Below are 70,405 nucleotides of genomic sequence, written 5' to 3' on the forward strand. Positions count from 1 at the left end.
TTGCCATTTCCGTTGCCAGAGGTTAATCAGCGTTTGACGGTCGATGACATCTCGTAGCGGAAGGACACGATCGGTTAACGATCAATTAAGCCATCTTTGAATCGAAAGATCAATATGCAGAAGGACGGTGTGGAAGGTGTCTTAATGGTGTCACAGTGTACACAATGCCAACGAATATTATTCGGTAGCAAAAAAAAGATAGACTTCAAAAAGGATAACAAGCTAATTGTTTGATGCAAGCCTGTTAAACATTATTCTCAATTAGCTATTTAAATTTATTGCTTAACAACAACAAAAAAAGCACACTTCTAAAAGCTTTCCAAAGCAAACATAATGTCAGCGCGTACGTACAGCGTCACAAGTGAGCGTTAATGCGTGCAGCATCATTCGGTACCGCGCCGCTCGTAGTGAATTGATTTCCTTTTGCCGAAAATAATTATCTCCCCGCAAACAAGAGTCCCAAATGATGGACGCATCAAACGGGTGACCTTTAGGAAGAAGGCGGAAGAGCAAACAGGCCCGCCTGTACGGGCTTGTTGGAGCATCATTTACTGGCTTCTGGTATATTTTAATTTGACGATTCTGCGACGTTGTTCCCGGCACGGTTGCGTGGTTTTTAGGGGAACTGTAACCCATCAAAGCCATCCATTAATTTATTCACTTCCGTTGAGAGCACATTGCGGACATTGTTATCCTGAGCTTTTAGGCATCGCGGCTCCGTAGCTCGTCGGGCGGGCGCGTTCGTATCGTTGCGCTGCTACGCGGAAGCGAATATTTTCGCATATTCCATTGTTGGAATGTGTTTTAGCGAGATACAAAAGATATGCAAATGCAGTGTGCAGTTTTATTGTCGATGGTAAGTAGCGGCAGTAGACCGAAGAGGAAGAGTAAAGGAGCTAAAGTAATAGTAGACACTAGACAGAGGGACACGGCACCGTTTAGTACTCATAATCCGTTGCGATCGAGTGCGATCAGTTTGATGGCATTAATCACGCGACCGTTCCAAATAACCGCATCCCAACATCAATCAAACTGTAAACAGCATCGGTGTAGAAGATCGCGCCACTACCGATTAGCCGATCAGACTATTAGGCCCTGCGTGCCGCCAGTTGTCGGTGTCTAAATTAAGTCACTATCAACCTACTGCGGCATGTCGCACGATCACGGTTGCTCACATTTATCTTGAAACCTCCCGACCCGCCCGACGCCCGGGTTGAGCGAGTGAGCACAAAAACTAAAGGGTTCGTCGCTTGCTGATGAATGGAATCGTTTGTAACGGCCGGTCCGGTTGATGTTCGTTTCGATCGCGCACACGCACACGAACCTTTGTGATGCGCTGAATGAAAGTGAATCGAAGCAACCGGGATTGGATAGAGTTTCCGAAGCGAGGGGATTGATGTAGGGACTGATTGCTATTAAACCGATTAGTGTTTGGTTTTGTCACCCGCTGATCCACCGACCCGGAGTTAAATCCATTCGGCTGTGAACTTACGAAAAATGTGTGTGCCGTTGTTCGTGGTTATTGTCGCGGAAGGATGGGGGTGGGAGGGTTTGCATATTTTTATGCTTACTCCACCAACTCGCTTGATTCGTTCGAGTACACGTGCACGAAGCCACCGCTGTTCGGTATGGACGGGGGAGGGATAACGCGACCACACCACCGTGCGAACTGTGGTGCAGATCGTGTACAAGCGGCTGGCGAAGCCGAAGACGAAACCGCACAGAATCTTCACCAAACTGCCCATTCCCCGCCCGTTCCAGCGCCCAAGCGCACCCGTTTGTTGCTGGAGTTCGGTCTTGTGACGTCGTGGCCGGGTGTGGGTTTAGCGGGTGGGATTGTATATAAACGACGCGTCGGTTACGCTGGAGCATCATTCGCAAAGGAACCGAGATCGAACGTGGCGCACTGTAGGAAAGAGGATTTTGTGCTGTGAGTGCTATTTCACCAGATACGTACAGTGACGATGAAGCAGTTCGTGGTGTTCGCTAGTGTGTGCTGTGTCCTGCTGGCAGGACGCGTTGTGTTGTCGGCACCGGCCCCCCAGCAGGCCAGCGCAGGCGCCGGTGGGTCAAACAATGTGGAAACGTTGAAATATTACAGCGAAAACAATGGACCAGATGGGTACAGGTTCAAGTAAGTGGTGTGTGACTATGACGGTGTCGCGGCACGGCACTCATCATCATTGCGTCGGTTGAGCAAGTGTTGCGTGGGTCGGCTGTGTGCGCGCCAAACCAGGAACGGTGATAATAAGGATGCATCTTTTCTCTCCCTTCCTCTGCCGTTCTGTACAGTTACGAGCTGAGCGATGGACAGATCCGATCGGAAGTTGGCACCTACCGGGACGTGAAGGATGCGGAGGGCAAGGACGTGAAGGCGTTGTTCGTGCAGGGTTCGTACTCGTTCGTTGGCCCCGATGGCCAGACGTACTGGGTGAACTATACCGCCGATGAGAACGGTTACCATCCGAAGGTCGGCACCGGCCCAACGGGTGGAATCCAACCGGGCCAGGAAACGCCCGTAACGAGCGCTTAGAAAGGTGTCACATGGAGGACATTTTGAGGGACACGTTCAGCGAGGACGGGGCTGAACTGCCATCAGAAATGCACCCTCAGCAAGCAGGATGTCTGCAGGGACACAGACACAGGCACATACTCACACAAACACTTACCTGCGCACACAAGAAACACATTCCGCATGCCAGTGCGCATGCAAAGTCAGTGGCATTCTATTTCTAGGCTTAAGCGATAGTCGATGTAAATACGATGCGTTGTGTGTTCCTTAGGAAAAATGTTAAGGAAGCTCAAATAAACGAAGTGTAGGAAAATGTAGCTGCTGTGTTTATTATTTAACAACGTGCAAGGAAACGAAGAGAAAATTTCATGATGATCATCATTATCATTATCATTTATCATCATCATTTCATGATGAAATCATTCATTCTCACTTATGATCTTAGTTTTATTCATTTCGCTTTAAGAAAATAAAATTTATTTTTAATTATTGTTTTACATATCTTATATAATTTCTTGAACATGAATGAATATTTGAATTGAATGAGAGGCCCTGAACATACATGAATGGATTATTTGGATTAATGGAGGTTTCAATTATTTGAAAGGATTCATTCATCATTGAGAGTTATGCCTTTGAGGATCTATGAACCTCTGAGCATTCACGAATTTCTGGTGAAAGGTTTCATTACCTGAAACTCTTTATTCACGATTATACTTTCTATATGAATGAGTATTCCTAAAAAAAAAATATCACAAAAAAATTACAAAAATAACACGTCGTAGGTTAATGTTGGCCGTTTTAGTTTCTTAAATATTTCCGAGGGGCGGCCCAGGACCTGTATTTGGTAGTGGCGCCGGTTTTTACACGACAGGGTCGGTACAAAATCTCTCCGTAGTAATTTCCCGTAGCTACGTGATAAAATAATTCTAGTAAGTCAGATATGGCAGGGGCTCATGTAGATCGTTACGGCAAAAAGAAGTAGAGTTTCGAGGTCAAAATGGAGCGACCGTTGATAACCAAGGCCAGGGAAAAGCTTATTCAAAGGTTATCATATTTTGTTTTGGGCGGTGTTAGCTAAAGTTCTATCCGGTTAGCGTATAGCGTATAGTGTAAGGCTTTGAAGCTTTTTTTCTGAATGCTTAATATAATAAATTACAACATTTAAATTACTTAATATTACGACTATCAAGCTTTTTAAGCGTTTGTTGTTAAAGGTCACTTTGTAAACAATTTCAAAGGGCTGGATTTTTTTACATTCTTTCTACAGATATGCAAAGGTCATTGATCAATAACGTAAGAATTGTTTCACTTAAAAAAAAATAATATAATTAATATAAAGTGTTCCAGTCCAAATGACGGGACCGGTAGTTCTAGTGTTTAAAACTAGGGACACAACACTAGAACTAACACAGGGGATTTGTTAACTTTGTTGCCTTCTTTAATGCAGCATTTGCATTTTTCTAATGCATATGTTAATAACTTTTCCGTATTGTCAGCCTATAGTACTATCGTTCGGTCATTACGATAATAATGTCATAAAATATTTAAATGCCTACTTTTGAGGATAGTTTCTACCCAACACCAGGAAGTGCCATCCGGCATTTTTGCATATGTAAACCGTCGTCATACTGGACACCGTTCCCACCGACACACAACGATAAGCATGAGCGATGATCAATGCCGATGCGCAAAATTAATGATTTAAAAATTTCACAAAGAAACATTTTATTCTTCCTTTTCGTTTGGCTACTTTTTGTTTTTTGTTTTTTTTGTTTTTTTGCTGATGGCGCAAATTTCCATCCATTAATCAATGCGTCGGATCGGCGGTGAAGCTGCGCTAAGCGATGGGGCGATTCTTGCGATCGCTGCTGGAGAAGTCTAGCTTACGATCGGTATCATAGTCGCCGGTGCCCATCCGGGCGCGATATCCATTCTCGTCGGCGACATACTCCACCCAGTAGGTACGACCATCGTCACCGACGTACGAGTAGCGTCCTTGGACGGCAACAAACTGCACGTCTTTGCCTTCATCGTCCTTGCTGTACCGAATCGTACCTTCCTCCTTACGACGCTGCTCGTCACTCAATTCGAATCTACGCACGGGGAAAGCAGAAAGGATGAATCACGTTTTCACCACTGCCGTAGATGCTTTTGCTGCTGGCCGACGGTTCAACTTACTCAAAGTTGTATCCTTCGTTCTGCGCATTGTTGTTCTCGTACTGCACGATGTACGGCGTGGCTACGGGATCAACAGGAGCACCCGCGGTGGTGACAATCAACACTGTTACTGCAATAGAAACCGCCACGTGCAGCTGCATTTTGGTGGGCGTTTGCTCTTGCGAATCTTTCGCCAAATACTGACAACTTGGACGTTAGCACGGGGAACTTTTATAGTAGAAATTTCTGGCCTCATCCGATACACACCCTGTGCTTTGAAGATGGCAGTTTTGGTTGCTCCCCCTTCAATGGAGATTAGAGATCGACGGATCGAATGTGTGCTGTACGAGCATCCATTCGGTGGTAATGAACAGCTATTAATCAGAACTGTTGACAAATGCGTCCGTATGCTACACTCACGGCGCTGCAGACGGATTGCATTTGCATTTGCAAAACTTGTCATCTGTCTAAAAAGGGATTATGAGATTGCATCTAAAGCATGCCCAAAATAAGCCAAACCAAGCGAAGGACACATGTTTATTTTTATTTTTCGGGAAAAAGTTTGCAAAACGTCAACAGTTCAACACAAATAATGTTTGGTTTTGTATAGAAAATGTGTGTTTTCATTTATTATTCAAATCATAGGACAACATGGCCGGCAATGTCTTGTCACGGGAATGGTGGGATGATTTGTTTATAAATTATTTTTTGCCAAAGTAAAAAGTCTTTTCAAAGTGGAAAGCTTGTGGTTTCACTCGCTCAACACGTTTAATGTCGGTGATAAGCTGCTTCGAATGTAAATTTTCCAGAATCTCCTTGAAGCCCGTCGTTTCTGAAAGCAAAATTGAGAAGTAATAATAAAGAAAAATTGATTATTTGTTGCGTGTTTTTGTTTGTTTTTTGATAGTAAACAATTTCAACCCGCTGCAACATGTTTAAAATAAAATACAAAGTTCTTGATTTAAATTCTACATGAAAACGATAAAAACGCTCCTTGGGGTATGCAATCCGCTGAACATTTCGAAATTGTGAAACATTTCATATACTTTTCACTGAGGTTGAAATTTTTCATAGGCTTAAATTGAAATCGTTCATATGCTTGAGGGAGGCGTTAGAAAGTTTGAAATATTTCAATCCATCGAATATTTGTGTAGCAAATAAATTTCTAGATTATGTTGAACATTCAGAAATGGGAGTTATTGATGTTATAAAACCGAAAAATAATGGAAGAGCGAGTGAAACTATTAACATTTTCACAAATAAACACAACAGCAACTATATAATCCATCAAAAAATTAGTAAATCATTCCAGCAAATTAAATGATCTTCAATGTAACGATCTTTCATCTAACATTATCACAGCTTCAATGGTGGTCCAATGGTGTACTTACTGTCAATTTTTTCGGTATATTCCACAAAGTACAGATAATCGTCGTTCGGTGAGTTGAGCACCCACTTTCCATTCACTTTCAGCGTATCACGATCCCAGTCGTACACGTACTGCGAAAACTCCACAATCTTCAGTGGCAATCTGAGGGAAAAAGCAAAAGAAACCATCCTGTCAGCACATTGGTCCGGCAGCCGGCTTCGCTCACGATCACTCACTCATCACTTAGCACGTTGTTCACAAACTCCGTCTGGTTGGAGATACGCTCCGTCACGACCTGTTTCACGGTATAGAACGCGCTGCACGGTTCTAGCTGGGCCAGTAAAACACCAACCAGCACGAGACCAATCACCGCACCGGTATCGACACACTTGCCACCGTGGAGCTTCATGTTAACCGTTCTAATGTCACCGAACCAATGAGTACGGTAGGTAGCGGTGGTACGAATTTTATATTCTTCATCGCCGAAAATGGGCAGAACCCCCCAAAAACCGAGCATGCGAATGGTAATCGGGTTTGGGAATCGATTCGCCACGTGACGGGACATCGCCGTGGTACGACAACCTGTTCGAGTTTGAGCTTCTTCTACTTCGCGTTCCTTATGATGAGTTTTTTTTACGTCAAAAGAGATTTTTTGTTGTTTGTCCCCGCTGTAGCGCTAAGCGTTCTTTCCACAATCCGCCTAGGGGTGCATTTTTTTGTGGGCCAAGTGCCGCGGAACTATTACATCTTCTTCTCAGATAGGCGGAAGGCGATCTCTGCTGAATGGAGTCAATGCGATGTGTTGCATTAAATTAAAAGACGCGCATATTTGCGGTTAGAATTGATCACACAATTTTTTTTTATTAAATTGTATCTTTGATCGTCATCTACTTTTTGTTCTGCTTGAAGATCAAGGTGAGCGTAGCCACCCAATGGGTGGGTTTCGGCGTGGATGCAGTTCAATTGGTAATGGATGTTTACAAGGATCGGTAGAATTATTATAGTGCTGAAGGTTAGGCAGCTTGCCTTTTTTGATGGAGTGGGCTGGTAAATTTGTGCTAATTTGTTTTGTGAGTAAAACATTTAGCTAAATGAGGAAGTAATAATGTCCCACTGTACGGTTCAGCGAGGTTCGAAGTTTGCATCGTGTTTCGACCATATGTGCCACGCACTGAAGACGCAAACCTTGAAGTACCATCCAGCTGAAGGGGGAGCGCTACTTGAGCAGTGCGAGAATAGTTCCCGAAAACTCGGGATTAAAGAAAGCAGATTTACGTCAATGCGTTTAATTGTTATTGATGCCAAAACCAGTTTGAAGATAGCTCTACCGATATGAAGAAAATTCCCCACATGGAGCAGCATTTATAGCGATTCGCAAGGGACTCCAAAACGTTGCGATCGTGCTCCGTTACGAAACCGAATCAGTCCATCGGTGTGGTTTTTCTAAAAATTTTGCTCGTTTTTTCTGAAGCCGCTCAATTAACACCTACCGCTACAGTAGAATTTAAAGTGTTGTCAAATATTACGTCAATATACACACCTCCGATCTACCTTGCAGCTGGAACAAACGTTTCAAGCACTGCTGATGTTTATCTTGGAGTGGTTTTTGTTAGTCATTTTTGTTCGAGCATTTCAGATTTACTTTCGTTTTCGTACATCTGGCGTTTGTGACAAGAACCGCTGCAGGTGCTCGTTTCCCGGTAGCTATAGTTCTAAGTAACAGCTACGAAAGCTACAGCAACCAGAACGGCAAAAGTATGTCAGCGGTCTGCTAAAGCTTAACGCTTTACGCGCGCTTTAGGAGTTTGCTCTATGCTCCAAGAGCCGATCATTTCGGACCCCCTCGATGCGATCGCTCCCACAGACGAGATGTTTCATCAGTCATTCTAAGTGGGTACGCGCCGCGAATTCCAAACCGTACGCTCGATACGCCTGCCGAAATGAAGCGTCCAATTGTTCGGCAGGGAATATAAATATTCAACAGCGTATACAGGGACGCCGCTGTTCGTTAGTCGTTCCAGAGATGGCGGGAAGTTTGGAAAGTTCACCGACCATAGAACGTTCGTCTAACGGCGTTCGCGTATGTGAGAAAGCAGAAGTGTCATAGCAAGATGATATGTGGGAGCAGCTCTTCCTAATCAGCTTACTGATATTCGGCTCGTTTTCAAAGGTGATTTCATCATGTTACATCATAAAGGGTCCTACAAATGGTTGCTCCATAGCAAACTAGAATACCAATATGAAGGACGTCCTAAAGATGGCTAGGAACTTTTACGAACCATGAAGGCATTTTCGGATTAGCTAACTCATGAGCGAACCGGTTTCGTTCTTTGTGAGGAACTGAACGAACGGTACAGATCTTTCGTTCTTTTGTTGCTCCCAAAATGTCGTTCTCATACTTCATCTCGTTCATATAGTTCCAGGACTCTCACAAAATGTTCTTATATTCGACGGATAGTTCGCTCCAGCCGTCACGTCACCTACGTTACATTTCGTTCAAAATGCGTTACGCAGCAGTTCAACCTGGGTTACAAGCCGTTCAATGTGAGTCATTCAGTCTGCTTCACAGCTCGTTACATTCTACTTTATCGGCTTAAAAACCTCAATAGGTATACCCCTGCCATTTCAGGCTTTCTGTAACTTTATTTACCCTTGGCTGGATAGTCTAAACAGATAGTTCAACCTGAAGACTATTTGTGAACTGCACGAAAAAAGTTCGTTCACGTAAAACAACTGATCGAACTGAACAGGTTCTTGTGGTTCTTGTGATCCAATTCTACTGCAGACCTCTTTCGGTGGCTTGCCCCAATAAGCTATCTCTGATTTTTAAACCTTTTTCTGCGAATTTTAGCAACACAGCATGAATGAACCGATACGCATCAGCATAGAAATGCGTTTGGAACGTCACGTTATTTCCTACATTAAAAAACCCCGAAATACACCTTAGTTCTACATTCATCAACGGGACGTATTTGGTAGGGGATCAAAAGTGATCCTACCAGTTTTTTACAGTTGGGCTTTCGGAAACCGAACGTTTGCTGTCGCTGTCTCCCTTTTTTGTTTATTCTGAATAAATAATCGCACCGCATAAGCATAGAACCGTATGCATCGGTGGATTTGGCGGACCCGCAAAACCAGTTGCCCCGTACCATCCCTGTCCGATAACCGGTAGAACCGGTGCGGGACAGTCGAAAGCGGGACGCTTCCGTTCGGTGGTGTGGAGTGGTGGAGTCCGACGCTTGGCACTGGTCAACCCGACAAATGCAACCAGTCCCGTCAGTCTGTCTACCGGGGTTTATGGGTGTGTTGGCCCGTGAGGTTGACTCGGTGACTGTGTTACAGATTTGATCTTGACACTGTGCGCGTGCCGTCGACAGCATCCCGTTTTGTTTTGGGTGAAATTGAACTACAGCATCATCATTACATCTACATCGAGCCAATTAAGACCCTGCAAACTGCTAATCGTTTGCCGTGAGACTTTTCAATGGTCCCGGTGGTCAGCAACGTTTGACCTAGGGCATTGGGCGCTAGTGATGGGCCCGTTGTAGTCCAGATTTGATCTTAGCGTAAATGGATGATGTTGTTATGTTGTGTGGCTGTTCCATTGAAGAGCTGCGCTTTCCGGAGGGGGAGAGAGACTAGATGCAGACCAGAAACCGGAATCCTTCATCAGCTTTTTTTGTTGGTGAAGGTCACGTTGGTTCAAGTGATGCTGTACCGGACGCAGGGTAGTAAGATGTGAATTGAAGCTTAGCATGGGGCAGTTAATGGGTAGCGTAAGGGCATGTCGATGATGAGCGCGTGATGATTGTTAAATGAGTGAGAAAAAATAGCATACAAACACACACACTTAACAACAGCTCACGAGTCCTCTTCAGAAGGGGGAACCCTGAGCAGGTTGTTGTTAGATGCTGGGCGATCATGCTCTCGATCGATCTTCATTTCTGATGCTTTTGAGAGATGAGGCTTTTGATTTTCTTCACGCTATTGCTTGTGGCGAGCTTTGACGCGATCAAATAGACGGGGAATTTCAGTTCAGACGTGCGTTTTTAGCAGTACGAGACAGTTTTTGGAGATTGTTGTCCTGTTTTTTTTCTTCTCTTGCCGTGTTGTTGTGTTTGGGTCTAGCACGGTGGTGATCGTGTTGGTGATCAAAATGTTTTGCAACCGGACGGATTGGATCGGTTCATTGGCGCTTCTGCCGTAGCTTCCGCTGTAGTCATGAACGTGAAGTTGAGGAAGCCACTCGCAGCCACCAGTTGCTGGTTGGTCGTTTTGTACGGATCGCTGGTTGCAGGTGCCGATCATGCGGCTACCGTGGACGGTATACTCCGAACGGTGGTTGCTGTGCGGTAGGTGATGGGAAGGAATACGCCTATAAGGGCTGGTTTTGAGCGTGCCCCCGTGTTTGTCTATTGCAGATCACAACTGGAACCAGTGGTAAAGTTGCACCTGGCACAGCGAACGACGGCGCTACCTCCGGCGACCAGAATGGGTGGTCTGTCTTGTGGTGCAACGATACGGGCTTCAGGTTTGCAGCGGTTGTTTAATTGTGTTGCAATGGAAAATCGTCCAGCGGAGGCAGTACCGACGGTTTCCGAGCTGAATGTACAGCAGCGCACCGATGACGCACCCCAATACACCCCGGTGAAGATAATCAGCGCGGATAGGAAGGGCGGCTGGTCAGCGTACAGTGAGGGGGCGTCTTCATTCGGGCAGGACGTGACGAAACGTCCAAATCAGGAAGGACCTGTGCGTGCGAATCCACTCGGGCTTATATTCCCTACACTGCAGCAGATAAATCAATTCAACCAGTGGCAACGACCTTACCAGAGTCCCAGCCAGCTTCCGGCAGTAACCATTCCCACCACAACCAGTACCACAACTACCACGACGGTTCGTCCACATGTGAATGATTTTTATTTACCACCCAGTGGTGATGATCGCTTTACAATGCTTAGCACTGTACGGCCAGCTCCGTATTACACCACAACGATCCCAACGAGCGTCCACACTGGGGAAACTGGGGGAGGTTCGGAAGACATTACAGAACATCCACCGGAGGAAGGTACAACGGAACCGCCAGAGGAGGAAAGTGGTCTTGGGAATCGAATCGATAGTAAACTGTTGCTATCCCTCGTGGGCTAGGCAGCCAACGTCTGTCGCTACCAACGAACATGGGATGAAGAAATGTGGGCTGTTTTTGTTAATAAACTATGGTAAAGCTATGTTTCTGATAGTTTTGATGTTCTTTTGCTACTGCGCCGTGTTCATTGATAACAATCAATTTATTTCGACTCGCACGAATCGCCTGCTGAAGAGGAACGTTTAGAGGAACCGGTTCCGAAACCGGAAAACATCTTATACGCTCTCACACACGACGGTGAGGTGTTGTCGATGCGCGAAACAAAGCGTAACAAAAAGAAAAAACCGCAAACGTTAAGCTTACAGGTGAGGATGTAAATGTAGGTGCGTTGAAGGTAGGAATAGATGTTTAATTAAGATGATGATGATGTACGTAATCGCTTTGGGAGTACTATTTTATAAAATGTATTCAAAATTTGTAATTTAGAATTATTTTTTTTTATTTACAAAATATGAGAATTAGTCAAAAAAAGGCACAAAAACCTGTATATTAATCATACCAAATGTTACCAAAGCTCTTAGCGACATTAAGCGGGAGGAACAACCCATGAATCGGTTGGGATTTTTATTGAGCTTTTTTTTGCAAACATTGGAGCTTAAAAAGATCTCCAGCCGGCGACCGGGCTCAGTTGCATTACGATCGCGAACGGTTCACCATGGCGACCGTACGGTTGATGGCACTTGCTGTGTGTTTTATGGTAGCAACGAATCTCGACTCAGCCTCGGCAAGGTGTTTAGTGTTTGAGCATAGAAAAATTCGCCTATTGTTTTCTAACTTTCCACTTTGCGTATCGGTAGACCGCAGTTCTTCTTCGCAGGTGGTGTTGGAGCACAAACTCCAATAGGAGGATTTGCTTTAGGTGTGCCAACGGGGTTCCCGTTTAACTTTGGCCAACCGCAGCAGCAACAACCACAGCAGCAACAACCACAACAGCAGCAACAACAACCATATCTTCAACAACAACAACAACCACAACTGCAACAACAATATCAACAACCACAGCAGCCGCAGCATCCGCCGCAACAACAGTATCCGCAGCAACAACAGCATCCGCCGCAACAACAGCATCCGCAGCATAATTCATTTATGGGAGCAACGTCACAACAGCATCCAAATGTCGAGCATCCCAAAGCTCCCGCCAGCAGCAGTGAAGGGTTAGGTACGCGTATTAGTGGCGATCCAGAACCTTCCGAAGTCGATGAAAATCCGTGCCAATATGTAGACACATCGACTGGCGAAACCAATAGTACCGACGATGGTGGTAATGCAACGGAACAACCCTGTCTCGGAATTGGCGGAGGCAATCGAATTAATCCGAAACAGGCTGCATTGCTTTCACTAGTGGGATAGCCAAAAAAAAAACTGAGGACATAACTTTCGCTTTGTCTTTAATGAGACGCTCACTCCCTTAGCCAGAGTTTTACCATGGATGTCAAAATAAAACACATGCGGAGTGATTGTGAACAGACCCCTGCTGTAGCGCTTTATTTCCCCTTTTTCCTTATATCACTTAAGCTCAACGGAAAGCTGCTCAACGTCATGTTGACGACGCTTTGCTCTTATCGTACAACGACCTCCAACCTCACAACCTCCCCTCCCCCAAAAACCTTCAGCGGTGGCAAAAGGTTCTTCGGTCGAGATTTCCTGCTCACCGGATGATAAATTTAAAGTACGGTCAAGTTAGTTTAGTCACGAATAAATTTATTATTATTAATTTCATTCAATTAAGTTTGCTTCGAAGACTCAGACGCTTCCGGAGTATCCGGCCCACGCTGAGGAACGGCTTGCTTCCAGAGTTTCCTTCCAGGGCAAGAAGTTCCCAACAACGGACCAACCTGTGTGGTTGATATTGAATGAGGAATGGGTTGGTGATTCTTCACACTCGGGTCGAATGTGATTAGAGATGGATGGTAGTGGGAGGCGTTGGAGACGCTCGGCCGTGAATGATAAAGGTTAAAAAGCCTGGGCAAGCAATACTTTCGGTTCAATGTTGAGACTTTTTGGTACGCTTCGGACCTGCGTGTGCAGGTGAGGTTGGTTCAGCGAGAGGCTAATATTTATTCGCAGTTAACCGACGCTGAATGGGTGGTGAACGCTGGGGTTAGATTGAGTAGAGCCCATCCCCAGTCCCGATGTGACGATTTAAGCCTTCTTCTTGCCCCACGCACCATCTCGGGCAAGTGTACCGGCTATATGTTATCGCTTCTTGTAATAAATTATAATTGGATTTGTTTGTCTTTCGGTGGGGGTGTTTGGTCGGACGGGATTAGATGAAGATTAGACCTGGGTTCCGGATACACCGATAGCTTCGGGTGCGGAGCAGGTGCCGGTGGTGCGATTGGGACGCGGACGCTCTGATGCCAACCATCTTTGATGCGCACGTGAAGAGGGCTAGGATTTTTTTACCCGCTCCAAACTCTTAATACGGCCACCGCTACCACCGCCGACGAGCGAAAGTAGAAGCTTCTCCTTCGCACTAAGTCCACCAAACTTTGGTTCGAGAATAATCGGTTCTGTGCGGGCAGAGCAAAGCAAAACGAGTAAGAAAATAAGGACGATAACTTTCAGCCCGCAGCGTTACCTTCGAAGTCACCGGTTCGTTCAAGGGTCAACAGATATTCACCGTCCGCCGTGAGAAGGGTTATGTACTCCACGATGCGATGTCTTTTTACGGCGATAACACTATGAGGGAGTTAATAGTCAGTGGTTAGGTTGCTCCAGTGGACGAGTTCGTCACGCACTCACACACACACTACCTGTCGTGAATTTGCTTCACAATAAGATCCTTTGCTTTGGAATCCTCCCCGGTATCGTCATCATGGTCCAGGAACTCACTGTTAGAGGCCTTGGTTACATTTCTGCTTCCTGATATCACTTCGTATGCTTTACTCGGGCGTCCAATTTGTAGCACAATGATCGAAGTATTGGACTCCTCCAGCTGGTTCTCTAATCGATCACAGTAACCACCGACGTCCACCGTTTCCAAGGGTACAGAAAACACCTGAAACACACTGCCCAGCGTCATACTAATGACACTGCCGATAGACAACAGCAGTAGCGCTAATATCTGCCAACGATACATCACGACCGAACCGTGGTACTGATTGATCAGCCACGGCGTGAAGTGATATTTAAAGCAGCTGAATTGTCGGCGCACTGTTGCTTAGTTACGGTGGAATGTAAAGGGGTTGAACTTGAACCTAATCCTACGACGACTATTACATCGCGTGTTGCGATCGTATGTGATCGTGTTCGTTCGTATTGGGAATTTATCAATCCCGTCAGTTCCGGCATCGCATCAGCGTTATCATATCGCATCTAGCTGGGCTGGTCATGATAATGATTATTGCTTAATATAAAATTCTCCTACTCAAATGCTTAACCCCTACAAGATGTTGTTATGTTTCTTCTGTGGCTGGAGACAAGGCTATGCAAAAAAGCGATCTGAAACTGGTTTTTTTTCTTACGTCCATAGAACAACGCAACATGGATGGTGGAAAAGGCCTCATGTGTGTGTGGTTTGGTGAATTTATTATAATACTTTATCATGGTTTCCTTCCAACAGGCTTAAAGATATGGGAGATAGAGAGATAGAGCTTCAAACGTAACGCGCGTTGCGTCATCGGGCTTTTTTAACCGTTAAACTCTTAATGCGTCCTCCGCCCAGCAGTGACAGAAGAATTTTCTGCGCATCATCTTCGCTGGGATCGAAGTAGGAGACCACCTTTGGTTTGTAGTTTTTGTCTGTGAAACGGAGGAATATTTAAAGGAATGAGCTAACATGCCGCACAAAAAGGCTGCACCACCCAAACTTACCAAACACTTTCTCGGAGCTAAGCGTGAACAGATGCCCATCGTCGGTGGCGAAAAGAAAGTTCTCCACCAGCACGTTCTCCGTGTCGCCTTTCATGAAACGGATTTGATGCTCGTCCAAATAGATGCTTATGCTGGAAGTGACCGCGGAAGTTAGTATTCACCAAGGATTTTTGGTGATTCGTTTGCACAAACTTACCCGCTCGCGAGAAGATCCGTCACAATCGTACGTATGTCATCGGGATCGTCTTTCACGATCGTACCAGCCTGCTGGGGTGCACCCACGGTCAGGGCGAACGTGAGGCAGAAAAGAAAACCAACGCCTGCTGCTGTTCGATGTTGCTGCTTCATGGTTTTTTTTTGCTGCAGAAGTCGGCGCTGATTTAACTACGAACACAGCCTGATTCCGAGTGATGGGATGGCTTGATCGGTTGAAGTGTTTTATAAACACTGCTTCAAGTGGATGGCAACATCTTGAGAGAGGGGGATCTTCAAGAGATGTTGACCACAGGCTAGGTTTGATAGGAATTTCAAGAAACAGACGTTCGAATGCCAAACTCGTCCATGAGCTGTGGGTGCTGGACGAAATCGATGACGCGTAGTGGGGAATTTCTGGATATAGAGTACTTACCGGTTGGAATTGAATGAGGAACGTTTTGGATTTTCCACTGAAAAAAAGGGACTCTATCTGCAAACAGTTGGGTAACATTGATAATAATTAAACATCATCACGTCGCGTTGCAAATGTAGGTCAGGTACGGTGAACGAACAGTGGTAATGGGAGATAACTTTCAGTCCGAGCATTATGTCCCTAGCGTGATGCGATGCATTGTTGGTCCTATTGCGCAGCTGTCATACACGCAGACAGGCGCAACAAAAAACCACCGCTAACGGATGCAGCGGCTGTGCATCACCCCATTTGCTGACGGGGTTTCTAATCCTTTTGCCCGACCCGCTCAAGGATGCGGAACCGCATGGTGCTTTGCGCGCGCGAGGTTAATTCGATTTATGCATGCATCCGCGTACCGGGAATCCTTTTGCATATGACGTATACACAACGCTTTTTTTTCTGTGCCGCAGGCCCACAGGGTTAAAGGGGTAGCGCAACCCTTCAGCACTGTTGCACAATGTCCCTGCCGGTTCAATCAATAACCAATCAATTGGACGCATACACCGGGCAGCTGTTCGTGCTGTCTCCCCGACGTGTTACTTCCTGCTGAGGGAATTCGTTTTCTTTTTTTTTCTAACCTCCAATCCTTTAGCAACGGCGTAAGCCGCACCGAAACGGTTCACTCATTCACACGGGACATTGCAGGGTGTTTAGCATTAAAATTATGCTCGCAGCTAGCAGAGCAGAGCTGCTGAACAGCGAGACAGCGGGACAAGCATCGCAAACGGGTTGCAAAGTTTGCCAATGGTACAAATTGAAAGCACAAACACGATTGGGTTTCGACATTTTAAAAGAGGAAAAACGCAAACGCCGCGAACCCCCGGGTGGGGAGGGTGTTTCGGTTGTGGAATCGGTTTGGTTTTCATTTTAATTTAGACAGGAAATAAACAAAGCCCCAAAGTTCCCACAACCCACAGGCAGAACCGGGACTGGAGGGTGAACACACACACACGCACGCACCACGGACCGTCCGTTCTTGCTCACCATTGGTCATTGGGAAACGGGTGGTACGGGTTTTTTGGAATGGAGAAGGAAAAGCCCCGCAACACATCTTACCATTTCGTCCGCAAAAACATACAAACACCCATGCCCGGAGGCATTCCGGAAGGCCATTTCTGCAATGTTGAGTTTACTCGCCACCCGTAAGACGTTTTTGGGTTGGGATAAGAAAATGGCTGGAAAAACAAACAGAGGACCACTCGAGAACCAAACCGATGTCCACCGTTTGCCAGGGCGGTCATGGACAGTGTCCTCGTCGGGAGCTGGGCAGGAGATCAGACCACATTTAGCTGAAAAGTTTCACAAAACCGCCCGCAGCTAGAGGACATCGGGTGGGGGGGGGGATGAAATTTCAGCACCGTTTGTCCCTGTGGCATGCAGGCAGAGTGAGTGTGTTTGTGTAGAGCAGTTACCGGGGGCTAGGGGCGCACCCAGGAAATGGTCCAACATGGTCGCTGTCCGAAACGGAAAAACCCCAACACGCGGGAGGGGGCTTTTTCTGGGGGAAGGTTAAGCATGTTTCGGGATAACACAAACAGCTTGAGCTTCTACTCCCGAGCAAACATAGATGCCGTCGGTCGGCCAACAGAGACAGCGGCAGAGTTCCAGTAAAAAGGCGTCTAGGTAGTTGGTCTTGTTTTGAGAAGCGCAATGGCAAGGTTTTGCAGATTGGTGACTCAGTTTTTTTTTTGCGCCAGGGTCAAAGAAGACACTTTTAGTATGTTGGAGATGATAAGAGGCATAGAGCGGCGTGAGTAAATAGTTCTTGTCTATTGAGGAATATTGATCGGTATATAAGGAGGAGTTGAGAACATCAAGGAGATATAACAGACACACACACACACATCCAGAAATAAGTTCTATTCTTCTGCTGTTCTCGTGTGGATAAAACAAAGAAAGGAAGACTTATGTAATGTCCACAGTGTACGCAGTGTCAGGAGATACGGAAGCTCGTTGACCTAACCTCAAAAATTAATTCCCATGTCCCAAGACGTTCGTTAGGGGATTTTAAGCACTGGTCATCAGTTGAGCATGCCCCTTTGGCAGTGAAGTCGCCCTTTTGCAACCGGCTTCTTGCCCACGGCAAGACTCATAAGCTGGCAGGAATTTTAATCACTTTGATTTATCCATCGTTTTCATGCCCTTTCCCCGTGACCGTTCTCCGTCCGCACCGAGTACACACATGGGCATGGCAAAAGCAAAAAAAAAAAAAATGGAAAGGGTTTCTGTAGGGTAATGTTCCGATCCTTCCGTTCTCGATGTTCCGGGTTTATGCGCAGCGGTCTCGTAGCGTACGTACGTGCAAAAGTGACAGTGTCACCCGAAAAACGAATGACCAAAAGTCGTATCTACATTAGCATGCCCATTCCTGGGGTGCCATTTTCACATCCTTTCACCCCCGGCAGGACCTTTTCCCGTGTGGCTTGCCGAACCGAACGCAACGAACCGTTTTCAATTCGACCGGCTCCTTTGCCGACGTTACCCCCGCTTCTCAGCCATTTGCGCTATTCGGAGAACGGGGCTCTCAATCGTCCGAAACGGCTCGTGCGAAACCGGGCAAGTCCGGTTAGGTACACGGTGCCCCGGGAAGAAATATGAAAAGTTCTTAAGTCTTTGATTTAAATTTCGGTCACCGTTTCGCCTCCATGTCACCCCCTGTTCGGGGACAATATTTCGCCTGGCTGATTCCGTTTGCCCATGTGTGCGAACCGACGGGCGACGAATAGTCGTTCGTATGGGTTTTTGGCAGCTCGGACCAGAGGGAACCTGGGGATATTAGATGCTTATGGTCATGGGCTAAGTAGGTGACATTATTTAAATTCTGACTGGCGCTGGCCCGGTGTCCCGGGAGCCCCTATCGGTTTTGCGGGCTTTTGTTCAACATGCAGCACCGGTTGGGCAGAAGGATGTGGATGTGTTGTGGATCAGAATGAAGAGTTTTCGATTTTTCAACGTATTTATTAGCTCGACCCGAAAGCCGCTGGCGGGAGAGTATTAAACACTGTACCGTCCTTGGACGGATGCTGTGATATCGACGTGTGTGTGGGTGTGAGAGAGTAGGAGGACTTTCGGAGGCAACCATGCATAATGTGGGGACTTTCTCGGGGAAAATAGCCAATTTCGTGTTTGAAAGCATGATGAATGAGAGCGGTTTCTTTCGAGCAATCTTTTTCCAACCTTGCGTCACTTCACATGGGACCAGAATGTCCTGTTGAAGTTCCTTGGAGCTGTTGGACAGTTGGAAGTGTGTGTGTGTGTGTCACAAACAGTGAATTGTAAAAAGGGTTCGCCATGGGGAAGAATTTGGTAAAACAGAAAATTAATACACACGGTCGCTTGGATTAGGGCACTATTAATAAGTCACCGACGATGTGGGCCAATGAGGATGGATAAGAACGTTCGCTTGCAATGGATGGATGAATACGGGAATGTGGGAAGATAGTTTTGGGGGCCTGTTTATGCTTCGATTAGCTGTCCTTAAACCGGGCGCCGGTCGTGAAGTCACTGCCGAAACGGTCCAATTGATGCCGAGAGTGATGACGGTATGATACGCGTAAGACAGTTTTGATCATTTGGATGGCTGCGTACGTGAATGGCGATTAGGTTGCGTCCGGGAAATAGGCAAAAGCCTTTAATTTAATACTGGTGTAAATTATAGTGTTTTTTTTAAAAATAATTATACTTTAGGACCATTTGATATTTAAGATAACTTAAACATATTTGGTTGGACGGATATTTTATTGAATGTATTTCTTTCATAGTGTAAAATAGTCGAAATTCATCCACGTCTCCTACATTTAGACAACTAGACGACTCCCAAAAGTACAAAACGCACGGGAACAGTATAAATAATATCCACCCTGGGAATTGGACGATGCTCGTCCGATCGTCCGATGAAGGCTTTTGAGTAATGACGACCCGGTTTTGGGGCAAAAAAAGAAGTGTACAAACCTACAACTCCGAATCCCAACGCACTCGGACCCCGTCATGTCCGAGGGATGAAAAATCAGACACTCACAGCTGTATGCATGCCGACCATAAAACGATTTTCGGGTGTGTCCTACAGGCATTTCCCAAAAATCCGGCAGTTGGAGAATTATTTATCGCTTTGGAAAATATAAATAATCCCACTTTCCGCCGAAGTTATTGCGTAGTGGTGCGTTTTCGGTTCTTTTATTCGACCGCTCATCCTTCATCGGGCGGGCGGGTTCGGTCTACGGGAAGGAAAATGGTGTTGCTTACTGCCAAAAATTACACCAACGCTCCCGGCTCGGCTACGTGATCCGTGGCCGTACGGTGCGATTTTGCCGAATGATGCCTACTGGGGTGGTAGTGTACGTGGCCGGGTACGTGTATGATTGGGAGGTTTTGAAGTTTGGTGATGAAAAATAGCACATGATAACGATTTTGGACAGTTCCCAGTTACCTCGACCCCGACCATTAGGATACCCATTGGCCCCTTCCGGGATGGGGGTGTTGTTACCAAAGAGCACCACAACGATTCCAGCTGCTCCCTTTTGCTACACAAACAGCATCCGACTTTCGCCTTTCTATTGCGAATGTTGCGAGGGTGGCTTCCTATTCGGTTCGGATAGTTACCGTAAATGGACGCTTGTTATCTTGACCCAAGGTGATTAGAATTCCTAATGAATTCTTCCACACTGCGGGGCTTTCTGATGGTGAAGTGTGCGCTGTGCTTCGAACGTTCCGTCCGTTTCGATCGATTGCCCGATTGAAGATAGAAGATACTCCTATGCAATGACCCAATGTGAAGTGAAGAGCATCGTGCAGAAACTGGCTGAGTAAAAGGACTCTTACATAACCGCAAAAACCACCGGCCTTTTTGGGATGTAGAAAATTGACTCCCGAGTAAATGGCACCGACACACGATCCACCCCCGAAAAACCGATGATCGTCGCAATGATATGCGTTGGTAAACCGATTTAATTTTATAATAAAATAAATTCAATTTATTCTAAAACTTCCCAGCAAACCCAGCTGGAGCTGTTTGCTAGGGCAGGAAACACAAGGTCTCTTAGACAACAATCTTGTGTGCTTCCGTACGGGGGAATTTTAAACGCCGGTGGTATCTGTCCATGCGAGATGTTATTATGTGCCTGTGAGGGACACGAGAACCGAGGTCGATCGGTTGTAGACCGTTTTGTGTTGGTACATTGTTCCTTCCGACGGGAATGGAGCTGGGGTTTACAGGCAGGGGGCGCATCTTTAGTTTTTGGACATGCATCACAAAAGGTTCGCCATCGACTAAGGATGAAATTGAGAAGATTCAGTTCGATGCACCTGAAGCGCGGTTAGTGTACGGGTTACGGATAGTGGGAAGCGATACGGCCATAGGGGCAGCAACTTCTTCGTTGGGAATTTTCGAGTAGTTTTGATTGATTGCTTTTTATGTAATAGATAAATGTTAAGAGAGAAAGCCGTCTTACGCTTAGAATTTTTCTATATTCGTTAAACTCACTAAACAATTACATTCTTTTATGATTTTCTAAGCCAATCCACATGGATACAACTGTTTGGTTCGTTCCCGTTGTGCAGATTCTACCGGACCGTCGACTAATGGCGTCCGGAAACGGAAGCCTGCATAGGTAAGAAACAGGAGTCGAATTGTGCTTGGCTGCTGGCTTATAGTTATAAGCACCAGGTCGGTTCCCTTGTGCTGCAGCTCATTGTTAATGCTGGCCGGGCTTCCGTTCGGTTGTTCATGTTGTTTTTGTATAGTACTACGCTCCAGCACAAGCCGGGGTGCATTTTAATGGTGAGTGCACAGGTTCGAAACACGCACAGCGCAGCGAGAGCCCGCCTGAAAGTGGATTATATTTTATGAACTGATTGAATCTATTCACCTTAGTTTTTCGCTTAAACGGAAGAGAGCAAAGTTGAGAACGAAAAACTAATGTTTAGTGATAGAATGCTTTTAATGGGAAAGAAAGTGGTATTCTTTCTTTTATGGAAAATAATATACCCAAAGCAACAACACAACGTTACAAAACACGGAAATACGCATCTTTAACTCCCACTGCTTCTTCATTAGCACATTAAATTTACATACTTAAGCATCTGCAAAATGTCACAACGATCCTCGCTGAAACGTAGTTGTAAATTTATGGGAGAAGAAAATGGACATTCCCCCTCGCACACACACACATGCAAAAATCCCGATCCGTTTGCGTCCATCAAAGGAGTTCGAGCTATCGGACGATTTCCTTCGCTCTAGCATGCCAACCATTTCCCTGGCAACGAAATAAAACGCATAAAAAAGAATGTCCGTACGATAAAGTAAAAGCATGCTGAACCCTTGTCTATTTATTTCTATTAAATAAAATATGTGTTGTCCTTCCAAATGTTTTTACCACCCCCTCCCCCCCCTATCTTCACCCCTTTGCCAACCCATTCGATCCTGAGGGAAAGAACTAGCAAACGGAGGGGGGGGTGGGGTTTAAGTTTAGTGGACCTAGTGTGGGCGAGAAGAAAATTGTTGTTTTTCCGTGTTGCTTTCCCCCAAAGCAGGCGGGAAAAGTAGAAAAAAAAACCCGTTCAAGAAAAATGTTCACTTTGAAAATCGAAGCTACCGGGTTTAGTCGGATGGTCGCCCATAACAACCGCATCCGTCCAGTGTGTTTGTGCGTGGGTTCATCCCTTTCTTTCATGTTTGGTTCACCGATCCAATGGACTGCGCATCGTACACTGTGGCAGGCTGTGGTCAAGTGAAAAAAAAGACAGTAGCCCTGGGAACTGAAGGAAGCGTTGGTAGAACAGGCACGAAGGGGAGCGGGGGTTTCAGAAGACAATCTCAATATTCATCCATTTCGTCCAGGGGCCAGAAATTCCCAGTATCTTGTTAGCACATGCCAACCATTTTTGCACCGCACAGGCAAACACGCACACACGCGGGTGGTTGTTCTTTCTCGAGTTTTCCCTTTTTCCACCCTCTCTCTCTCTCTCACGCTCACACACACACACCCACACCTCCTACCATCTGTGCCGACTGGACGCCCATTTTATAACCTCATACCGGCAAATATTGACACATTCGCACAAATGTGCACACACGCACGGTTTGCCCAGAATCCCTTTTTTGCCCAGATCCCCGGAATGTCCTCTCTAAACAAACCCTTCTTCATGCCGGGAAATGCGAACAACCCTCGGTTCGGTCCGGAAAAAGGGCCAAACCACCCCCCCCCACCCCCTGCCACCCCTCCCCAACACCGGCCACCATCAGGGTTATTCTTCGGTAGCTTCCGCAACCCTTCAGGGGTGGGTTGTCCGGGTTTTTGTATCGTCCAGTTCGCAAAACTACCTACGGACTCACCGTAACCGTATGTACGGTTTGATGCTTCCGCTGTAGTTCTGCTCTAGGCGAACTCCCACACGTAACCGCCCTGTGCGCCATGTGCTGTGCTGTGGCCCGGGACGAAACACGAAGGTTGTGGTAGATCGTCAGCGGCGGTGTTACGTTGGAAACTGGGCACTTTTTCTTACCGGTCGTTCCGGCTTACCCATCGGAAAGGGTTTTCCTTACCACGCATTTCAACCCTGCCCCCTTCCCTCCCCCCCCCCCCCCCCCTCTCCACAAACCCCTTCTTACCGGGGGGGCTTTTCCGGACTCGCCGTAACAAGAAAACGAGTCAATTTTATTAGAAAATAAATGCATAACGAAGGTCCGCACGAGAACGGAAGGGTTTTTCGGACTATTGGTTTGATAGTAAAAAAGGATAGTCCCTTAACCCGGTGCGGAGCAGGGATGGGCAGATAGCAGGGATGGTAGGAGGACAGTAAGAAAAACAACCCTCACTCGTATCGGCATCGTAAAGCGATCATTTTTACCCTCGTCCAGCACAGTTGTATGCGGTGTCCGCATGCCATACTGCCACAACCCCGTTCTGGGAGGGTTTTTCCCGTGCACCGTTTCGGTCCGGAATGTCAGATGGAAATCGTTCACACATTTTGCAAGGAATGTTTGGTCACTAGAAAGGGACGGTGGAGGGCGAACATGGACCGAACACATCGAAACACACACACACACACATAAACTTATAACTAGCCAACCCACTTAAAGCGTGGCTTCGAGTGCCTCGTTTACCGTTGAGTAGGAGAAGATGATGGCCAACATCGCCACCCCTCCCCCGGGGACCGTGAGGGTTCGTTGTTTCAACGTAACGGACGTCCCTTTTGTGTGTTCCCTTCCGTCTGCGTCTGCCCTTTTCGTGTCACCCTTTCGCGCTCGTTGTGTCTGTGTGGGTTGAGCATTTCCCTTGTGTGTCCGGTCCGGGAAAAACTATTCCGTTTTTTACACTGTCCCTGTCTCGCTCGTGCCGGACATATAGTGTCCCTCCTTCATGCGCAATAGTATTCGGACGCAAGTAATAAAATGGTGGTCCGTTCGGTTTGTGTGCAGTGGCAGGCACATGATGGCGATGGCGCTGGGTCGGGACGGTACGACGTATCGGCGTAGCTTAATGGAATGGTGATTAGAATATGTGTGATATTTAGCGTTTTGTGCGAGATTTGCGCTCGCAAGGATTTCGACATTCCGTTTGGTGAAGCGATTGTGTGAAATATTTTTGCAATGCTAAGAGGAACTATGCTGATTTTAGTTTGAGCAAAACGAACGGACAACTCGTGTACACGGATTGACCTTATACGAATATTCCGTTGGTTGGTTTTATTTTGTTAAAGAAAAAAAGAATGTATTGGCGCATATTGAATACATTTTCTGTTTTATAAAACAACGTAACGAATTATTTGAAAGTTCTGATTCTGAAAGGCCACTTAACGCGCTATTATGTATCATGCTACAATATGATTGGTACCTATCAGATCTGCTGTAATTTTACTTTAGTGTTTGCTGAAGAATTTTTTGCTGTAGTTGCATTTTGATCAACCAAGAATATTTGTTGTACTTTCTTGCTTGTTAATACCTAGATTTTCCCGGCTGTATGTTGGCTTTTTTGCTTTAGATTTGATATGTCGCATTGCGGAAAACTAAAATCACTTTACACTTGCTGCTATTTTGAATTAAACAGATGTTCAACCATTAATTCATTAAGGCCTCATTTCTTTGTAATTAATGAAAACTTATAACTTTAGAATTGTTATTGTACCTCTGTTTTCACTTCACTCTTTCTATTTCATCTTTGATTATTGTTTGTTTGTGTTAAGTTGTTATTTAATTGTTATTTGGATTATTTTTATTTGTTATGAGATTTAAAAGATATGTATGTAAAAAGTATTCAAAATGAGTTAACAAACTAGCAAAAAATGCAGTACACGTTCGGATTTCATGACTAGGTTTAAATCTACACTCTATCTTACCCATAAATTATTATCATTCAAGGTTGACCACTATACTATTCGAAATTCACTGTTCACTGCTAGTTAGGCTTTGGACAAACGAGGTGCACAAACGTAATAGGTTTGAATAGTTGTAAAAGATCGTTATAAAAAGAAGCTCAGCCCAAAAAGAAAATGAATGGTAACACATTCGATAAAGCACTGTACGATAACATCCTCAAAGTCCTTAAGACATAATTAGACAAAAGATGTAAAAGATGACTCAAAATAAAATAAGTTTATTTTTCTTCCTTTTCGAGGAGTACAGAAAAGAATTGTGTTAAGCGTATACTTAGATCAGGTATTAAAGTTTCTTAAACATTAATTAATAATTTGCGATGTACATTGTAGTTACATTGCAGCAGAATAGGCCCTGGCAGGGGAGTTTGCTAAAGGAGTATGAAAATATTCCCAATAAAACTGAACAAAAGTTTGCGTATTTTGATTAAATAAATTTTATGAAAGATACACGTAAAGCTACCAACATTAGTTATTATCTTTAGTTTTTTTTTTTAATTCCATTAAGCCATCTTTGAGTGGTGCGTTATATTTGGTTTCTAATTTGTTGTCGATACTGAGTGTTTAATTTTGAATTACTTTAGCTCATTCAATCATTTTGTTTTTTTTTAACTTTTCATTACTTAGGTGTTATTTTTCCTATCTTTTATTCGCTTTAGCGTTTAGTTTTAGGTGTTTTTATTTATATTCTTCATTGTGCGACACTTTCTGTTGTTGTTTTACTCACAGTATTTTGTATTATAAGTCACTTCATTCAGTTATTTGTTTTGTGTACAAAGTATAAAGTGTTAACACTTAAATAAAATAAATGTTCATTCCAAATTGAATCACATAAACGCATTTCAATCACTAATCACCAAGCACAGACACCGAATTGAGATTCCCAGCACAAATTTCTTAACCCCGACACTGCTCGTTGTAGCCTCGTGATCCTGCAACCGATCGTGGCTGTTGTATGACTAAACCCAGAACGACCTGAACGACACCACTCCGGCAGTGCGCAACACATCTCGCGAGCAGAAGGTAAACCATGCTCAGGTATTCCCGGACGGATGCATGACGAGTACGCTTTTTTGACGCAATTACCTTTAGCCGTTCGTACTCCTTTTTCTTACACCTCGTCAAGCAGCAGAGGGCTAACCGGTGCTAAAGGGTCGAAGTTGAGGATCTTTTGTTGCGCAAGGTCTTGTCGTTTCGGAAAAGAAAAGCAAACGAGGGGCTGCTTTTTGGTAAGCTCTTGATTCTTTTGATTATTTCTTAAGGAAGCCAACGGAATGGTAAAGAAAAGGATTAAATTTATGCGGTGTGGGAATGTACAATGGGAAGAATAAAACATACTCCAGGCAAAAGGTAACGAATGTAGAATAATAGAACGCGCATGTTTGCTTTGTTTTTCTTTTACGATCATTAGTACGATCTCTATGCCTGACTTGTATTATTACAAAACTAATTTGTTGCGAAGTTAAGTGCTTTAAAGGGCTTTAATTAAACAGAAAATTTATAAAACGAAGCAACAAGCGTTCATTTGATCATCATTCGACTCTATTTGTACAACTTTCACTCTTATTTTATTGGACCATCTGCATTGGGGGCCTTGTTGCACTTCTTCGCTTCACCTGCGTAATGTCAACCGAGGCAACCGGAAGCAGCAAAGCTTTTGTTTCACTATATGTCCTGAAACGTCAACCCATTTAACTTCCGCTGCCAACAGAATTCGGTGACAAAAAAGGTAGGCAATCAAACAAGTCGTATCGGATTGTTAATGTCGTGGCAGATGCAACAAGCTCTTCCAAAGCATAGCTTAAAAGCAGCGAATCGCAATGATTTGCTTTTGAAATTTCAATTCCGTTTAAAGGTTGATTTTGTTTTTGTGTTTGTCCGTGCATGCGTTCCATATTTTTGTTTTCACATCCAATGTGTCACTTAGAAGAGGGAAAAAAACTTTGATTGAGTGCAGGCTGATGAGGCAGAAACGGGCAAGCCCAGCAGCGTGGCAGGGAGTCGGTCTTTGTTTGGTTGACAAATATGTTCCATTTGCTGATGCCGCACAGGATCCGATCTTGACAAGTTGCAGCGCGAGCGCAAGTAACACCGCCGCCGAACGCGCGAAAGGTACGGGTTCACTTCACAATTATTGGGCAGCTTTTAACGGCTGTGAAGGGTAGTTAGGGAGAAAGGCACTCGTAAGAAACAGAACTGCGCAGGATAGGGATGTAACAGCACGTGACTGTGGTCAACAAAACTGGCCCCTTAACGATGCAATGTCTGGGCAGGTCAAAAGGAGTATTTCTTTACGATTTTCTTGTACAATTGCGTCTGGTCACCGGTCGGTTACGATGTCTAAGGTTGTGTGTAAAATACTGCCGCTTGTGCTACGTGCACGAACGAAACTGAACGGGTCGGAATCTTCAGGCACACATGTCAGTACACTGCCAGATTTTCATCGAACGAGCAGAAGGATGCATTTTCCCCCACTTTTGCTTTTTATGCTGGCAAAAAGGTTAGTGACATTGAGTCCGCGTTCGGGTCGTATTATAATCGAGTGAACATTTACATCCTTTAGGGACCTGAAAAGGCGTGCCCTTGGAGGGGTAAAACAGGAATGCACACAAAGGGGTACCGGAGGGTCCCAATGCGGAATTAGGATATTTATTCATCGCCGAGAGAGAGAGGAAAAAACTTTATATCTATAAATTACCAAGTGCCGGCATTGGACGGGAACACTTTTGCCCCGGCCAAAGTGTGCCAACCGTCCTTTGCCAGTGACACACACGCACACATGGTCCGGACCGAATGAAGCGCCCCGGGAATGGGATTCTAAAAGGTGTTAAGCGACCAAGCGCAACAGGGACGGACCGCGCAGGTAGGCATCCCGAAAATCGACGGTTTTAAATTTCATCGTGCCAAACATTTGCCTAAAACCGTCCTCGGTAAGGGACCGCGAGATTCGATGCGCAACAGCCGTACAAGGGGGAGGGGGGTTTGTAGTGAGTGCAGATATTTCGGTTCGGTTGGCTGAAATTACCATAACACGCTGTAGATGTACGTGGATGCAAACGCAATGTGACTGTTTCGTGATTGAGCGTGTGGCAGATGTGCAGATGCGTGTCCTACCGTCGTTTGGTGGCCGTTTTTGAGAGGTTGCGTTGATCGGGGTCTTGGTTTTTGTTTTTTTTTTGGTGTGACGCGGAAGCGAAAGGTGCCTGACATGATGAAAGCATCATGCCACCATGGACGGGGCAATTTTTCAATCGCATTTAGTTTGCGAATAATTTTATGGAAGCTTGAAAACAAAGTCGTAATTTATAAACTAAAATGTATTTCACACTGCTTCAACAGAGGATTTATTGTGGATTTAAAATGTTTTGGGTTATTCAGGATCTTCGATCAGCCAGTATAAACATAGATTAAACGCACATGTTAGTATGACAGTCGACTACAACTGTCAAACATGGAGTACTAAGAGGAACGATTGTGCTTTTTTAGTACTGATATGTACTAAACATTCCGATTCTAGCAGACGTGCCTGCCATGCTACCATTTTATATCATCACATTTTCATTAGATTTAGATAACAGGTAGAGAATAATGCTGACTATAAATACTTAAGAGCACCTACTCTTTATTCCCGTTCCATACGTTCAAAACACGCATCAAAGTACTTAGTGGCATCGCTGCGATTTGACCGTACATCCTTAGCTAATCGACCATACAACGGTCTGTTTCACCACAATCGCGGTAAGGTGTGTATTGCCAGCAATGAATAAAACATATGTGAACATTATCACACAGCCAGCAGCAAACACACGCGCGCCTCGTGTACCATCGGACGGGGGCTTAAGCACTGGCAGCCGGTAACGAGATCGAACGGAGATGAAAATCCTTCAACCGAAGCGTGTACCGGTTGCAGGCTCACGGGCGTATCGATTGTAATTCAAATTTAAAACTAATCCTCTTTTTGTGGCGATCGTTCGTTCACGATATGTAACCGTGCCCGGAAGAGTACGGCTTTGCGTCGGAAAACTGCACGAAGCGAAAGGATGCTTTCACTTGCCCGCTTCCGGCACGCCCCGGAAACCCCCGGAAACCGACGCATCGACGCACCAGGATTATCCGGGATGGGATGGTTTATGAAGTGCAAAATAAATTGCAATACGTCGTGGGCATTGAGGCGCAAATGGAAGCGAAATCCTTGTTTGGCACGGGAAGACTTCGGCGTGTTTGGGGCTGAACGGGTTACGAATAAATGATACCGGTCGTGGGAAAACTGTGAGAAAGGAAAAGCGCAGAAAGGATGGCGCAAGAAGCACCAGCTGCATTACGACAGCGGGCATCGGTTCCGTTACGTCCTAACGGAGGGATGCGCCAAGGGATCTCGCTCTCTCCCGGCAACCGTTGATTTCCTCGACATCCTCGGGCGCAGGTATAAGAAACGAACTGTGCATCCCAGTGCCAAAAGAAAACTTTGTAATTACGTGGCTCGTTTCTTTTCCTTCCGCTTATGCTATTTCGAACCTTTTCCAGCGTGCAATGTTTTGTGAGGTAACGTCCCGCTGTTTGGATGGTGTAACGGAAGGAAAGAGGGGCACGGGTGCGGTACCCTTCCCAGAATGTCCCACGGAGGAACGGATTGTTACACGGCTACCGACGATGGCGTCATCATAATTCCGTTCCTTTTGTGCCTCAATTTACGGGATGCACGGAGCACCTACCTGGAAACCAAAAACGGAAGATCCGATCTGTGTGGATCCATTTTTCATGGGAAAATTGTTAACCCTTCGACAGCGAGGATCGGGCGACCCCTTCACGGATTTTAGGACTCGCGTCACTTTACCTGCAGGATGAAACTACAAACTCATCGTTATCCGTACTCGATGCAGTATTGTTCTTTCACACTCGATTCTGATGTGTGGCACCGATAGGCACCCGTCCCGATCGCATCGTTCCGATCAGTTCGAAGTGGAGATCCCGCCGGGCTGGACTGTTCAAGAGATTGACCTCAACGAAACGCGCTCATGAAACACTTGATTTGATGCCTCAATCCGGGAAGATGGGCACGTTGGATTAAACCTGCCGGAAGTCAACAGGCACTCCGTGTTGTGTGGATTCACACCGATATCCGATCCGCTGCGGTCTCAGCACCCCGGGTGGTGCGGAACGGTGCTGGGTGAAGGACCATAAAATTAATCTTTCACGTGTCGATGATGAGGAACCCCTCGATGATGGGAAAAATCAAACGCACAACAAAACAAAAATAGTTCCAAAAAGGCCATTTTTCCCCCAAAAATTCCCGTACGTACCAGGGAAGCGGAACTCAATAGCTAATAAAAATAGCAAACAGCAGTGCCTACAATTGGATCGATTCGGGTGCGAACAAAAGGCACCGTCGAAAGTACCAACCTAATCGGATGTGTTGTCTGCATTTAGTGTAAATATTGTTGCGTTTTGTAATTGCCATTCCAGTTCGTTCCCTTTTTTTTTTGTTTGGTGAATTGCCATCAGAAGATCTTCTCACATTTTTCTCACTCGCCAGGAGTGACTTTTTTATGCTATTGCTTTTGCTCTTGTGTCTGCATGTGGAAGGTATCACGGTACGTTTTTTTGTTGGGCCGAAATTTGAACCCAACACAGTGTCGTTTTCGTGGCTTAATGTCATTGCAAAAGGGAAGGAAAATTTAAGGGTGAAAAGTAGATTTTTTGTCACCAAAAACGATACGATTGTGATGCGTCGGTAACGGTTAATGAATGAGCTGTTCAAAGGGTGTCACTGTTTGACCTTTTATTGGGTAGCATTCGTAACGGGTGTAATGAGCTGTTTCGCATGGAACTTGTCACATGGAGACGGAACTGTTTGCTGTGAAAGTGTGGAAAGCGTGAGATGTTCGTCGGATGTTGGCGGTTGAAGTTCAAGTCGAGCTTTGTTGTGCCGAGTTTCGAGTCCAATAATCTACCTGAATAACACGGAAAGCTACGTAATAACTCTTACATTTTTCTATAATACTCAGTACATGCCACGCGTGGATAACAAGGAGTCTCCGTTTTGACCTCCCTTCAACCCGAAGCAACAAACATCAAAGCGAAGCTTTGCCTCCGTAACCATTGGAGTCCCTTTGCTTTTCCATCTGTAATCTGTACTACCCATATCACACATCACGATACCGCGCTAAGGCAACTGATACCTCGTCCAATCCCCGGATATATTAGCCAGTTCCCGCCGACGGACTTACGGCAAACCTTCGCCCACCCAAACAGCGGCCCGACCTGGGCGAAGGAAACCGCCCATGAACCCATAGGATATTGGAAATTACGATTCTGCGCCACCGATGTGGATGCGGTGGCGAGCCTCATCGATATTGGAGGATCAATGGGCGTTCGGCGTTTGGGAATCACATTAACATCGCCGGTACCGCACGATACGCTGCCGCCTCGGGTTTTCCGGTCCGGTTTCAAGGTATTATTCCGAGATGCTGGAGGAAAATAACAAACTACGGTGAAAATTCTGGTCGCGCAAAATCTTGTCTCAAAAATGAAGGAAAAAAAAGACTCCTCCCGGTGTGTGGTTGTTGCGTACCGCCGAGCCGAACTTCACACAAAAAGGTTGCGGAAACGCGGAAGTACCCTTGGCAGTATTAGCCGCCGCCGCCGCTGCCACACCGGGAAAGCCTGTAAGGAAGCGGAGGAAAATGAGAAAGAAAAAGGAGATGATTCGCCGAGGATAATAAAAATAAATCCCACGTACTTATCTTTTGATATATATTTATACATTCACTGTCCATTCGGGGGCCCATTCGGAGGGGGAGAGGGGGCAAGCCGGTGGAGGTCGTGGAGGAGGTCTGGGAGGTGCTTCGGCTTTTTTAGTTCTTTTTTCCGTTCGGAAGCAAAGCAGTCGAGCTACGATTACGAGGGCTGTCTGTTTTGGCCGAAGGGATGGCCTTCCGTACGCGAACCGGACCGGGACTGTGCTGGACTCGCAAGAATCCACGAGGATGCCAAGGGTGGGTAAATCCCAATGTTATAAGCAACATAAAAAGAGACCCGAATGCCAATTCCAATCAAACGAATATATCCTTTCGGTACCCCGTTCAGGCGCGTACGTGTGTGTGTGTGTGTGCATCCAGCTGGCCACAAGACGATGAAGCTGGCAGGATATTGGCTTCCCTCTACACTCACCCTGCACGGGTGCGCCCTGCTTTTTAGTGGGACTGTTTGTGTCTGCGGTGACGACAGACTGTCCTAGCAACGCAAGGGAACTACAATTCCGTTACCCCGCGTCGGGGAGCTGCTGGAGATGCGCATGGTAAGGGACGCAAAGCAAAAGGGATGATACGAAATGAGACAGAAAAGGAGCCAACAGAAAAAAAGGAAGGAGCAGCAGCATGGTTGAAGTCGTCGGCGGACATCCCCTGTGTCATTGGAAAATAGCGAACGCGAAAAACGAGTACAAAGCTTATAACGTTCTTAGAAGTTGCCATCGTTTCCTAAATCCCTTTGCAAATCCTTGCATCTCCACGTTGGACATTCTTGGTGCGGAACCGGGAATGGGGTGCTAGGGAGGGACCAGAACTCTCCCGTTGTCCTGGTTGCCGTTTGTACAGCACTACAACCCTCCTCCCGTCCCCTTAGCTCCCCGGGAACGATATGTATCGGCAGCGGAATTCCCAAAGTCGTCGCCGACTTCGATTAGCGATCGATGAAAACGTGTGCTCGACAATGTGGTCTTTCAACCTCCGGCTGGAGCATTGTTTATCTTGGGTGGTTAGATACTTGCTTTGGGGTATCGTATCGCGTGCATGGATGAGTATCGCATATTATGACCATTTTGGCCGCGAGTTCAACCTGCGGGGATGGTAGCGGTGGGGTTATTAGTTGAGCATAGCGAAGCAAACAAGCTAAACGGCTATCCTGTCGGAGGGATTTTGTAGTCTGGTGTCGTTTTATTTTATTTAGTTTCGTTTCGTTTTTTTCGCTGTTTACTTCGCTGTCGAATTGGAAATTTTGCATCCGTTCGGAGAAATCATATTTCACGATGGGGAGATTTTCTTTGGGGTTATGGTGCTTTTTCTTTGTTATGTTTTGGACTATGAATCGATTGTTTAAGGGCTTGGTCGTTGTTTGGTTGATAACTAATGTCTTCTGATTTATAGTACAACTATGTTCGTATTTATTGTTTTAATGTTCCATGTTGTAATATTTTTCCATAACTATATTTTAAATTGTACTTAAAAATAGTATTTGCATGATATCAGTGAAATAAAATTTTATACTCTAATCTGCCGTTCAGATTTACTTCTTGAAATTCATTTTAAATGGCCATTCCTTTAGTCGTGTACCAAATCAGCGATGGGCGTGGAATTAAAAAAAAAATATCGAAACATGAAAACAGAGACAACGGAAACATGGTAACAAGAAATACCATCATAAATAAAACTCGTGAAAAGTTCTGAAATCATATTGCATCTTCCCCTGGCCAAACGGACACCGAACCGTACCGCATGTCACCACATGTACATTTGTATTTCCCCCGGGGACTCGTAAGCTATGCATAGGAAACCGTGTCCCGCGGTACCCGAGTGGGGATGGTTGGCCGGGGCAGATAGACAGGGGGAGGGAGGTGGAGGGGAGGGGAGCCCGTAACCGTGCACGTGGGCCGGAATTGGAATTCGATTTGCTAGCCAATGGTGGTATCCCGTCCCACGTGCACATCAGATCCCACGTGTGAATATTTGCTTTTATGGACCCCATCGAGAGGTCGATTCCTCAGCCAGCGATACACGCCGCAATTCGATTCGTTCGATCACTTCTTTGTGCCGTTCGTTACGGTTTTATGACAAATCGAGCAGGGATTTGGGCATCCGGCCAAACGCAAATGGCGTCCCGCTCTTCGCTGCCGCTAAAAATCGTTGGCCGCTGCAGGGAGAGGAAGGATTCGCTTTTGTGTGCCCATTTCGGTCAGTTGTCAGCCGTAGGTGGAAAGCTTCGGATCGGTTCGGGCACACTGTTAATCCTTTGCACGCGCGTATCACCAGCACGAGTGTCCGTAAAATGAGTTTCGTCTCTTTTTTTTTTTGGTGTGCGCTCTCTTTTCTTCACCATCAGAGCAAACATCAGCCACTCGGTGGGTCGGACGTGTGCGAGAAGCGTGGACAAGGGTAATCCTTGAGGAAATTAAATTTGCTACCCCCGAAATTCGAGTGGGAGTCGATTTTATTAGGTGAACCGCAATGCAAATTTGGTCATCACCAAGGGCTTCCGAGATCGAACCGTATTACCCCGTACTGTAGTATCCGTTGGGAAGGTTTTGATGTTGAGGATGCGGATAAAGGAAAGCCGAAATAAATCCATGTTGGATAATGTGCCATTCTCTCTTCGTTGTTGTCACAAGAAACAACACCCGAAATGCAATCAATTCGGTGGTACTCTGGGCAACCGAACATAACAAGCGGACTTCGCTGGGTGCCGACTTTGCTGGCCGATTTTGTTGATAAATAACACCAATATGACACGAAATTATGATGATGATCAAACCCTCTCGCTTGCCGCTTGACAATTTCCAAGATGTTTTTCCTCTGCCGAGATTGAACCGAAAAAAGGGTACAGCTGTAGCGTTTGGGGGGGCGAGTTGTGGCAAGGGGAGATAAAAGATTCACAATATTGACCATATGTGGCACCAATAGCGTTGTGTGTCTTTTTACGTGAAGTTTTTGTTGTTGTGGCTGTATCGTTTTTTTCCAGTTTGTGGGTTGAATGTTGCTTGCTATAAAAACCTCGCTTGATATGTTCCGAGAACCGCCATTACGTTGAACAAAGCTCTGTTTGCTTCGGTTTGTACCAAACTCCTGCCTGCCGTGGTGGCTGACCGTTGTATGAAAGGGGTGTCGTGCTGGACCAACCAAATGCGTCGAATGAACCGTCCATTGGAAGGTGAAAAATAAATAGGAACGGGAAAAACTACCCCTTACCGGAGGGTGGAAAAGAAAAATCCTCCTGCGTGGCAATAAATACGAGCGCACCGTTTTGTTCCGCATCGGCAAACAATGCTACTCGCTCGCAGGATAAATGCAACGTGAATTCAGGTCGGGTGTGGCCATTCGTCGCGTAAAATTTGCTGCTTCGGTGGTGGAGATTGTGCGAGGGATTGTGTTTTTTTTTTGTTCGTTGTTGGTGTGCACCACGAGTTTCATTTGTGTGAGCGTTTCGGAAGCGGGAGATTGTTTTGTTATTTTTCCAAAATGGCTGACATCAATGGATGATGATGTATGATGGCCTTGATGGGTTTGTAATAAGCCACATCGTTAGGTACGGATTTTGGACCTTTGTTTTATAAACACACGGCACACTAAATGACTGCGAGCGAAGGGTAATTTAGGAATAGTAGCATAATATATGTATATGTTTAATCTAAACACAGTACTGTTTCGTGTTTTAGTTTTAAACTGTACCTCATTTATAAAGTTCCTGTTTTCGGTGCATGATTTGATTGGCAAAACTTGAGAATTATTGTATTTTACTTGATGTCTGATGTGTGCTGCTTGCTGATTTACCCATTCCAGTTTTAGTGCCGGTGAATCCAGTGAATATAGCCGTGTATCTATAAATCTGCTCTATACAATAACAAAAAGTTTGTGCTGTTCTATTCCCGAATTCCTAAATAAGTTGATATTAATTGGCTACACTTGTAATATAGCTTGTAAGAGAAAAGAGCAGTTCTGATTAATATTTTTATTTCGAGTAGCAAATGTATATTAACTGCAACTATTTGAATAAAATTGAGAGTATATAGACATTGAGACGTACCTTACAATTCGTTCAATCTAACTAGTTGATTCTGTAGTCTGAATGATAATTCTCTAGCACTAGCACAAAAATTATAGTTGTTTGGAGAGCTTTGTGTTCAGCCACTGTTGCAAGGAAGCCGTCTGTTTCTGTTGGTAGTTCGAGGATTATTTGTTTATTAATATACAAATACGTTGTATTTAAGCTAAAAATTTCTTCCTTAATAGAGATTTACTCACATCCTAAAGCTTATCCTTGCCCTAATAGTAATGTTTATAGTGTTTTTTTTCTTCCAACACTGTTAGCCCTTTGCAAACAATCCAACAGGCGCAAACACTTCCGCTTGGTTCAACAGTATCAGAGCGAATATTTTGACTCTCTTCCTCAAATCCTGCCTTAGCTTCGGATCGGCTATCATCGTCATCACAATATGCTAACCTTAATTCCTCACCACTTCAACCCTTTTGGTCGAAGCCCGAACGTGCAAAAGCTGGGAAAACTATTCTGCAACATAAATCAATGCATTAGGATCCACAGTTGTAAGGAAACCCTTTTTTTCCATTGTGTGAACATTCAAAACGAAAAAAAAAAAAATGCAACGGAGAATATCATCAAAGGCAGGTATAAAAATTTTGCAACACAAAATCATAACTGTTGTGAAGCACATCCATAAGCGTACGAGCGGGGTTAAGAAAATGCATCACTCACCCCGGGCTGGAGGATAAGTTTCCAAGTTCGCGATACACAAATGTAACGGTTGGGATGGACTAATAAATAAAAATTTTACACTTCTCACACGCTGCCTGCTGGCTGTGCGTTTTGTGGCACGTAGCGCAATCGGGTGCTATCGCGTGAAACAAACGGCGGGAAAAGCATTTGCCAGGAAGAAGAGGACGGACACAGCAGCTCGAGTGCGAAATGGGAATCGATATACAATTCCTATCGAAATCGAAACACACCGTTACAAAACCATGACAAGTCATTTTTCCCCGTACCCCGACCGGACCCGGTAAGAGCGGATTGTAAGCGAGGGGATGTTTGAGTTTTAAAATTCTTGACAATGTTTCACAGACGACACTCCATAAAAGGACTGGAAAAAACACACAGACACACACCCGAACTAGTCGCAAAAATGTGTATGAAAAAAAGCACACGACCCTGGATGGGAAGGATCGAATCGTACCGGATTACCTTACCGCCGGTGGCCAGTGTCTGCCGTCAGTAGTTTAGCACCCCTGGGGTGAACATATTAACCCCTTTCTCTGTCAATATTTCCAATCGAACTTCTGGCCCGCGACCCTTGGGCCGGGAGGAAACAAATAGAAGAGGAAGCAAAAAAAATCGCTTGCCGGAATCCGGGAGCCGTGTCTCAGTTTAAAGTTCAGGGCTCATCTCACAACCGGAAGGCCACCAGAGTCGATTCACGTGTGTGAGTGTGTTTTCGTGGCTGAAAAATGGAATTGATGCAGGCAAACCAGGGGCACTTTGGGCCAAGTAAAAAAAAGGGTTCAATTATTGATTAATGTCATTCCGTGACAGGGAACAATCGAGTTTGCTGGTTGTGGCCGAATGTGCCACACAGAAAAAACCAGGGAACCATCGAAAGGAAGCAAAACTGCGGGAAAAGAAGGACAGATTCGCAACATAACGCATATAACGAGTGGAATAGAAGACAACAACATAAAAAAAACACGTTCAGGAAAACACAGAATAGAATTTTGGAAGAATGTTTCTTGCGTGAAAACTGGTGGGGTGTTTTATTTTGCAACCGAGTTAGTATTTATGGGCTTTTTCCTTCGGAGCAGATTTTCTTTTGTGACCGGGGGCCCGATTGGTAAGAAACACACGCAAGGTAAAATGAGGGTTTTGTGTGTGGGGAGGGGGATTTCTTTTATCCCCACAATGTCCGAAACTTTCGTAGCGAACACATATGTGTCCATCGGATCGGACTGGCCGGTCCTACCCCTACCCCCCCCTCTTTTAAGCAGTAATTCATCCCTTATTCGTCGAAGGAAGAATATGCTAATTTTATGTTCTTTCATAAATTCTCATGCATAACAATCGAAGGAAATTGAAACATATTCCAGCCTCCGGGCACACTAACCAACGGGGTTTGGAGTGGGGTGGACATGGGATGGAAAGCGAGGGGGAAGGAAAAAAAACAACTTTTGCCCAGGGCATGGGGCAATCGAGTGGATGAGATGAGAGGGAGTGAAAAGAAATTTTCCCATTCAATGCCCTACGCCCGGAATGGCCGGAACCGAATGTGGCGTCCATTTCCATCGTCCATCGGGCGAATCGTACATGTACTGTATGTGGTTCGGGAGGATCCGGTCCCCATGTGTTGAAATCACGATGCAAATGGCTATTGCCACTCACAGCCTTGCCCGTACGGTTCCTTGTTTCGGTGGGGCCACTTGGACCGGTCCCTGGTTTCATGCGAACAACAAACGAATTTTCCTTTCCACCACAATGTGGCCTCCGCGCGTTTTGTCTGGCCGAGAAAGCCCCCCCAGTCCAGGGCTCGTACCAGGGGGCGAGAGAATAGAATTTGTGCTTTGTTATGTTTTCCCGCACATGGGCTATGTCCCGCTTTTCCCGCGCTCTGGTGGGAGTTTTGCGTTTAGTTTTTGGGGAAAATTGGACACAGTTGTGGCCCTGCCGGTACGAAGGCGATCTGCCCCGACTGGCTGGAACGGGAAACGTCGGGAGAGGGGGTGGAACATTTATCCATTCTTTCGCACGCGCACCTTCCTCGTACCCGGGGTGGTTCCCCACCCAATGCTTGAGAACATTTGTCCTGCTTCGTGTTCGGACCGTCCGTTTTTTGCTGTTGTGTGGTTGGTAAGCACGGGTAAGACGACCACACACAAAAATAAACAGACAGGGTCTCTACACAGTCAGGGATTGCGGAGAAAGCTGTGGGTAGGGGCATGCCATTATCATCATCCGTGGGTGAGTGAGTGTGTGTGTGTGTGTGGGTGTATGTTGCCTTTTTCGTTGCCCGTCCTCCGGACAAGGTTCCGAGCGTGGAAATGGAAAACCGGACTCCGCACATCATGGCTGCTTTTGGGGATGCTTGGAGATATCTTATCCACTACCATCACCAACACCACCACTCCCAACACCACCATGAAGCTGGCTGGTGGAACCCGTGCGGAGCGTTTGTGCCCGAGCCGAACCCAAAATCGTTATGTTTCGTTATTTATTCAGTAGCGAAACGAAAACATATGCGGTGAATTAAGGGAACACAACCCCACGTGCACGTGTGTGTGTGTTTGTGGGGGGGTTTTGTAGTCGTTGCAAACAAACCACTCCGATGCATAGGTATGGCCACATGTGTCCATTCTCGCTCATGGGGGGGTGTTTGGAGAGCTTTTTCGGGTGGGTTCCCATCCAGTCTCCATCGCTTCCAAGATGGGACGATGAAGCTTTGATGATTTCAAGACAAGTAGAGCGTTGGTGACGATCAACGGTTTTGGGAAGAAGGTTGGGGTTGGGGAACAGGGTAGAAAATCTAATTGTGACGAGCGTTTCAGGGGTAGTAAATCATTTGAATTCGGGTATGCTCGTCTAACTGCCGGTTGAATAATTCATCCGACCGAAAATAAATGCTTCCAAACTGTTTTTCATCGTTTCTTTTTCTGGTTATTGTCGGAAAATATTTTCACACTGTAAAGATGATGTTTTAGTAGGTCATCGAAACAACTTCCTACCTCAGGCGACCTGCTATCCAATAAGGAAGAAGTTCTGGTCAGTAAACGATCAGTTCTGGGAGACGCTAGAGGATGCATTAGCAGACGATAACATGCTACAGCCACCTAGCATTGACGAAACTTGAAAGGCCATTAATTAGATAAAGAACCACAAGGCATCAACGGAATAGTAACCGAACTGATCTAAGATGTCTTTGCAGCACTAGGAAACTAAATAGTTGAAAAGCTGAAGTAAAGCAATTCCGCGGGTATTGCGACGTGGAATAGCGCCTATACGATATTCTTCATTATACTACAAGATCGTCTTGAACCATCAACTAGAAATCAATGAAAAAATCACCCACTCTAATGACTAACGTAAAATGCCAGGTTGATAGTGGATGAAACACTCAGAGCCCAGGGCCAGTTGACGCCAAGGAGAAGGGCTAGCTTGTCTACTCTTCAACCTAGTGCTGGAAAGAACCATCAGTGACTCGTAGGTGGAAACTTCGTGGACAATCTTCTATAAGCCAATTCAGATCCTGACATACGCTGATGACATAGACATCACTGGTTTACGATTCTTTTAAGTAGCGGATGCTCAAAAAATGATTGAGAACGTGAGGGTTGAGAAAACTTGGGATTGGAGATTAACGAGGCAAATCAATCAAATTGATGTTGGCAAGTTGATGATAATCCAGTACCTACATATGCCTCTGAGATATGGACGTTGTCCAAAACTGATGAAACCCTTTTAATTGCGTTCGAGATGAAGATGCTCAGAAGGATATTTGGGCCCCGTATGTGTGGAAGGACAATGGAGGAGCCGCTTTAATGAAGAGATCTAGGTAACCACTGTCGTACCGCAGATTAGTCTTGCCAGGATCCTGTGGACTGATCACGACATGAGAATGACATCGGACGACCCATTCCGTTAGGTGGTCCAAACGGATGCGTGGTAGGCGCCGAGATAGTGAATTGTCAGCTGACGTTGCTCGATTTTGCAGCAGGCCATGATCGCGAAGCGGTGATAGCACTTGTGAAGCAAGTAGGTACAATAGAAGGAACAAGTGATATTTCAGAGAAATATTAAAATTTCAATAAAGACTTATAAAAATATACTTTACTTTATTAGTTTCATTAATTAATAGCGTCTACAACACACCTTTCATTGTGATTGTGCCACCAACGACTAGCAATTTCCATTGTGCCAACCGTGCCCCCCATTGGCCAGCCAACAATAACTCATGTCACCAGCACCGATGACTCCGGCAGTGTCGTACCCCTTTCGATTGGTTGAGAAATGTCCGCCCGGTGTACTGGCCGTGTAAGTATGAACTTTGTGCATACCTCCCGTGCACCATTGCACGCCACCAACCCAACAAAAACCATTCCCCAAGCTCTAGCACGGTACCAAGGCAATAAGAGAAATTTATGGGTACGGATGTTTGGTCCATTTACGACGAACAAACGCAGTTACATGCAACCCGTACAATAAAGACCGGCAGGGCGAAGAACTGGGTGCGGATGGGTTGGAAACACGCACCAGAAGCGCCAGAACACAAAAAAAACCCCCAAACCAGAGCGAAAAACCTTTCGGACGGCCGAATTGGACGGCCAATAAATAACAATAACCGTGCTGCCAATTTCACTCGTTCGGGAAACTTTTTGCTTTCTCCCACACGCGCCAAGAATGATGGCCATTGCAGCAGGAAGATTTCGGTTCGGTTCCCTCCTTTACGGTGTGCTAGTGAGTGGCCATTTTTACGATTCCGGCACGGGTGGGACTGGTCTATTTTTCCGCTGCTTCCGGTACAAAGGCGAGTCAACAAAAGCAACAAAAGTTTTGTGTGTGTGTGTGTGTGTGACTGTTTGGTGAGGAAAATTTGCCAATAACGATGCGCATATGCGAGAATGGCGAGCGTGCCCATCGTGGCGACACAGCCCAAATAATAAGCAATAGTTCAAACGAGCAACTTTCGTCGTTTCGTCGCTGGTCAGGGCGCAAACGGAGAATGGAAAATGAGAATAAAAACGAAAAAACATCCTTTGACTTCTGGCGTGCGTCATTTTTCCTTTCCATTCTCCCCGGGTACTGTGTTCCCGGAAAAATTGACTTTCCCCGGCTCGCTCGGGGTTCGATGACTGCCGGAAACCGTTTGCTGGTCTCCATTTTCGGTTATTTTTAGTTTATTTGTCGATTTCCGGACAATAAATAACCATTCCTACCAACCGGTTAGTTGCAGGGGCGGGCGACGGAAAAAAAACTTTCCATTTCGTGCGGCCTTGGGTTTTTCGGTACAAACATGTCGGCTGGCCGTCATTTCCGGAAGACTCGACCGGCGATAGATTGGGGAGGGCTGTGCGGGTGAAGGTGAAAGATCGCTCATGAAAGGGAATTACTTTCTCATGGTTCGTTGTGTGTTTGTGGCAGGCCAGAACACGGGTGGCACGACGTGACTGAATGGAACTCAACAGTCCATCCATTATTGGAAGTTTGACGATGGACTTCGATGCCCTTACGGCACGAGACTGTCTGCTTTCACATATGTGCGAAAAACTTTTTTTCATGTCGCTAATTTCCTGTTACAACATGCGGAACCACAGGACCATGCAATTACTTCCGATCTAACGGCGCGGAGTACGGTCGAATAATTTTCATGCGAAGCTCTACGATGAGATTGTTGACGACATGGGAGGAGTTCCAATGGAATAATAAAATAAGCCAGTAAAGGGTATGAACCAGTTTTGGGAGAACTGGATTTACGAATCTGAATGAATCTTTGATCCGAATCAATGATTTTGATTCATGGAGTTGCATGATTCATAGAAGAATGAGAACTCATTCAAAATTTATTCATCATCAAAGGATGAAGTTATGTGAGGGATTTCAACCACCGAATGATGTTGGAATGATATTGGAGGAGCAACTACGAGCTGTAGCTCACTAATTTAGTGTCGTGCAACGAATTAAAATCGTCAGGTTCCGGTTGAACTGGTAGCTCAATAGCTCAATGCCATTGTTGGGTTAACGCGGCCGAATTGTAGTGACTGTTAATGACGACGTTTAGTGGATTTACGATGACCGATTGGTTGTGTAAACTCGGTAAATCATTCATGGATCATTGAAGATACATTATTACTTAAATAAATAAAGATTCGTCAGTGCTTAAATTTAGTGGTACGAGAAGAGAGATCTTCAATCATTCAGATTCAAGGTAATCCTTAAAATTTCATTGTTTGAATAATTCTGAAGATTCATATGAGTCTCAGGCTCCTCTCACAAGATTCAGAACCAAAGCACTATTAGGAATAGTTATAAACAAATTTATGGATAATTTTAATCGAAACTGATACTTTAATCTTCTAGAAGTAGGAATTTTTCTTGAAGGCTTTGACATTATGAGAATTTTTGTCATTATTTATTAAATATCATAACTTTGCGCTCGAACTCCAAGTACGAACATATTTGTTCAAGAGTATCTTTATGTCCGTTTAAACCTATTACATGTCGCATTGAGTCGAATTCTACCGACTTTAAAGTTGAAGAAACGACAGTGAGCAATTTTTTGGCAAATTTCACACATAATCCTGCTCGCAGACAGACGGTCCCCCTGCGCAGGTACCACGGCAGGACCGAGCATTATGCGTTCGTGTGCAATTTGGTGCCTCATAAAGTCCGCGAACCGGCACTGATGCCGATCGACTTTTGCCGAACGGCAGAAACGGTCGCATCCCAATCATATCGACCAACGAACCCATCGGGCGCGCTTCATTTACCCGTGACCATTTTTCTTTTAAAAATACACATTAAAGGGAAGCGTGCGGGAATAGTGCCGGGAAATCGCGTGGAAGTGCCCCGGTGACGGAAAAGTGACTTCCTTTTTTGTTGTAACCCTTTTGTGTATTATGGATTTTGGTTCTGTTCAGGATAATAATTCGCCACATTGAAAACAGACACACACACACACACAGTCAGTTTCGTTGATTCCGTCGTTTGGTGATGTAGTGGAAAATCGGTAGCATCCTTCTGTCGATATTCCCGATCGGTTTCCGTGTTTTGGGATGGGATGTGTTTTTTTCTTTCGTTGTTGTTACCATTCCGGACACTGTAAGGAATGAGGAGAGGGAACGGCAATCGGCCAATGTGCCTGGAACGCGACAGATAAAAAGGAAAATCGGGAAAATTATGTAATTTATAGCTTAGCCATGTAAGCCTGCTCGACGCACACACCGAAAATGCAACCGTTCCCTCCACAAAACAAGGGATCGACAAAGTCTGCGACCGGATCGATGGTCTGGCTATTGACACATGAGTTATGAAAGGGTTGTTGTTTGGCAGCGTGACAGTGCACTGTCAGCCTGGTCCAGCGCAAATAACGAGACAGCATTACAGCAGACAGCCGTAGAAAACAATGACAGAAGCGGGGATTGGCAGGGATTTTTAAAAGTAAAATAAAAAGATTTAAAAGAAAGAATGAAAATGAAGCACCATCCGAATCGTTCCCATCGTAATGTCGATCGATCGATTGGAAAAGTGCACCGTAGCAGTAGTTACCGATTAATCTAGCTAAGAGCGTAGAAAAAAAAAGTTTTAGAGTCCTTAAAACTGGCATCGGGAGGGTACGGAAATAAAAAAAAAAACCAGGGTAGGAAAATCGCACACAGAGCAAAGACCGACCGAGTCGTAAATCCTTCGACAGTTTGAACTGCCCTTTATGATATGCGTCACCGTGCGAAGGACGGCTGCTGTGTATATGCAAAGAGCATACGCATAAAACCGAGCACCAAAGATGTAAATTCATTCAATTTATCAATTTCGATCCGTTTTCGTACGATGGTGGGTAGCGGCCCGTGCGGAAGTGTCTGTGCCGGTACGGCTCCTTGCTGCAGCCCACACATTCAATCAGCATGATGAAGTGCGGGGTTCAGGGGTTGTATTGTACCGGTAAGGGGTTGCAGTGGAAAATGCGATGCAAAGCGGCATTAAGAAAGGGTGATAAGAAAAAAAAGTTAGCAAAGGATCAACTGTTTAGCTGGTACCGGACCAAGCGAGATAACGATGGCCGCTGGAGAGAACGTAGGACCCGGCCCGGTTTGTGTCCGACCGAGCATGATTGCGGTCGTCAACTGGACGGAAGATCTTTGCGTTCCTATGGCACAACCGTGCACCGGTGTTGGTGTGCGTTCCTTTAAACACAAGGGGGAGGAAGTAAAAAGTATTGAATTTCATTTTTAACATTGAACTTCTTCATCTCCATTCACGTACAACGCGTGTCTGGGGAATTGAAAACCATAAGTCTTTTTCGAGGTGATCCCTTTGCGGGGGAATTGTACTGTTTTAGGGAAGAGGAAGTTACCGTACGCGTAAGAATATTTGTGGCCAATGGCCAGTAGTAGGAACCTTTATTTTAGGAACAGTATTAGTACACAAGAATTGATTCTTATCTGGATGAAAGTTGTTAAAACCCGCTTGATTGCTGGAAGGATTCCACCTCCCGGAACGTTCCAATTGCAGAACCCTTTCGTACGGTGGACACCATCCCATCTCCGGGCGGTGAATTGTTCCCGATCCCGGAACATAAAAGTTCTGACCCCGCTGTCGTTTCGTACCCTCGGTCCCGTCCTCGCACGCGGACGGTCACAGCTGCGCGGCGAGGAGATAAAATTCCACCATATAAAAACATCGTTCCCGGGCAAATGGGGTCGATAATGCTACCCAGGAGAGCAGTTTGACACTCGTTCTGCAGAATAAATGTTCCCCGGTCCAACGCTTCCCGCAACATCGGGGTTTGTTTGTTGGGAAAGGGCCCCGCAAGAAAAAAAAACCGTCCCAAGCAACGGGTGGTTGAACTGTGGGTTTCAGTTTGTGTAAGTGCGAACTACGTGCCCGGAAGGACTGGACGGTGCGGCCTGATCGTGTAGGGCCTTTTGGGCAGCGCAAGATGTTTGAGTGCAAAACGCATAAATTTTATATGCGACCGTCTCCTGCTGGACACACCAACCCTTGTCTATATATAGCTGCCCCTTGCCCATCTATAGCTCCATGCTCCGTTACTGAGTTTTCAATTTTCCGGACACCTATACACGCATCATCGGGAAAACCCATTGCGAGATGATGTGTCCATTAAAACGTACTCCCACATGGCCCCACCGGACGGACAAAACAGCGACACTTTCGCTTTATCCGTCATCTTAAAGCAGTCGCAAACAGGAAGAATCGTGAATGGTAGCGCAAGTGCGATGCGCAATTAAAATCCGTTTCAACTTGCCAGCGTACGGTTAAGGATGTCAGTGCAGAACGTCACGCGAATGATTAATGGATGGGTTTAGCCAGTTCGGGTCGGAATGATTCCGGGGGCCGTTTCGGGACCACAGACTGGTCGACGCAGCAAACACACTGTCAATTGCTAATCGTTCGTCCTAATTGCGTACCGCCTCTATCGTGTTTCACCGCACGCACGCAATGCGTTCGGACACTTCGATGGCGGTTTGTAAAACTGGTGAGAGGGGGGGGGGGCAGTTGTAAAAAAAAAAAACCATTCCATAAATCAAATCACAATTTGATGTAAAATTGCTCCAAATTTCTAACCCCGATTTTCCGCTACCGTTTGATTGATATTGATGATGATGGGCATCAATGGGAACCGGGGAAGAAATGTTTGCAACCTTCTTCATTTTTTTTTGTTGTGCGAACTACAGATTCAATTTCAGTGTAATTTAATCCTTTTATTTCGTCTTGGAAAACTTTTTGATGTTTGGTAATGATCGCGAGCTCTGCTCTGGGGCCGTATGCAGCAAGCTGTTTGTGTGCGACATTTTCAAATGCTACTGATAACTTGAGTAGCATTCGAATAAATTAGCAGTTTTTCAAGTATTTCTTCGGAGTGTTCGGACCGTTCCATAAATCATTCAAAATCAAGCTGACTTCCACTTTGCATAAAACAGCACACGGAACGGCGACTAAACGGACGACATGTGAGGAGCGCCTTTTCGGAGAAGGACGCCCGAGCTGATTCTGGTATTAAAACCGTAGTTGCTGCAGCTAATCTCATAGAGTGGGGCGATACCGTCGGACATGGACGAGCGAAATATGACGACACACAGAAAAACATATAAGACACACTGCCAGGACGACAGCGATGGGCGATGATGATGTCGATCCGGCCAGGCTCGGAGACCGCGCGTCGGAATACGATGGCTCGTATCCTCTGATAAGGATGATGTATGCTACCGTCATACAATAAACTTAATTTATTGAATATAATACGGACGACGCAGGACACTGGTGTGTACGGAATGCCAGCAAGGACGAGCGTTCGCACCGCAGTGGCCACAGTGAAAGAAATCTGCTGCATAACCAAATGAGACACATACATAATGTGACCATACCATCCGTACGCACACACACACATGCCGCAAAAAAACACACTGTTATTGAAGTGAACCGAGTGCCCAAGAGATGGAGTAACGCGAAAAAAAAAGGAAGAAAGAAGCAAAATAATAAATAAAACCGGAGGCTCGAAGTCTGACAACTACGCAGACCGAATGGTCGCCATCGTCCAACCACCCTCTCACAGTGGTTCAAACCATTTCCATTCTAGTTTTTCCCGCCACCCACCCGCTGCCATTGTGTCAGTAAAATGGATGGGAATTGAAATGGAAACTCGATGTTTGGATGGGAAAATGGAATGCAAGGAAAAAAAAAAGCCCGTGTCCGAGGGAAAAGGCCGACCAAAATGGAAAGAAAGCAGGAAAAAGAAGAAGAAAAAAACGACCCATCCCCCACACACGAAATGAAAAAAGATAACATTCGTTTCATCAAAATTCAAAACCATTTTCCATACATCATCGCCAGGGCGCCCGGATGCCACGGCCCAATGTGATGTGGGGTTCCGTTCGCACATAAATCCTTGGCAACTCATCTTTTTTTTTCCTTTCGGCTCGCGCTCGCTCGCGGAGTAAGGCCGTTGTCCTTTGGTTGGGATGAGTTTTATTTTGGGTTTTTTTTTTCCTTATTCCCCTTAACCCCCCATTCGGTCCCATTCGTGTCTCGGTAACATGTCTCAGTGTCATCTTGTGCTGATGTGCGGAGACCATTTGCCGGGGAACGAAGGTAACTTCCTGTAGAGCGGTGGAAGCTATTTTCGCGCTGTTCGTCCGAAAAGTATTTACGATTTGTGTTTCCACATTTGTGTCGTTGGTCCAAGTAGGCCCTACTTGCGTGGCGGAAGGCTAACGAAAGCTTTTTCGCCACTCACAGTTGCCCTCACCATGCAAGAGGCGTAGAGGTGTGGTTTGGAGGTTATGTTTTTGGCAGCACTGTTCCTGTTGGACCGATTCGGTGTTCATGTAAAAATGGCCATCACCATGGCAACCGTGACGCAGCATGGATGAGCTTTCGAATGGGGTTACGGTAACCGCAAATGCAAAACGATGACGGTCGCATATATTCGGAAGTACTTCGGCTGCTACGCGATGGCTACTTTATTGAGGGACCATATTTGCACACCTTAAAGGGAAATTGAGCATTTATGGAACACTGTACGTCGTATGGGTTTGTCGAAGGTATTGCTACTATAAATGAAAGATTTCTAAAAATATCGATTTGGAATAAAACTCCTTCTTTTATGGTACTCTTTTAGTAGATTTAGTAGTAAATAGGAAGGTGTTGGAGCGTTGTTTACGTCCAACTGTTTACATCGCTAGAAACCTCCGACAAGTGACAGTCGGAGGAACGTAGTAATCTTAACGCAAAAATGTAGCCCGAACCACTAGTTCCGTAAAGTTATAAATATGAGGCGAAAGGGTTTTTTCGCCCTCTTACAACTAAAACTCCACCACGGATCGGTAACTATAAAGCGCAAAGGAAAGAAATTATCCGAAAACGATCGCGAAAGAACAGAAGGTAATTTTGGCTTCGAGGTAAAGAACCAAATATTCTCCCAATCCCAATCACCTTTCCGTACAACGACACTCTGCTTTCACAAAAGCAAAGGACACCCCAAAACGGATGAGGCTCGTTTCACTATTCATCCGTTTCCTTCCGCTAAATTAACGCATTCCTGTAAGCCGGAGATAATTCAGTGACTATTCATGTTTGTGTACACCTTCTACGGGGCGTCTGTGTCTTTTTTCCTCGCTATACGTGCTCCCCCCATTCCTGATGGCCCATCACCATTTGCTTAGGGGCAGCGTCTAGAAATGGACCGGAGGCCAGTCCCCCCTGCCCAATATTTCGAGCCCGGTGTGTCCTGCACTGGGAAAGATATTTGAATCTTTACCTTTACGCCGTTCGATTTTCACCCTTCATACCGGGAGAATGGAATGGCAAGGGCAGATACACACACATACACACACACTGGCTCTAGGACATTTATGCTTTGTGCACCGTCATCGTTATCGTTTTGGAGGGCCCTGTGTAGTATCATTACTTCCTTAAGCCCTTCACATCACATTCGGCAGAGGCCCAGCCGACAGCCGGTTCCGTTCGTGTGGAAAGTGTTTCCAAACATTTATTTTTAATAAACTGTGACAACGAACAATGACGCAGCAGCGGAATGTGACACTCGGGCCGGGTTGTTTTTATGTAAACTTTGCGCCCTGCAATGTAATTTATGGTTTTGTTTCTTCAATTTTATAACAAATTGAATGTAGAAGTACTTTCGGAGCCCCTATTGTCTCTCAACTTGAATTATATTATATCTAAAGTTGTAGGAAAATTGAAATCAAAATGGCAATTGCGATGGAATGTTATCATACTAAATAGACCACTATCAATAGTTTCATCTTAAATTCTCACACAAAAAACACTAATAAATAGCACTCGCCGTAAGTTCTAAACTAACCGCAAAACTTACAACCCAGTTCTGGGCGGGATGCAAAACTTTGGCCAAATATTACCAGATTTCCCGCAGGTCCATTTCGACCAATCAATCGAAAATATCTTTCTCGCAAAAGTTCTCTCTCGGGGAAGATTCGCACACACACCCACCCACACACACACATACAGTGCGCCCTTTTGCGGGAAACCGGTTGGAACCGGAATCCGTTCGAATGGCGCGATGATGTATCGAAACGTGCGGATTAATTTTCCTGGAAGGAAAATTAATTGATTGAAAAACTCCCGACGGTCGGTTCTGCCCTTCCGAGGAAGGTTCCCGCGCTCCGTACCCGATGCACAGCAGGCAAAGTGGTACCATATTCGAAAAACCACCCAAGAACAGAATGAAGCCGATGGTTCCGGCCATGGGGGCGGGACGGGAAGCAACAGAGACAAAGTTGGACATTTGGTGAGCCGTTGGGCCGAAGTTTGGTGGAACGGACGGAACAAAGCAAACTTTTGCCCAATTTCCATCCGTTTGCTGACTCCGGTTTTTGTACGGGTCGGGTTTGAGATGAGGTCTCGGCAGTATTGCCCCCCTTCCCCGTTGCAGAAGGACGAATCTTGTGCAAAGTTGTGTCAACCCATTCTGCTGGGTTTTGCCGGATCTGGAAGGTATTTTTGAACCAGTGCTGTAGGGCCGCATACCGCGCCCCACTGGAGACCACTTCACCACCGCTTCGAAGCTGACCGAAGTGGACGGAAAGTTTTTGTTTGGTGCCTGGGCGCAGAGAGAAAAAGACCCTTTCTTTCGGTAAAAGTAAATATCATCATACACGGTAGTGGTATGAGTGGATGAGGGACTTCCCATTACGGGTGGTTATATAGTTTTGGGTTCCGTGATTGGGTGTGGGAAGTTCTGGGTACTATCTTGGAATACGGAATCCAAATACGGTTGTGGATTTTTGTGAACTAATTTTAGGTTCAGCTTGGTTGGGGATATTAGCAGGAGGGAGTAGGGTACTAAAAATTCGAGCTAGTGGTTAGGGCACACTGTAATCCATTTTGGGGCGAACAGTTGTGTGCTGTTCTGTGTCCTTCTTCTAGCACATGGATACAGAAGCACGTCGTAACAGCCAGGAATGGTACCCGCTTCTTAATGTAAATGGGGCTGACATTGTCTTCTGTATGTGCCAGAGAGCAGAAAAAGAAGCAATCTATCGAGAATCGGGTACCAGAACAAACGGACGCCACTTACGCTGCATGGCGCCACAGCATTCTCGGTGGAAGACACTGGCGGAGAGATGGTCTTGCACTTAAAAATTACTTGAAAATGAAAGACAACCGAGTGGGCGCGGTGGCGTTCAGCTGTGACCGTCGCACATATGCGACCCGGCATTAGGCCTTAGACGGGCTGGGGCCGTCATAATCTTCTCTCCATCCGTTTCCCGTAACGCTCTTATGGGAGCAGGACGACGGTTAGCACAATTTCATAATATAACCATTACACGGGTCGGGCGAAACGTTGCCGTAATGTCCGCGTATGTCCACACACACACACACACATATCCCAGAATACACGTCTGTATGTGTCTTTTGCAGGTCTATGTGTTTTTTTTTATCCTTGTGCTTTCATATTTTTATTACACTCATCCCGCTGGTGTGCGAGGAAGGAAAACTCGTGCACAAGCATGAAATACGGGCGACAAGTTATCCGGTAGGCGAATCAAAAATAAAAAAAGAAAAATGAAAGGAAAAGCTAAAACCGTGCGAGGGTTGAGTTGTATGAAATAAAAGGAAGGAAACAACAACAACAGCAACACACCCAACAACATCTACCGATGGTAACTCTGGGCAGGAGAGAAGAGAGTAGCAAGTGAGGAAAAACTCCATCTCACTCTGTTCATCTGATTTTTTTTTCTTGTCGAGGGTGAAATCCATACTTTAGGGGTGGAAGAGTAGGAGTGGACACATTCCTGCCGAGGGTGGTCTGTATGTGTGTGAGTCGTTTAGCTGTTTTTTTTTTCGTTGTTGTGCTTCGCTTTTCTTTATTCCACACCCCTTACGTGTGTGTTGTCCATTATGAATTTTCCCTGTCCTTTCTTGTTTTTTTTTGGTACGTTCGTCGCTTTTTCCAACATTGTTACGTTTGACCAGAATCGCTTTTGCGCCGGGATGTGTCCTGTGGGAGACGGACACGCGTTGGTTACCTTTTTTTTTTTGGTTGTTGGTATGGGTGTGTCCATAGCTACCGAACAGGATTGGATGTAATGGCGGACATGGTTCGCATTCATGTCCTGCCCAGTGTCCAGGGATGTAACGTGAAATGCGCCTGTGTCCTGGACATGGGCGATTTTTGTTGTTGTGTGTTGGTTCGTCGATATTCGTATGCTCACACATACATGCGTTTCGCAAAGGGTGGAACCTGTTATCAGTCCTTTTGCTTCTGGTTATAGACTATTTTTTTCAAGTTTTATTATGAAAACTAAAAACGACAAAGGTATGTTTAAAAAGTTTAAAAGAAAAAGAGTTAAACATGAAGGCTTTGTCATCCGTATTGCCTACCTTTAGGCGAATTTAGATACGAGTGTAACGAAGCACACAAATCGTAACTTTTGAAGAAAGATTTTATCGCTTTAGAACTATAAGGAAGCTTTTATTTAGTTTAATTTTTCTGCTTTAGTGTTCTCAGGACAGTGGGGAAAAAATAGAATAAACGAAATATTAAACTATATGGCAAAAATGATTTAAATTTATAAATAAAAATAAGTACTAATTCGATTGACTGTCATTTCAAACAAATGTATGCTTAATGTTTTGTTATGCTTCTTATAGCATATTAACTTCAGTATCAAAATAAATTAGACAGTATTATTGTGGGATTTTTTTCGACTGTTTCTCACGCTTGTTAAACGACGAACGACCGACCGGCTGCTCATTTAAATCAACGAACCTCAACCAATATTGAACCGCAAGGCAACAAGAGCCACAAAAAAGAAACAACATTCACCCGGATGCAAATCACCCCACAAAGTAATCGGTTGTGAAGATAACGGTCCCCATACCCGTCCCGAGCAATATTAGTGAGGATAAGGACAAAAAAAACACGAGGGGTAACGAAAAAAAAAAACAAATAAAGAGAGTAACCGAAAAACACATTATCCAAAATTGACCGTCATGAGGCAGCTTTCGTTGACACCCACAGAAGTGTCACCGTGTCCCGCATGCAAAGCAGCCGAACAACACGTGCCTATCGAATTGGTCTTGGTCCTTTTGCTGCTGGGGGTTTAAAAAAGATAGCGGACAAGTCCATGGTGACGATGACGAGTCGTGGCGATGGTAGGCGTTTTTTTCTCTCTCTATCTCTCTTTCTCTCTTTTTTTCGTCTTGTCCATGCACTTTCGCCCCGTCACGGATGGGCGAGTATTGGAAGGGAGGACAGAAAAAAAGTTTATTAAATTTACATGCCAACAAACCCGATCAAAGGGATCGGAGACCACCTTTCTCCTTGCCTACTTGGTTGATTAGCGACCATATGCGATCAATCGAAGCTGGGTTTGGAAGCGGTTTTCGGTGGCGTACATTGAGTTCATTGCGTTGCGCTGAGGAAGTTCTAGAGTTTCCTGTGAACTACTGTTACACCCGGTAGTACAAAGGAAGTAATCGATGGAGTTTCGAATTGTTTTGGGGGAATTTTGTAGTAAATACCTTCACGTGTTGGAGTTATTTGACACATATTCATTTTCTATCGCAGACTGCTTGATAGTTTGAAATGATGTGATGTGTTTGAAAAGGCAAGAAAAAAAAGGAGTCTTTGTCTTCCGTATTGCCTACATTTAGGCGTATTTACGGATGAAGTATCAATCGTGCATGCACATCGTAAGTTGTCAAGAGTAAAATGATTGCCATGGAAGTGTAAGAAGGAAGTTGTCAGAAAGATTTATTGATTATTTTCCGTACTCAGGAGGAGATATTTTCCGCAGATAGGAAGGAAGATACCTCAATTCCTCTTTATAACCAAAGTGTTCTAAACTAAATGATGGTGTGTCTGTGTGTTTGCTGGAACAGGAACTTTAAGATTTGCCAGTTCATGGCTACAAACATTCATACATATTGCTGTTTGATTTGGTTTCCACAACAAGAGAGATGCACGAAACACCGTCCGAAACACGTCACGTCCCGATTTCCTACCAAAACGGGACCACTAGAAGATGATTCGTCCTGCCAGCACTGCGAGGCGGACGCATCGCTTGACGTACAATCCATCGTCCACTCAGGCTAGCACTGAACGGTGAACGGTAGGAATCTCGGAAATCTCAACGGGAACGCATGAACGCACGGTAACGGCACCTGCCATCAGGATGAAGTTTTCCATTTACCCGGTTGATTGTCGGTTTTGTGAGCGAGGTAAACAGGCCTGCGCTGCGCGGGCAAGATGAAGCGATGTGTGACAGGCGGGGCAAAAAAGGACCGACAAATAAATTTGTAAGTCCATGCAAATAAAATTGGACTCCGTTTGGACTGTGTGGAGTGTCCGTACCGTGCGCCCGGGTTTCGGAAATAGTTCCCGATACGTGGATGGTTGGTGCCCGTACGGTGCGATGCGTGCGTACGAGAAGTTGTGTCTTGATTGTACTTACAGCAGCGAGTACCGGTATGCTTGCACTGCGATCCGATTGACTTGAAGCATGTCGTATTGGATTTTTATTACATTTACTGGTCGGTAACTGGTAGCACCAGTAGGGGATTCGTGTGGGCGTGAATGTCACTCGTCGATTGATCTTTGTCGGTCCGGTATGTCGCATCAACTTTCCAATCATTCAATTAAGCACTAACCTACCCATGGACGGGTACCATCCCCGCACAAGGTTGCCTTCGTAACATTTTATGTGTGTGTTTGTCTGGCGACAGTAGCACAGTGGAAAATGGAATGGAAAACACAACTCCATTATCGGTATCATTCAATACTTTGCAAATAATCCGCTCCTTCTTTTTTGTTCGGTGTGGCCGCCTCCGTATACTAACACTCGCGAAATGGAACATTTGGAAATTGCTAACCTAACCTCAAAAAAATCACCAGCTCTTACACTACAGCAAAGGTCTGATATTTTCCATTCGACTACTTTTCGGTGCTGCCTAGAAGCAAAAAGAAATGAAAAGAAGGAAAAAAAAAACACATTCCGCTAATGGGGGTGGGTCGTGAACTGTTCGCGACGTTCATCAAACAGTGTGTTTTCACCACAGAGTGTGGAGTTTTTAGTTTTGGCTGTAGCCAGCGTTCTATTTTTCCCATTTTCCACGAAGGCTTTTCCTCGACCAAAACAGCGACTGGTTTGGAGCTATGTTCGACCACCGGTGTTTTGGGGGTCGGTGGGTAGGATGTTTGTTTACCTTTTGCCCTTCCCCTCCCGTTTTGCGGTATGTGTCATGTAGATGGCAACTTTGACAATGGCTACCGATGTACCAAAAATGGCTACGAAAGAAGGACGGAAATGGAAAGGAAAGCCAGACCAGGAAGGAAAAGCAAGCGACGCATCAAATATTTGTACATTTTTCCGCTACTTTGCGGTCCGGTTTCTCGTTCCCGCATGGCCAAGGACAGGGAAGCTAGTCGTTCGATTGTGTCTCGCGGTGTCCTGCTCGGTTCGGCAAGGGTATACAATTTTGGCGAGGGTATACAATGCTACTCGTTCTCGTTTGTTGTTGCCACACATTTGCTTTGCGATTCCGATGGTTGGATCCGTGGTGGACGAAATTTGATAATGCAAACGAATGGAATTATTCACGATTTTCCTGTGCAGTTGAACAGGGAAGGTACACCGAAATGGCAATGTGATAGACCAGGATGGCCACCAGGATTGGGCAATGGTACGTATGTTTATATTATGGATGTAGGGCTTGTCGCTTACAGGAGTTATGTGGAAAATGGTTTCTATTTCCGGGCTCCGGGACAAAAACCCAATAATGTAGACTAAAGTCTGTGCTGATACGGTAAAAAATGGATATAAAAAGATTGAAGATTTTCCTGAAAAAATAGTATAAATTAGAAGAAAATAGTAAATAGCGTTAGAATGAAAGATACGAAACCAATTTTGCTTTGCGGGTTGCATAACTTTAGGTGTTTATGGTAATGTGCTTGTTTTGTTTGTCGGATTTATGTGAAAGTGATTTTTTAAGTCAATCATTCAAAAATATCGAGAAGAAATGATCGCATGTAAAAAAAGCCTTTCTTTAACCTTCTTTTCCGTTCTTGACCTTCTTACGAAACGGCCAAAAATTAATGCTTAATGCGAAAAGTATTGATCGGCAGAAGAAGATGGCTGGGCTTTAAAAAAAACAACCATGCTCCAAGCGAATAAAACAAAACATTAAAAAAAACCCGAAACAAAACGAACTCCCCTGAAAACTCAAGTCACCGAAACATTAAAGCAGGTTTTAATTATTTCCCGTGCTTTAAAGATTGCATGGCAAAAATTGGGGGAGCGAAAAAACCCGCCAAACGGAATGAATTGTCCCTAACGCAGTCAGTTGACGGTCTGTGTCTCGGTCTTGAAGCAGATAAAATAATGCGTTTTTTCCCGGCTTTCTTCCTGCTGCTGCTTTGTTTCGTCTTTAGCGTGTGCCCAAAAAACACACCCCTCGGCACTGGCCCATTTTCGGAACCGGTGTCTGGCGTGGCGTGAGCGTATCGATTTTTATCCTCATTACCCTACCGTCGGGAGATCTCGGCGTTTGCGAAAGGCGAAAGGAACGCGGGTATACCGTCTCTCAAACGCTCAGACGCACACAGCTTCATTCGCCGGTTTGTTTCTTTCTTTCTTTTGCACCAAACGTCGGTTGTGGGTTTATAATTTTTTTTTGTTCGTTTTCCATCCACCGTTTCATACTTGAAGCAGTGAAACAACGTGGAAAGCTTTCCCAGGAGACGGCAGGCGAATGGAAAACCAGAATGAAAAAGTTTTGTAGAAACAAAAAAAAAAGGCAGAGGGCAAAAGACGAGTCCGTTAGTAAAGCGTTTCACTTTTATTTTTAAATTTTCCCGATGCGTCCCATTTTCTTCGTTTGCGCTCGGCCGACGGAAGAAACGGAAGCGATGCGGTGCGAAAAATGGCGCGAACTGCGAACAAAACATCCGACACTTGTGCCACCGTTGCGCGCGCGGTGGCAAACCCGGGCTACAGCTTCATCAGCTGATGGCCGCAATCATAAATTAAAATACATAAATACACAGTGTAAAGGAAGGAACCAACCCTCAGCCTTCTTCCCACCAGGGATGCTTTTCTTCCTTTCTGGTCCGGGACGGAGCTCAATTTCTCGGAAGTGGCAAACGATAAGGAAGAAAGAATAAAAAATCGCGAAGCACGTCGTGTGCCGTGCCGCTTTCATCTTGCTACTTTCGCGCGCGAGTTTTTCTTTCTGCGTCGCGCGCATTTTCGCGTTCTTGCCGGGGACGGTTTGGGCAGCGGCGGGAGGGCCGGTACTTTATGACCGGCACCAGTTCAAGGACGCACGGGCAATGACGACAAACGGACGGCGGGAGTCGGTGTGCTTTCACTCGCGGGCTTTTATGCATTGTTTACATCATTTGCATAGCGAAAGTGCGACTTGTGGCCGCACGAGCGTCCTGGAGTCGGGGCGAAAAATAAAAAAAAAGCGCGCGCGAAACGTGCCAGCAGATTTTTTATTCGCAAAGTTTAGTGAAATTGTGTTTTTTTTTTACTTTTAGCTGCAGTCGACTGCTACGTTGTGGTGGGCGACAAAAAATTCGCGCGGAACAAAGGTTGGTCGTAGTAAACCGAGGTGTACGGAGAGCGTAAAATAAAACGGTTGCTTTGATCGCGTGCCGCCGCGGTTGAAAATGGGGCACAACTTTAAAGCTTCGTGTTGCTCTGCATTCATTGGCGGTGATCGTTGAAGTTTCATTAGAAAAAAGTACGGAAAGGAGATTTAAAAAGTGGTGAGTTAAATTGAAATTACACTGTCCGTTATCGTTGGCGTACTTAAAGGATTACGCTGATGAAATAACACTTACAAGCATGGTATAAAGAGCGTGGTAAAAAGAACGTTAATGCGTTAATGTTTTCTTGTTGCAATTGACAGTATTGTGTCTAAATTTAAGCTAATGTTTTATCCGTTTTAATCACATTTTATAGAATATTATCGTCATTATAAACTCACCCAATGCTCATCTCACATACTAGGACCAAACGTTCCGGTCCGGCTAGACGGTACTTCTATTCGCTACACACAACCCAACACGGCACAACACTCCTGCCGGTAACGTTGAACCCTAGGCGCTAACGGTGAGGGAACGACGTTTCTGGTTTGGGAAAATAAAATGAAGGATTTCTTCCCCTCTGCAAGCAGACAGGCAGGCAGCATAATTCTCATCACGTTCTCAGGAGGGGAAATTAGGGGAATTAGGATTTAGGAGTTTTCTCCTGCTAATGGGAAATCCTATTGGAATTGGTAACCACGCCAAATGATATACGGTGTTGGGCGTCGGTACTAAACATGGTCGGTATTAGAAATTTAGAATTGTGTGGCGGTTGTGAAGTGGAAGTTAAGTTTTTTTAAAAGTTAGTTAGTAAGAGGCGTAAATAATAACATATAAGTAATATAAATAATGAAAGAAAAAAAAAGGCTGATAGGTGATTTTATTGCTAACAACGAATAAACGGTTCTCTTAAACTTTAGAGTAATTAAATAGCTTTAATAACTTAAGAACTAAATTCAATAAAAATTTGACAAATGCATAGGTAAATGTGTTTCGGTTTGTTTCTTTAAATGTTTATAATACGGAATTTATGTTTGTTTAGTTTGTTAACAATTGTATTATGATCTAACACATAACACAGCATTCGAGCTAGCAAAAGTTTTAGGAGTATTTAGAAATCATTTCATTGCAATTATTTGTTTTTGTTTGTCAGTGTTGGTATCATGGAATAGTCATGTCAAAGTTTTTCGTTAACTACGGTAGAACTATTAATCCAATACTAGAAAATAATTTGCTTGAAACAATTAGGGCATGTTAATTTAAATGAACATTTATTAGTTACAGAGTAGCATTAAACTTCGACTTTCATACACTACTCAAACTGTATAAATAAACTCAAATTTCATGAATGTTACCCATTAATACATTTTACATTCTGAGTGCGTTGTTCACGAATGAAAGCTAAAATAAAAGTTACAACGATCAATCACTTGTGTGATCACTTGATTATAAGCGTAGTTTTGCTTTGATTTTTGCGCTCCGAGTTCTTGAGGCGGAAGTTCAAACGCTCGCGAACCTTTAATCGGTTCCGATTGATGTTTCGCTAAGCGTGCAGCCGATTGATGTTTTCGCTAGGTTTTCACATGTTTAAATGTTTCTTTTTTAATGCACTACACTCTTGAAACTATTGCCTTCGGTAAGCGATGGAACAATGAGTTCTTGTGAGTATACGGTTTCCTCGCCGTCTGTTTCTGCTGCTTTCGCACTGCACCCACCCACCGAAGGGGGGACGGTCTTTGTGAAGGGTTAATGTAGATGATTTAAGTCCCGTGATCAGGTGCTTTATTACGATTTTAATTTCACCTCCACCGCGGTAACACCGTAACCGGTGGCGCCGCAAGCAAGCCGTGGACAGCCGGAAAACAATGCCGGCAAACATGGCGATGGCCGGCCGCGGCAGAGATTTCCCGGGCGCAGTCTCGCAGCAAAACCCGAAGCATAAATCATTTTTAATGTCTGTCGGTTGCCCCTTTTGCGGGTGGGCGCCGACTCCTGTTCGAATGGTGGCCATTGGCAAGGCGAACGGATTTACCAATCCAGCCGCCAGGCGCACTATTAGACAATGCCCGGACACAACCAACCGCAAGGACTGCCACTTATCAAAAATGTCGCCCGGAAATGACATTCTGGTTGGTTGGTGCCGCGAATCGTTGGACAATGCGCCGCTGGAGTGAGCGATTAGTTCATGCTCAGCTACTTCGATCATTACGGTCGATGCATGGAAATTGGCCAAGGCCAAGGGTATTGCGAGGCGAATATGCTCGCCGAAGGATTTGTTTTGAATAAATTATATCCTGGAGCGAACGGAGGTGATAAAGAGTAAGCGAGTTAGTTCGAAATAATCCCTGCTTCTGAAGGAAAAGAATGCACCTCACTTACCGTACCCGAGCGAGGGCGCATAGTATTTAGCGATGTTTGGAAGGATTTGAATGTCGCCCCGCTGAAATCAAAACAGAGCAGCAACACACGGTCCCATCGAACGGAACGTCAAGCGGCGCCATTCACTTCCTGTTAGATTTGTTTGGTTGTATTGTTTTAGAAACCCGCTTCTACAGGTCGGCTTTTCAGGTTCCCGTGATTATTGTGAGGACCTTAGTGCCAGAGCGCATTCATCTCGCTCCCACTGCCGACGGTGCGAGCGTGTTTTGTGTGTTAATGCTAATAGGGGAGTCCTGTTTGCTGCGTAGAGCTGTGAGACTGGAGTAAAACATGTGAAGTCGAGACTTCTATCAGCCTGAACCCGTACTTGAGCGCAATGGAAGGAGTCATACGGCGATGGTGGCATGGGTTTTTTGTAATATACGAGTATGGTTTTGTTGGTAGCATGCGTGGTGGAGATATGCGAAGGATTGGCGAATGGTTGGGGAAAAGAATTTCCTGTATGCGTCCCGTGTGCGGTGAAGTTGTTTTAAAACTTCCCCGTTGATCTTGTGCGCAGTGGGCCATGAGATTAAGAATTATTCCGACATTGTTCTACATGACATGCAGTGGAGTGCTGTGTGCTTGTTAGATTACTTGATGTATATATACATCTGTAAAGCATTGTAAATAGTTATTGTTTAAAAATCAAAAGCAATACCAAATAGTACGATGCCTTGATATGCTCTAGCTGAAAGTCTTTCTTCGTGTGTAAACAATCTTCATAATCTTCAATAAATCGTCAAGAACTATTACGACCTGATGTCGTCTACACAACAGAATTCAGCAGAAAGCATTCTTCACTTGATCAGAATTTTGTTTATTACTCGTTCCTGTTCTCCAGGTAATCCGATACACGACGAACAAATGAGCAAGATATGCTGTATTTCTCTGCTGCTTTATCTTGCGAATAGCTTCCCTTTAAACGGCACAGATCAACGAAGAAAGAAGCGGGAACCGTCGGCCGGCTTCATGTCTTCGGAACATTGTGAGCAAAACTATATTGGAAAATTTTTCTTTTCCCATATATCCATTCGTTTGCTGGGATGAAAAGAATGCACCAATAATGGTAGTAATAAAAAAGGATACCAATTTGTTTGAAAACTCCGATATGACGCGTTGTTGGTAGATCCAAAGGCTAGGAGTTGGTGGCGTAACAGCTTTTAGGTCCACCGGTGATTGGTAAGGAATTGGTATTGTGTTGAAGATAAAGCACTTTTATGTTGTTTTACCTCTAAAACTACCGGACCAGGCATTTAATCACTTTAATCTTAGATGTTAAACAAGTCTTCCGTAGTTGATGCATGACATCTATTCTGTAAAACGAACTTAAAAAATATTAAAACATATTCCAGGACTTTGTTAATTGTCCCGCAAAATTTCCTTAAAATGCTGGGTAGTTCTAGCGTTAAGGATGTTCAGATCGTTGTGGAAGGATTGTTTTTTATTTACAAATTTCTGGTATAATAAATCTCGCTTAGTATCAACACAGTCGAATGTCGAAATGTTTAATTCAGTGAGTTTTATTGAACTATTCACATTATTTGCTGTTGTTCATATAATACTCGATGCATTTTATACGACGACTATAATTACGACGAGTTCTCCCTTGCTCCGACCTTCGGAACCACCGTCCACCCAGAGGCCATTGCGCCATAAATCAGCCGGTCCATTAAAAATCTGTCTACAAATTGAATCCATCCAAACCCAGCTACTCGCTGGACGCAGGGCTACAACATATCCTCCATGGCTGTAACGATCGACTACACTGCCCTGCGGTCCATTCCGTTTGGTCAATTCTACCTGCGGTCCGGTTAACCTACCGTGTCCCGGGCAGGGATAAATCTCCCTCGTTTCACTATCCTACCGTCTCAACCATTCCGACCAATCGCGACTGATGATGGTGAAAATATGCAAATTAGCTCCCGGCAAAGGGTCATCCAAAACTGTCTCAAATATTGTCGTTGGGAAGTTTTAATCTATTATTTATACGCGGCAACCCGACCGACCGTGGCTCACGTTCACGGCCATCCGGTGTGCCGGATGTGAATTTTTAGGGAACTACAAGCTACTACGGGCGGGTAAGCATGTGACGCGCATACTCTCCCAGGCAGGTACAGCAGAAGGCTGCTAGGGAAACCCAAGCCAACCCACTGTGTTCGTGTGCGTTTTTATCCGGTAGTCCGTATTTTTGTGTGCCATGTGATGGGGCTCGGAAAAAAACAGTGTACGGAAAAGGGTATGACGAAGCACACTTCCGACACTAACACACACACACATACACATCAACATATCAACAAGGACACGCGAAAGGGTCGAAGGGTTTAATTAAACCCCCTTTCGGTCCATTGCCGGTCAGTTTGCGCGGGCACACAACCCTTTCAGCAGGGTCGTTTGGTTCACCGAGGCCCGTGTTTTGCTTGCTCCGTGGGTTTTCGAAAAATTTTCCTGACCGCTGTGCAGCATTCGGGCACTCTCATTTTATTTCTAACCCCCTTCCGGTGAATGCTTTTCCGGCCTTTTGCGTAGATAGCGGGGCAGTTTTAACCGTGCTCTGTCCACCCGGAATCCACACAACGGGGCTGTACAAAATGTCGTCCCGACCCCGTTTGCAGCAAGGCGGTGGAAAACCGTTTTGTACATGCGCTTTAGTGCACACATGCTCGGCACGGTTCGAACCGGGAGGAGTATGTGGATTGCATGATGTCGTCGGTTTTTGTTCCGACTGCTTGTAATGAGAGTAATGGTTGCAGTAGGATGAAATTAAATTTGAGTTTGATTGAAATTGCCAACGGCGAGCCCAATTAACACGGCCGTTGAAATTGGTGGAATAGGTTTTCCGCGAGGGTGAGAATGTTGGTCCATTTTAATATGCACATTGCCGCTAATCAAACAAAGCGATAGTGAGTTGATGTTGATTGTTTGCCAAATTTCGGACGCCCTTCTGAAATAGTGTCATTATTTTTTGGAATACGTCTTTCTTCCTATTGTGTCTAGTCACGTAATTTGACTGCGTTGTTTGTAGAATTCATAACGCCTAATCGCTCAGCAACCGCTGCTAGTTATATCACATGCAATTATTTACGCACTGCAAAGAAACAGTTTCAATACTTCTTGGTACAAATAATTTCAAGACGAGGTTGAATGAAAGCGATTCATTTATTGACGACATCTCCAGGTGTAATGCTATTACTCTTACTACTACTCATTCTATTCTCCGCCGCGTCATCACAGTCATCATCTACGAATGGTAATTGATGTACATTCCAAGGAAGATTCGGGTTATCCTTCATTTACGGAACAATAATAATAGCGGAGACTAAAGGGTTCCTTAAGAAACAGTCGCTGGATCTGTCATTGTATCACCAATATAACAGAGAGCATGGCATCGCTGAATGTCCAGCTAAGAATTAGGAAACTGCCAATGATCTTGAATGTATTCTAGTAGAATGTTTTCGTCCTGTTTATGAGCATTACCCTCGTATTAAATACTTCAAGTCGGATACTTATAAAGATCCATATCGCTTCTAAGGCTAAGGAGTATCCCAGAAGGAAGCGGAATAGTTCCTTTCGGATGATCTCAAGCTTTAGAAGTCTCTAGCTCTCTAGACACCTAGTCTCGAAGCCGATCAAGACTTATTGACTTTTCCTCTCGAAAAGCTTACCTACCGAAGGAAGCTAGTTAATCGGACAATGACAAACCGTGAGTATTAAGTTTTCTCCGAATTTCTGAGGATAGGCATCTTTCTGGCCCACTGAAAATCTGGCATCTTGTGAATAATTTCGTGATCAGAAAGGTGGTCTTCAGCTTCAGATGCTTCATGAGGTTGCCGAAGATTCTTTAATTATAAGTCGCCTGCTTCCAAGCCGGACATGACGCATGAAAATCAATCTATTACATCGATTGCCAGTAGTTGTGGTAAACAAGAAACTTAATATAAAGCGATAGTTTCTTATATAAGATTACATAGCTTATTAAACTGTAAAACAACACTACCGTTTTTACGTTTCTAAATAAACTAAAGACCGTTTTTCTCTTGCAATTTAAATAGACCCATCTCCACGCTTTTTCCCGACGCAAAATAAACCTTCGCCACATATTTGCGCACCATTTTTCATCCTCAGTACATTAACACCATCGCTTGACGCCCTCAAACATGCTGGCCACAATCAAATCCATCGTCCAATTCGTTTCTGTGCTGGATCTAACGAATTTCGGTCCAAAATTTACTTCATAAAATATTGAAACTTCTCCCGACGGAGTTCCTTTCTCCGCCAGAAAGATGGTCCGGCAAAACTCACTAATTCTGCCTCCTTCCCTGTAGGTGAAACGCTTCGCCTAGTAGCTGAAATAAGAAGAAAAGGATCGTCCGAGCGAACGGACCACCCGTTCGTCCACCCAGCTTCTGCTCGGGCTTGGCACAAACTCATCCAACCGAATCGGGACCGAAAACCATCGGGAGTCCATTTGGGTGGCGGTTTAGGTGGCACCCCTGCCTTTTAGAATGTGCTGCTTACGGGACGTCGGATTGAGATGCTGGGAAGGTAACAGGAGTCTCGAAGGCAAAACTTTTCATCTTGGTTTCGTCGGAAACCGCACCCAGCGGACAAGGTTTCCACACGACGGCGCTCACGCTAGAAGTTTCCGCTACTGGTTGCACAGTTGCTCCCGTTCGGGGAAGGGAACATGCTGAAGAGCAGAAGAAAGAGTTACGATGGACCATGGACCACAAACCGATGGGGCGGAGGTTATGTACGGTGCGCCCTTACCCAAGGTGCAGCCCTCGGTCGGTAGGAGTTTTGTGAAAATATATAGTTTTAGTGTGCTACTTTTTGCTTAACTTTCTAATACAACCTCCCCCTGAACCGGAACCGAAGTCGGAACCGGCAACGGTGTGGCTGGCCGGGGAGCGTTGGGCCGTGGTAGCGTCGACTGGTCGACAAGCGAAACGTTCGTATCCGGTTACCGGGAACCGTGCATCTGGACGTGCCCGGACTTTAAGCAAAGCTGAGCAAGTGAAGAATGCCGTGCCCGTGGCGCAGAAGAAGTCACATCAGCAGTTCCATCGGTTGGACATCGATTCTCCGGTACAATGTAATAACTCAACATGTTTGCTTTGCTGGGGTGTTGTGTTTTTCAGGTGCGATCGTTTGTTGAACCGAAACATTGTGGCCAATTAAATTTATTTCCCAATCGAAAGTAACTTCAATGCCGCGTACATTCACCCCATTGCTAGAAGTGTAATTGTTCATGTGCATGTCCAAAAAAAAAATGGTTTAGTTTCCCGGATTTTCGTGGAAAATGGTTAACTTTCGTGCATTGAACCCATCTCCCGGTATGTGATGTTTATTTTATATCTGCCCGATGCGTAACCACACGGATGGAAAACCGGGAACACTTCATCAGCAAAGTTCACAGCCCACACCGGTACAAGTTTTTGGCCTCTTTTAAGGCAAAATGGACCACACACACACACACACACATACAGTTTTACGCCGGTCTCGAGCACGAACAACGCACGGAAGGAAGTGAACCAAGCCCGGTATCAACTTTTGATGGTCGATGGGCGAAAGTTTGCAAAGAATTTGCCCCATCCAGGACGGCCGTTCATTGTTCACAAATCAGGTACCCAAGGTAGCCGGGGTTCGCCACACATACACACGGCTCCCATGCGCGGTGGCGATGGCCCAACCACGCTGGAAGGAAGGAAAAGGGGATTGGCTGTTGCACGTTTGGCACATCACCACAATGTATGTGCGCCAGTCGCCGGGGAAAACTTTTAACTTCTTTTAACTAACTTCCCTACGGTGGTGTCGTCTTTTAAAAGCAACGAAACAAGCCACGAGCGCCAAGTTGCGCCAGTGATTTGGGCATGGAAAACCTGTCCGAATGCGCATTCGCTCGAGGGGCACGAAAAACACCGATAAACCGGATCTACAATGTCCAGTTTGTCATCGGGGTCATCACACACTGTGTGTGTTCGTTTTTCGTTACCGGTTTCAGGGATGAGACGGCGAAACATGTTTTCTTAAGAAGTTTATTGGCGTGTCCGGTGAAGGAAAGAATTCAACAGGAGGTCCTTCGTGATCGTGAGGAAATTTGCTAGGAGGGCCAAGGGGTTAATGGAAGTATCTGTACTTTGTGGTCTGTTTACAACCAATTGTCCAGCGTACGATGACAGTCGAGTGGAAAGTGTATGATTTATGGGGTTAAAAATTCGGGTTTCGAAAAACGGGGTGAATCTTTGGCACTGGCACACGTGTTACGTTTACCCAAATGACCTCACGAGACCATCCTCACCACCGAGATCAGACGATTGTACGTCAATACACCTATTGCAAGATTTGGAGAGTTTCGAATAAAAATTTATGTAATGTTCTTGAATGCTTTTTTTAAACAATAGCGGCGAAATTAAATTAACATATTTCATCCATGGGGTATGAAATCTTAATTCAAATGTCAATTAATCCAAATTTTGTAGTTCTTCGATCAATTAACGAAAAACTTGAATCTGGGACATTTCTTTCATTTGACCATCGTCTGGGCTTCTTCTTTCACTCGTCTAATACCTTTTTATCACAACTTAATTCAATATAGAATCAGTAACAAATATGTGAAATTTTGGTTTAGTTTTTTTCCGAACTTTGCACACCCTAATACACAGTATAATTGAGCAAATTTGGCCCATGTGGGGTTCATGGCACAGAAGGATATAATAAATTATCAGCTGATAATGATATCATAAACATGGTGAACGTTTTAGTTTTACATACAGATACATACATACAGATTTTTTTAAATTAGTACTTTTGCTTATGATTTAAAATAATTTAATGATTGAAAATGGATCCCATCGTTTGACGCAAATTAAATAAGCGCTTAGAATCGCTGCAATAAATATTACATCCACTAGTACGCTACTTATACATCAGAACACACAACGCAAGATGTTTGAAATATTAAATTATATATTAAAATGAGAAATTAAGAATGAACTTTATATAACAACTTCTTCTTCTTCCTTGTCGGCACAACAACCTCAAGAGGTTTATTATATAGGCCTGCCATCATTTCTGGCTTTCTTTGACTTTATTCACCCGTAGCGGGATAGTCAGAATTATTGGCATTGAATTGGTCCGGATGGGATTTTGAGCCGGTCCTGTCGTGTGAAGACCTGCGCCACATTCGTATTCAATTAGTTGCACAAAATTCGAATTCATGATGATTTTTTAACTGGAATTACTTGAGGATACATACAGGCAGCGAGAAAAATAATGACAAAATTAGTAGCTCTAAGCTAGTTCCATTCGCTATTACCCTGTGCACCGATCGGACCAACTAATTGGATTCGTTTGCAACATGATTACCATGCAAGATTCAATGAAGCAGTACCCATCGCTGGGTCTTTCTTGGGCACAAGCAAAATAAAATTACGTCTAGCTAAAGCAAATAGATATCGGAATGGGAATACATGGATGAGCAAGAGTGAGGGGAAAAGTGTGCACCGGAACGATACCCAATACACAAAATAAAAAAATCAGGATATTGCAAAAAAAACTCACCATTATTCAAAAAGCGACAATGACAATGCTGACGAAGTATGGACGACTCCTCGCAATAGCCTATAGCCCCAATGGTTGCACAATGAGGCTACTAAATAACGGCTGAGTTCCTGCGAAAAAGGAACCGAAATGCATTCAAACCGCTGGATATCGACTGGATGACTGAAGAAGTTCTCTTTTCCACCCGGCTGGGCCAGGAACCGGTACATTGTTGACTGTTAAAGGGGGCGAGGGTGCTTTTGTGCCGGATCCTGGCTGGAGGATTTGCGTCCCGCGCAAGGCGAACAAGTTGTCGCCGAACAAGCGCTAGCAGCGTTACAGGTGGGACGCACACCGTCGTGGCCGTACCATTTATGTTGTTATTTTTGGTTCATTTTTCCCGCGCAACAAATTCAACATTCGTTGCAACCGCCCGGTTTTTGGTAACCACCGACCGAATCACCGCGTCTCCGGGGGGCACTGATTTGAGATCGGTTTTCGGACGATGTAAAACCCGGGACCCAGGGCAGCATAGTCGGCAACGGCGGTGGGTAACAATAACTATTCCGGCAGAGGATACACGGCCGGTCGGTGAGGTTGACGTGCAGGCGTGGATCAGATCCCGGTGGCTACAGACACCACACTCGGAAGAACAGTTCCGAACCTTTTTCGCCCGTCGCGTAGCATGAAGATGTCGGGTCGTCCTCTCGACGTCGTCCAGCCCAGACGTTCCCAGGCCGGAAACGCGTCGGTGGCAAGGTGTGTGTGTAGCGCACACACAATGGTGAGGGAAAAGTTCGGAAAAAGATGATGACTATGAGATGTCGTCAGCGCATTTTCTTGAGCGAGGCATCCTTCCAGCAGAGCTCTCGTGTTCAATTGAAAAGAGCCTCCAACTCTCCGAAACGATGGCGACAACAATGATGACGATAAGTTCGTCGACGGGTTTTCCTACCTTGCTTCTTGGGGACTTGGGTCACGCGGGCAAGGACACACCCGGGGCGAGGAACACACGCGCGCGCTTCTCTATCTATCCACGCTTGTGCGGTGCATCGTGCAGCGAAGGGAAGCGAAGGAGGGTTTTTACATTCCGGTCGAAAGGACAGCGAACGTCCGTGGTACGGTTGGCTTTCCGCCCGACAGCCGCTTCAAACCAATCCAATCCCATTCGGAACTGATCCGGGCGTACCTTTCGAACTCGACGTAACTAGATGCCGAGTGTGCGGCCCCGGCATGTATTCGACGTTAATAATATGTTTTATTTGTAAATTTGTATACCTTCATTTGGTGCAGTTTCGTTGCGAGGAAGGGACGGCTTTGTCCGCCAGGGGCGGATGAGGAGGTAAACCATTCGGTAGGAATTTGTTATTATAATAGAGCACCGAGCATGCAAGCTGTTTGTCGAGCATGCTCGAGTTACTGGCGCGAGTTTCGTTCACCCATTCGATTCGAGGCGTATCATAAGTCGGGTTGGACAGATTTGTGCATACTTTGTGCAGTTTATTGCATTTTACATTTTACTAGCGGGCATGAGGGGGATTTGTTTTTTTTTTTTTTGTTTTGCTACAGGAGAGAAGAGGTGGTCAGCGTGGGTAGGAGGACAAGTTAAATCTTATCTGCTATGTGGAGCGTCGTTTAGAATTGCATGTGAAGCAAAAGGTATCAAGGCTTGCAATGGTGAACGAGCAAGGCAGATCTATTATTATTAAGATAAATGTGAAAAATGCAACGGAATGTTAGAATGGGCCAACAATAACAGGTAAACTGCTTATTACTACACTGATATCTTTTTATTACTATGAAAGAGAAAATCATTTTCCAACAAATGACATAAGTAAAACAGCAGGGTTTAGCAAAGGGTCGGTTGAGTACGCAACAGACAGGTACAGGATGTACCAAATAATGGTAAATAATATTTTTAATTACTTGAATATCAATGACCAATTTGTAATCATTCTTTTAGATTTCGAAATGAGGTTATTTACCTTATTGGGACGAACATTTGAAAATGATGTTGTCAATGAAGCGGTCACCACTAGTTGACTAATCTGGATGATGTTTGTTAACCAGGTTAAAAGATCGCGATTTGTTGGCGTATTTTGGGATTAAGCTGTTGCAGCGTGACCAATTTATCGGAGATCTTTTTTTGTTTAACTATATTTACTTTTTATTTATCTTTTAATTTTCCCAATGAAATAAGCCAAATGCAGTCAAATCTAGTTAACTAGTGAGCTTTGATTTAAAACAGTTGGTGTACCTTGCATATGACGTCTAACTGTAGCCTATTCATTAACAATTTTTGTGAATAATATGCCATCGAAGATATGCCAAACAAAATCTATCTCCGCAAATATTATCTCTGTAATGCGTCTAGAACCTTCTACGATTACTTTTGTGATCTAAAGTAGCAGTGGGTACAATACTGCTCCGGAGTCATATGCTGCCGTTTGACACTTTCTTTATTGCTCTTCATCGGAAATGTTCCATCCTAGGATAAATCCCATCCCAGGTCTGGTGGAGTGCAGCGGCGGATCAAACGGTAGGCGGAGTAGGCGGTCGCCTAGGGCCTCGCCGTGTTGGGGGCCCCAAACAACTTGTGCCGATTGTGCGATTTTTGGAAATTTAGCAGCAGAGTTAATTTATAGCACAAAATCTAATTGAAAAGATAGAAAATTGGTTATCCTTGGTTAGATAATTTTTTTTATTTGATTAGCTAGATCGGCCCGGTTACAGGGCTACGCAAGAGTACGCAAGTATGCAGTGTACTCAAACTCCTTCTTCTTTATCGGCACGACATCTTTAGGATGCTTAAGCCTACCATTTCTATTTTTTTTACTTTATTTACCCGTAGGATAGTCAGTGCTGCGTACGGAGGTTTGGTGGTCCAAATGAATTTTTCCGTGGTCCTATCTTGTACAGACCGACTGCGCTACCAATACACCATCTGGCCGCCCCGTAAACCCTTATATGCCCTTTAACTTCAACCTATTCATGTATTCTATTTCTTGAACGGGATTTTTTCATCTGTTCGAAAAATGATCCTACCGTTAGATGCTAGTATAGAAATCATGCTTGTTTTCACTTCCGTAATATTCGCCAGCTATTGCCATTGCGATACTCGTGGTGTGGTATTGTTTTCTCTCCCCGATTGAACTGTGAAAAAGTCCTGCCTGCGTGTTTCGGAACAGTATTGTGGTGGAGTATTGTGTTTAGTATTTCGATTGTCACAATTTTTGTAAGTTTGCAACCCGGTAAAGATGTTACATCCAACACAATCTGTCAGTGTACTACGACATAGCTAGCATTGTCATAGAAAATGAATAAAATAATATTGCAAT

At 45.0% G+C, this 70,405-nt stretch overlaps 7 protein-coding genes across 7 annotated transcripts; 3 read left to right on the forward strand and 4 right to left on the reverse strand.

Moving 5' to 3' along the window:
- The first annotated feature begins 1,964 nt into the window (after positions 1-1,964).
- Positions 1,965-2,533, forward strand: LOC128298098 (larval cuticle protein 65Ag1-like). The gene is made up of 2 exons (XM_053033833.1): positions 1,965-2,134; positions 2,293-2,533. Exons 1-2 carry the CDS (start codon positions 1,965-1,967, stop codon positions 2,531-2,533), a joined length of 411 nt encoding a protein of 136 aa, XP_052889793.1.
- Positions 2,534-4,352: 1,819 nt separating this feature from the next.
- Positions 4,353-4,833, reverse strand: LOC128298687 (endocuticle structural glycoprotein SgAbd-5-like). Its single transcript, XM_053034458.1, has 2 exons — positions 4,694-4,833; positions 4,353-4,608 (listed from the first exon to the last, which is right to left on the reverse strand). The coding sequence occupies exons 1-2, from the start codon at positions 4,831-4,833 to the stop codon at positions 4,353-4,355; spliced, it is 396 nt and encodes a 131-aa protein (XP_052890418.1).
- Positions 4,834-5,373: 540 nt separating this feature from the next.
- Positions 5,374-6,450, reverse strand: LOC128298868 (uncharacterized). The gene is made up of 3 exons (XM_053034670.1): positions 6,278-6,450; positions 6,064-6,203; positions 5,374-5,504 (listed from the first exon to the last, which is right to left on the reverse strand). The coding sequence occupies exons 1-3, from the start codon at positions 6,448-6,450 to the stop codon at positions 5,374-5,376; spliced, it is 444 nt and encodes a 147-aa protein (XP_052890630.1).
- Positions 6,451-9,364: 2,914 nt separating this feature from the next.
- On the forward strand, positions 9,365-11,189 carry LOC128307484 (uncharacterized; the record flags this gene model as incomplete). Its single annotated transcript, XM_053045384.1, has 3 exons — positions 9,365-9,405; positions 10,196-10,393; positions 10,463-11,189. Coding segments are annotated over 3 exons (966 nt in total), but the record flags the coding sequence as incomplete, so codon positions are not given.
- Positions 11,190-11,827: 638 nt separating this feature from the next.
- LOC128298494 (signal transducer and activator of transcription C-like) lies at positions 11,828-12,549 on the forward strand. Its single transcript, XM_053034244.1, has 2 exons — positions 11,828-11,916; positions 11,985-12,549. The coding sequence occupies exons 1-2, from the start codon at positions 11,843-11,845 to the stop codon at positions 12,535-12,537; spliced, it is 627 nt and encodes a 208-aa protein (XP_052890204.1). The 5' UTR covers positions 11,828-11,842; the 3' UTR covers positions 12,538-12,549.
- Positions 12,550-13,101: 552 nt separating this feature from the next.
- On the reverse strand, positions 13,102-14,269 carry LOC128298456 (uncharacterized). Its single transcript, XM_053034206.1, has 3 exons — positions 13,944-14,269; positions 13,769-13,869; positions 13,102-13,700 (listed from the first exon to the last, which is right to left on the reverse strand). The coding sequence occupies exons 1-3, from the start codon at positions 14,267-14,269 to the stop codon at positions 13,579-13,581; spliced, it is 549 nt and encodes a 182-aa protein (XP_052890166.1). The 3' UTR covers positions 13,102-13,578.
- Positions 14,270-14,806: 537 nt separating this feature from the next.
- LOC128298866 (uncharacterized) lies at positions 14,807-15,351 on the reverse strand. Its single transcript, XM_053034669.1, has 3 exons — positions 15,200-15,351; positions 15,004-15,134; positions 14,807-14,931 (listed from the first exon to the last, which is right to left on the reverse strand). The coding sequence occupies exons 1-3, from the start codon at positions 15,349-15,351 to the stop codon at positions 14,807-14,809; spliced, it is 408 nt and encodes a 135-aa protein (XP_052890629.1).
- Positions 15,352-70,405: the final 55,054 nt, after the last annotated feature.

Source organism: Anopheles moucheti, chromosome 2 (assembly GCF_943734755.1).
Source record: "Anopheles moucheti chromosome 2, idAnoMoucSN_F20_07, whole genome shotgun sequence".
Classification (NCBI taxonomy): domain Eukaryota; kingdom Metazoa; phylum Arthropoda; class Insecta; order Diptera; family Culicidae; genus Anopheles; species Anopheles moucheti.

What these genes read in the sequence shown, in the direction of transcription:
- LOC128298098 (XM_053033833.1), top strand. Translation starts at nt 1,965, where the DNA reads ATGAAGCAGTTCGTGGTGTTCGCTAGTGTGTGCTGTGTCCTGCTGGCA. An exon ending in CCAGATGGGTACAGGTTCAA is followed by an intron (nt 2,135 to 2,292) that starts GTAAGTGGTGTG and finishes CGTTCTGTACAG; the next exon opens with TTACGAGCTGAGCGATGGAC.
- LOC128298868 (XM_053034670.1), bottom strand. Translation starts at nt 6,450, where the DNA reads ATGAAGCTCCACGGTGGCAAGTGTGTCGATACCGGTGCGGTGATTGGT. An exon ending in AACAACGTGCTAAGTGATGA is followed by an intron (nt 6,204 to 6,277) that starts GTGAGTGATCGT and finishes TTTTTCCCTCAG; the next exon opens with ATTGCCACTGAAGATTGTGG. An exon ending in ATATACCGAAAAAATTGACA is followed by an intron (nt 5,505 to 6,063) that starts GTAAGTACACCA and finishes TTTTGCTTTCAG; the next exon opens with AAACGACGGGCTTCAAGGAG.
- LOC128298687 (XM_053034458.1), bottom strand. Translation starts at nt 4,833, where the DNA reads ATGCAGCTGCACGTGGCGGTTTCTATTGCAGTAACAGTGTTGATTGTC. An exon ending in AACGAAGGATACAACTTTGA is followed by an intron (nt 4,609 to 4,693) that starts GTAAGTTGAACC and finishes CCCCGTGCGTAG; the next exon opens with ATTCGAATTGAGTGACGAGC.
- LOC128298866 (XM_053034669.1), bottom strand. Translation starts at nt 15,351, where the DNA reads ATGAAGCAGCAACATCGAACAGCAGCAGGCGTTGGTTTTCTTTTCTGC. An exon ending in ACGGATCTTCTCGCGAGCGG is followed by an intron (nt 15,135 to 15,199) that starts GTAAGTTTGTGC and finishes GGTCACTTCCAG; the next exon opens with CATAAGCATCTATTTGGACG. An exon ending in TAGCTCCGAGAAAGTGTTTG is followed by an intron (nt 14,932 to 15,003) that starts GTAAGTTTGGGT and finishes TCCGTTTCACAG; the next exon opens with ACAAAAACTACAAACCAAAG.
- LOC128298456 (XM_053034206.1), bottom strand. Translation starts at nt 14,269, where the DNA reads ATGTATCGTTGGCAGATATTAGCGCTACTGCTGTTGTCTATCGGCAGT. An exon ending in GTGAAGCAAATTCACGACAG is followed by an intron (nt 13,870 to 13,943) that starts GTAGTGTGTGTG and finishes ACTCCCTCATAG; the next exon opens with TGTTATCGCCGTAAAAAGAC. An exon ending in ACGAACCGGTGACTTCGAAG is followed by an intron (nt 13,701 to 13,768) that starts GTAACGCTGCGG and finishes CTGCCCGCACAG; the next exon opens with AACCGATTATTCTCGAACCA.
- LOC128298494 (XM_053034244.1), top strand. Translation starts at nt 11,843, where the DNA reads ATGGCGACCGTACGGTTGATGGCACTTGCTGTGTGTTTTATGGTAGCA. An exon ending in CTCGACTCAGCCTCGGCAAG is followed by an intron (nt 11,917 to 11,984) that starts GTGTTTAGTGTT and finishes GCGTATCGGTAG; the next exon opens with ACCGCAGTTCTTCTTCGCAG.